At 38.8% G+C, this 60948-nt stretch overlaps 3 protein-coding genes and 1 long non-coding RNA gene across 5 annotated transcripts; 1 reads left to right on the forward strand and 3 right to left on the reverse strand.

Annotated features, from left to right (window-relative positions):
* The first annotated feature begins 4963 nt into the window (after positions 1-4963).
* On the forward strand, positions 4964-5269 carry LOC119494266. The gene is made up of 2 exons (XR_005208162.1): positions 4964-5019; positions 5122-5269. It is a non-coding gene; the product is annotated as an uncharacterized LOC119494266 (long non-coding RNA).
* Positions 5270-5390: 121 nt separating this feature from the next.
* LOC119494252 (zinc metalloproteinase nas-31-like) lies at positions 5391-10897 on the reverse strand. Its single transcript, XM_037779996.1, has 10 exons — positions 10639-10897; positions 10342-10432; positions 10054-10239; positions 9364-9516; positions 9217-9260; positions 8422-9093; positions 8145-8241; positions 7521-7706; positions 7216-7368; positions 5391-7063 (listed from the first exon to the last, which is right to left on the reverse strand). Exons 1-10 carry the CDS (start codon positions 10673-10675, stop codon positions 7018-7020), a joined length of 1665 nt encoding a protein of 554 aa, XP_037635924.1. The 5' UTR covers positions 10676-10897; the 3' UTR covers positions 5391-7017.
* A 10549-nt stretch (positions 10898-21446) lies between these two features.
* LOC119494260 (astacin-like metalloendopeptidase) lies at positions 21447-30553 on the reverse strand. Its single transcript, XM_037780007.1, has 10 exons — positions 30429-30553; positions 29699-29768; positions 29365-29532; positions 27266-27418; positions 26587-26630; positions 25808-26491; positions 24729-24825; positions 24165-24350; positions 22880-23029; positions 21447-22727 (listed from the first exon to the last, which is right to left on the reverse strand). The coding sequence occupies exons 1-10, from the start codon at positions 30463-30465 to the stop codon at positions 22661-22663; spliced, it is 1656 nt and encodes a 551-aa protein (XP_037635935.1). The 5' UTR covers positions 30466-30553; the 3' UTR covers positions 21447-22660.
* A 10122-nt stretch (positions 30554-40675) lies between these two features.
* LOC119494240 lies at positions 40676-53774 on the reverse strand. 2 transcript variants are annotated; one of them, XM_037779978.1, is made up of 10 exons: positions 53709-53774; positions 45185-45275; positions 44835-45020; positions 44146-44298; positions 43875-43918; positions 43071-43742; positions 42794-42890; positions 42170-42355; positions 41871-42023; positions 40676-41718 (listed from the first exon to the last, which is right to left on the reverse strand). In XM_037779978.1, exons 1-10 carry the CDS (start codon positions 53743-53745, stop codon positions 41673-41675), a joined length of 1665 nt encoding a protein of 554 aa, XP_037635906.1. In that variant the 5' UTR covers positions 53746-53774; the 3' UTR covers positions 40676-41672. The 2 variants fall into 2 exon arrangements, with proteins under 2 accessions (XP_037635906.1, XP_037635913.1); XM_037779985.1 differs by lacking the exons at positions 40676-41718; positions 41871-42023; positions 42170-42355; ... (4 more) ...; positions 44835-45020; positions 45185-45275 and adding exons at positions 48952-49988; positions 50141-50293; positions 50446-50631; ... (4 more) ...; positions 53120-53305; positions 53470-53560 and having other exon boundaries at positions 53709-53771.
* Between the last annotated feature and the right edge of the window lie 7174 nt (positions 53775-60948).

Consider the following 60948-nt stretch of genomic DNA (forward strand, 5'->3'; position numbering starts at 1 on the left):
CTAGGGTGTACCGATTAGGCAGAAAGATTCAATACAATTACACATATTGTTACACCCCTTATACACCTAGACTTGTGGGTACCCATAGAACAGGTCAAGGGACCCCTGTGAAAATTGCCATGCCTGTTTTCCCTCACCAAAACAAAACTTTGGAGCATTATTTTGCGTTCTTCTCGACAAAATAACATGGCATGGTAAGTTTCATATGATAACAGTATCTTCATTCTAGCTTTAAATATGTGCGCAAGCACAACCTCTGAAAGATTTTTGAGAGGTTAACACATGTTGCACAGATTAAATAATAAAATAGGGAATATTTATGTTGAAATATGCACTAAATTAGACATTGTCCTGGATTATTAGTCACTAATTGAAACATGAAAAGCAGAGGCAGACAGTAGACAGACAAAGATTACACATAGAGTACATAAAGGCAAGGACACAGTAAAAGACAGGTATCTAAGCATATTCACTTGTCTTCCAAAGAAAATAAATAGGGACAACATTGTCCTCCCGCTACCACTAATGTGATCAGTCTTCGCCATGATGCTCCGCTTCAGGTGTACACTGCTGAAAATGTCTACCATCAGTTACCTCTCAGTGCTATTTGGGGTGACAAACACTGTTATGTGCAAGTTTAAAGGATCAGAATCAGAGGATTCTTTAAGTCACTACACTGCTCAAACCATGGAGCCCTTCTTTTACTCAGTGTAAGCCCTCTCATCCACGGACTCTGTATTTTTTTATCTCTCTTTTTTTTTCAACCCCCTCTCCCCCTCCTCCCCCGTTCCTGAAAGCCCACTGCATCTCCCCTACTCACCCTCCTCATCCCTCTCTTTCTTCAAATCCCGCTATATCCCAGGTAGGTAAGTAGAGCTCTGCTGTGGGCTTAATGAGCTGAGGAAGGGGCCCTGCTGGAGAATACCAGCGTGATCACTGCTACCTCTGTTCCCATTTAGGGCCAGGTTTCGCTTCAAGGGACACACAGAGAGAGGGGGGAAGGGTGGAAAAGGGAGATAGAGATAAAGATAATATGGTAAAAGAAAAAGGAGAGGGAGTGACTTTAACAATGGCAAAGTAATACCATCCACCTGCTGCCTTGCTCATCTGTTTCTCTCTTCTCTCTTTCCCTTCATCACCCACAACTTCATCATAATTCATCCCCATCTCTCTCCCAGCAACCCCACCGCAATCACTGCATCTCTGTTTTCTTATGTGGCTCTTCAGGATCGGACAAGCTTCATTACCCCGTCTTTGATGTATTTCTTTCTTTTTCCTATCCCCCCCATCCCACACACACACCAACTGCATTTCCCCCTGCAAGTTTCAGCTCTCAGGTTTGTGGCATCTAGAGATCTTCTTGTGAGAGTTGTATTGTTTTTGATGTTATTTTGTGTCATTTGTTGTATTATGATTCATATTTCTTTGCTGTGGCATGCCATCATTTGCTATTGCAATATTTCAGATTCATTAATTTGGTCAAGTTCAATCATACTTCTATCTTATCGTACCTTTGTCATGCACGTGTGGCTGACAGGCTGCCATTACGCCAATGCCAATACGCATGTAGACGGCTGCCAGATCAACTTAATGGCTCGTCAGGTGACTTAGTGATTGGTTGCCTGGTTGTTTGGCTCAACACGATGATTGGCTAGTTGGACATCCATCTGACTGGATTGACGTCTGGCTACTTGACAAGAAAAAATATCACTCTTACCCTCAGTGTATTTTAGGTAGTATGAATGCTCCCTCTTCTTAAAGCATTACATAAGTATATTTATGTGCATCTGTTGTCCCTATTCAGTGGTGGTATGCACAAACATATATATTATTGCTGTCAAAGTTAACATGATAATAACGCATTAACGCAAATTTGTTTTAACGGCACTAATTTCTTTAACGCATTAACGCAACTTGTGATCGGGGGTTGTAGTGGGCTCAGTTTTTAGGCTAGAAGATGAATATACTGGTATCATATGAACCAAGAAAACCTAAGGAATCCATTGGTACCAACCATGTCATACTAGCTTGTCTTGCGGGAGGCCAAATAACTCTCCAAACTTGCGCTAACTTTTGGCGAGGAAAAATGGGCCTCAAGATATGTGAATTAAAATGGGTTCTATGGGTACCCATAAGTCTCCCATTTACAGACATGACCACTTTATGATAATCACATGCAGTTTTGGTCAGTCAGCACACTGACAGCTGTTGTTGGGCCTGAGTTTGACATGTTCTGATTTGAGCATGTTAGGGGTGTTACGATTCTCCAAATCCACGATTCGATTTGACTTTTGATTTTAAGGTCACGATTTGATTCGATTGATTTTATACCCTGTCAACTGTCATTTACACTTTCAACAAAAAGAAGATCCACTAGATGGCAGTAGTGTACTTTACAACAACAGCTAGAGTTTCTCAGAGTTTACGAGGCACACCCGAATGCACCATGACTTTCCTGTCTGCGACTACATGCTTTACACCACGGCGAACCCTGCTTTACCATACAAGGCGGTGTAGACACATAATCGATTTTAAGTGGAAATAGCGCGACCACGGCGGAAATTGGCAAACAGTTCGATGAGCGCTGTTTTCTTTGGTTGCTGCAGTCTCTAAATCTTCTGCAGCCTACAAACTGTAGTTTTACGCCAACGACAGGTTTGTTGTTTAGATAACTCACATGGGAGGCAAAATATCGCCGAACCGGTGACTTCAGGGAATCATGGAGATTTCCCAATTCTGTTGTTTCTCCGTCATCTCCGACTTCGGCAGTGGCCATGGTGTCTCAAAGCACTGTGTCACCTTTAGTTGCAGGCTACCAGTAAGATAAGCTGTGTCATCTTTGAAGTGTTGTTGTTTTTTCCTTCAGACGCACGCAAGTAGGCAAGGATGGAGAAAAAAAAACAAAACATCCTGCTTTTGATTTTGATGGTTGAAATCGGACGCTAATTTTGATCAATTTCCGATTTAGAATTAAAATCATCATTTGCATATTTAACATAAAATTTCAGAAAACTAAATAATAAAAAAATAATTGCCTAAATGTAAGTAATCAACTGAGGAATATGGTTATATATATAATACTAACTTTTTTTTACCCTATCCACCTCTGGTGTTAGCAAAAAAGGCCAGTCGCCAGGAAAAAATGTTGGCATTGAACACTTCTGCAAACCAAGAATACGTTGAATGTCAACTTTTTTGCATTTTGTCAAAGCAAGTGACGTAGTTCAAAGAGCGAAAAGAGACACACCGGGTGGGCAGGGAGAGGGATAGGTTTCTTTGTGTCCCGTGTTCACAACATTCAGTAATTTTCACTGTACAAACGTAGTAGTTTTAAGGCCAACCATGTAATTCTTTATTAAACTTAACTATAGTGGTTTTGTTGCGTTGATAAGGTTGTTATGTTGGTATGTTGTTCCATTGTTATTTGAACACAAACCTTTTTTTTTTTTTTCTAACCTTAACCAAGTAGTTTGTTGCCTAAACCTAACCAATCGCTTCACGTTAACCACGTGCCAATGCGTTTCTGCAAGCATGATACGAGGCTGATATGAAACGTATTTATGAAACATATTTTTGGTTATGAAACGTCGCCAAACGTCTAATTTCCCAAATTTTTCTGCCGACTGGATTGTGCAAAATGTATGGAATTTTACAATGCTAGCCGTTTTCTTAAAATTAGGTTTTTCTCAGACTCTGAGCCAGAAATCTCCACTTCAGTAGCACTTACATAGATGAGACTTTCCAGTTTCATTCCTATCTATATTATGAAGATTTTTACATAGGGGTTTGTTTATATATCATTCATAGCCTGATTTATGGAACATATATTCCTAAAAACATGGCAAAAATAGATTTCCTTATGGCTGTAGGCAGTATTTTGTGATTTATGATACAATGTGATATCCAAAATTCCCTCTGTAAAAACCTTTGACTATAATATGTCAATAAAATGAAACATTAATTTTGAACCTGGCTTTATCCAATTTCTGTTCTGGAAATGTATGCAAATTACCATATATATCAGAAGATAATACCTCATTTGCATATTTAAGCATACATTTTCAGAAAACTTGTAAAGCTATCTATTAGTTATTGTGTCCTCCCGTTAAATGTTTAAAAATGATAGCCATGCCATCTTAGTTTAGCATGTTGCTATTTCCCAGTGCTAATTCTCGAAATGCAACTGAGGTTGATGGGAATGTTATTAGTTCTGCAGACATTTGGTCATAAACCAAAGTACAGGGCAAATTGAAATTTGACCTGGTGGCACAAGAGAAAAGCTAGGGGATCACCAAGTAATTAGGTTACATCATGTGCGAACCATTAATATGTGTTCAATATGTTGTGCCACTCCAGCCAGTAGATGTCGAGATATTTCACTGGATGACTAAAAATTTGACCTGCAGGTGGCGCTAGATGATAAGTAATCATCAAATATCACTTACAGTAGTTATTTCATTGGAACAACCAGGTGAGCTACAGCGGTGCCCCGAAAATACATTTACGTTTAAGTAAACATTTTAGGTACTTGTAAATATTTAGAGTATTTCCATTTTATGCTACTTTATACTTATATTCCAAATATAAAAAAATAATACATTATGAGGCATTATTATATATATATATATATATACTGTATATAATTCTGAAATGGGCCATTCTGCATAATGAATACTTTTATTTTTTGCACTTTAACTATATTTTGATGCTAATACTAGAAATTTTACTTGTAAGGAAGTTTTTCTACACTTTAGTATAACTATTTTTATTTTAGTAAAAGATCTGAGTGTCACGGCTCTGGCCTTGACTCCAGTAGTTTTCCGGTGTTCTGCTTCCCCTGGGTCTCCCCCTCCCCTGCCTGTCTGTGTGGGTGTGGCAGGGGCGCGGCTTCCTCATCAGGCACCTGGTCTCACTCTCCACTCTGCACTCTGCACCTGTCAACAATCACCTAATCAACCCACAGTACAAGAACACCAGCTTTCCTGCCAGTCCTCGCCAGATTGTTCTGCCTACCAGTTGGTATTCTCTTGGCCGCTCTGTACTATAATTACCAGAGTAATTATTGTGTTTCCTAGTGCTTCTCATATTTAACATTGTATTCTCCTGTCTTCTGGATTCCAGTGCCAGCCTCCCATCGAGCCATCCTCACGCCGCCGCAGCTCATTCCTCCAGCTACTCCACCCTGCTCAACAGCCTGCCTGTCCCCTGCCTTCTCCAGCGCCCTCACCACCTTTATTATAATAAATCCACCTGACTTTCAACCACCATCCAGCTATGTCTGCTTCTGGGTCCTAAACCAAAGCCCTCACACTGAGTACTTCTTCCACAACTGGTCACTTGTGTCCCAAATGATTATTATCAGATCAAAAGTCAAAAAGTAGAGTAAATGCCTCATACTCCCATGTATTCCCATACAGTAGATCACACACGTTATTATTATTGACAAAATCATTCAAATTACATGTTGTATTGCTCAGTTATGCACACACCAGTGTTTCACTTTGACATGAGCATTTACAATGTGTTACAATAAAAGTTGATTAATATTTTACACATTTAACATTTACATCTTTACCTGTGTAAGAGGACACGACATGTTGTGCATCTTGATTTGTTGTTGCAAGTCCCAACACTAAACGATAGAGGTCAGCACTGAGGCAGCAAACACTCACAGACCCGAATGGCAACATATAAGGGAACCTTCAAAATGTTAAACTAATGGGATATCAGCAGGGACACGTGGAGGTCTTCCATGATATTTATACTATTCAACACTGTTTATACCATAACAACAGCAAAGATAAAGTGCTTAAAATGTAATGTGTGAATTTTATGTGTTGAAGGTTGGTCCACCCTGGTGTTAAATTCACTTTCTCATTGTGTTGTCAGAGCTTTTGTAAAAGTTGGTTGCATCATTGAAAACACCTGCTGGCATTAAAGTTTAGCTAGGAAATTAGTTGTTGTCTCTTGGAAAGACTCACCATCAGTGTTTTGCAAAAATGTGACTATCAATGTGTCTCCTTTTATAGTTCATATATGAATACATCGATGTGAGGACTGTTTATTGACCCAGAAGATTAAGCCCAGAAACTCAGATATTATAATTCATTTTGGTTTTATTTCAAAGGAAGTACAGTGAAACACAAATACAGTCTTTTGTCCAAGTCGAGATATCTATGTACATAAAATACAATACAGTAATCAGTATTTAAATCCACAACTGAATGTTAATCATTTACACATATTTACATAAATACTATGGAGACATCAAAGTATTCAAGTCATGTCTGGTTGACATATAACATCTTACATCACAAAAGCATGTTTCACCTGAAAGAGAATGACCTAGTGATATAGATCAGCAATTAATTACAAAACAACATTAGTCAAATATTAATGTTACAAACCTAATACAATGTTAAACATACACAGCCCACCAACCTTAGATACTGTGTGAGAACATTGAGCATTGCATCAACAAACTGTAACCATATTGAGGGTTTTGTTTTCTTTCACAAGTGCATCAGGAGTGCATCTCTGAGACAAGTTTCTCTGTTCAGGTCATTATAATAGGAGAAGGCCAGGGGCACTTTCTTAATAATCTTACATCAGCACTTCTAATCTTTATGAATGGAGACCAGTACTTCCCCACGAGTGATGGTTATAAAGTTGCTACTATATTAAAGTACAAAGGGTCTGTTAAATGTACGACTCTAACACAGATGGACATTGGTAGCAATCTTTAAACTGATTTTTTTCCCCACATATTGTCCAATTAAAACATTATAATGCATCTGGTACACAAAACAGATGCATCATGCTAAACTAAGAATCTTTCAATGACCTTTCTGGTCACGGGTCTTAGCTGGTGCTGCCAGCAGCAGCACACAAATATACCATTAGAAGGGGCTCAATCAGGGATGTCTTCAGACAGGCTAAAAACAATAGCAATAGATTTGGTAAATTATTGCGGCACAGCAAAAAATCTTGTCGGGGAACTTCTCATTCATGGTATCTTCACTGAGTGTTTCCCTGGCAGTATGTCAAAGTCCATCGACGGTCGCTGTCAACGAGAAACAATAACATTATGAGCGCATTTACAAACTGGTAATTCCATTGTTATTAAGACTAATTGGTAAAAAGGTTGGCGTCTAAGAATCACTGTAAGTGGGATGTGGATGTATGCCTGTGATAAACTGTTACAAATTAACTTACCGTTTTACATAATCAAAGGAGCTTTTCACTCCTGTCAGGTAATGGTTGCTGGGGGCTGTCCAGCTGAAGTATTCCTCAAAGTAGTTGATCCTTGTTGCTTTTTGGCAGTTGGACGTGGTAAAACCAGAATCACTACAGCAGTAAAACTTCCACCTAAATTAGAAGAACAATGTGTTAATTTACATTGGCTTTCAAATATGTTAATATAGAATAAAACTGAATTGTTTTACTCAACCTGCACTTAAAGTTGCATTGGTCAGTTGGTTGATTTTTTTTAGTAATAAAGGCAAAAACAAATGACTTACTTCCTATCCTGGAAGAGGCTGCTGCGATCACTGTAGGCCCCTGCAATCACTTCATTGTCTCCACATTTGAAGTCCATTTCTCCCCAATATTCGTTCACATCAGCTGACCACTTGCATGTTCTGGTTACTTTGAAAGCATGGCACGAAAACGCCAAAAGTCGATCTTTTACGTCATGATTGAAGAGACTATTGTGGAAACAAATCAGCATGTTAGAAAACATTCTGTTGTATATTTAACAAAATAAGAATAAATATATGGATAAATATGTGTTAAATTAATCTATTTACATAAAAGAGACAAAGACAATTACTTGTCACAGGAAATGTTTTCATGATATCACTGAAAATATAAGAATTTAAAAGGTATTGTTAGCTCTTGCTCAACAAACCCTAAACTACAGAAGGCCCATGGCTACTTTAACTCTTTACTCTTTAACCCAAGTCTTGTGTTATCCCATATTTCAGTGTTCAATCTTGAAAGAGCCTAGGCTACATATCATGTGCTCACATAATGTAAATTTGACATTTGCTCCAACCCTGACGGGAGTAAATGTTTAGGAGACATTATTATTAAGACATAATGTGAAAACCTTAACAAAGATTACTTAATTCTGTATTGCCCACCTTGTGATGCCAGAAACAGCTTGTCCAGAAGGACACGTGCGACTAAATGCGTTGTTCAACTCATTGTCCCATTCGCCATATTTAGGGCGGTAAGCCTCTGTAAGAAAAAAGGTTAGTTTACTTGGTGAGTTGCAGGCAAAGATGTAAACAGAAAAGGTCTTAAAGACTGGAAAAGTTGCATTTAGCCAGCATGGTTAAGACTTAAGAAATAAAAAAAAATATTACTTTGTAAACTGCATATTCTCTATTGCTGTATCTGCTTTAGTTGTATACTTACTGCAGTCGTAAAGCTTGTTGATCTTCAGAATATCATTTTCTGTCATGCCTTCCCTCTGGCCTATTTGTGCTGAGGGGTCGATGGGAATGATGGTATCTCCTCCATTCTTTGAGAAGTCCTTTGGTGTATAATGCATTACAGAGGAGTAGTCATATGGAACCTCGAGGTTGTTTGTGTCATGTGTTTCGAAGTTTCTAATGTGTTCTGGCTTGATGTTTGCAAAGTTGATCAGGATGTGAGCATCCCTGTCCCTTCTACTTTGCTCATGCCAGAAGCCAAGTGCATGAATGAGCTCGTGCTGAATGATGCCATTGTATACGCATCCCGTACCCAGAGATAATTCTTGAGAACTTCCAACTCGACCAACCCAGGACCAACATCCGCTTTTTTTCACAATCATGATGTAGTCGGTCTGGGCTTGACGAGCTACAAACCGGATGCAGGTGCTCAAGTGGAAGGTATTTATTGCATTTTCAATCATCATCTTTTCGGAGGTGGAAAAGGAATCACTTATGGCATATGGCACCTGAACAGTCTCACTTAACTTTGGCCATCTGCAGTTATTGCATTTTCTTGCATTCCTTGCGTTTGCGACAAAAACGTCTCCTTCAGTAAAAAGGTCTGTTATACGTTCGTTAGTAGTAAGGATTTGTGAATTGATTGTCTGGGTATCTAAAAAGAGAATAAAGAAGATTTTGTCAAATTCAATGTATCTGAGAAAAAATGTTAATCTTTTTAATATTCATATATATATATATATATATATATGCAATAAAGTACAATAAAGCTAATTACCTTTTGTTGTTCCTTTGCAGTAATTGAAACTCCAGCGATGATCTCTGTCAATAAAAAAACTGTCATTATTTGATGTTATAATAAAGCTGAGTTTTCTTTACTGACTTCATCAATAATAGGCCTACTTTCTGGTGTCAGTATATTTACCCATTGATATTTTTTTGGTGGGTCCGGACCCCTGTTAGGAAGTGGCCTGAAGGGAGTTCCCAGTTGAAGTCTTCATTAAAGTAGTTGACCATTGGGGTTTCCCGACATTCAAATGTGATAAAGTGTGGAGCAGAGCAGCAGAGTAATTTCCAACTGAAACAATACACAATCAAGCAAACAATTATACATTTTGAATTATGCCGTAAAACCATTCAGAGTTTAGCATTTAATCAAGTAGTGAAACTTCACTATGATATGATTGAGAGCAGGGACAATTTTCATCAATAACAGCATCAGTCCTCCTTGAAATACTGTCATGAAGGTGTGTGCGAATGGATTTCAGACCTCCCCTTATGAGTGGAAACGTGTTATTTTTTTTTGTCTCATTCAAAAGGCAATGCCCTAAAAGTAGTGTATTTTTTTTTATGGTTCACAAATAAAAGTTATGCACACACATTTATCAGTTTAATATTTACCTATAAACCTTTGTATTTAACAAGCTTGTAATAGATTGATTAATTAATTACATTCATAAGCGGAAAACATGGATATGTGTTTTAAAATAAACTCATCATCTCAGTTTTAATGACATATAACTGTGCTTGTATATTATTTAAATTCAAATTCCTATATGAATTCATCATACAATAGTGTTACCATTTTAATACTAAACTTCAACAAGCTACCAACCTTCTGTCTCCATGTGCACTGTTGTAATTGCTGTGGACACCAGCAACTACATGATTGGTCGGGCAATTGTAGCTGAGTTCTTTGTCATATAGGTCCCGGGGACCGGACCAGGAGCAGCCTGAGGTAGCACCGAAAGCCTTGCACTCAATCTTCCATTGGCGATCTTGGTCAATGGAACTGTAGGAGCTTTGACATGAATCAAAATGATTTAATGGAAGGATCAGAGGTACCAGTGAAATATACAGTGTAAAGGTTGTATATGTGATTTCATCTTTATGTGCAACTTACCTATTAATCTGAGACACAACCTGTTTATCTGGACAAGCATGACGCAAAATGCCTCTGAAACTGTTGTCATAGTTCTGCGCTCTTTGTCCAGCTGCAAATAACATGTGGTTAAATGGATTAATAATCAACATCAACATAATACAAACACAGAAGTGCTACTGTTGACAGTATTTTCAGGTGATTCAGTCTTACCTTTACAAAGGTATACACAGAGATATAAAAATAAAATCCCTTCTCTAAGCACTTCATACACATCTCCTTTAGAGTCAATTACAAATAAGAGGTTGATGTTCTTACCTGTCAGAAGGACGAAAACCACGATGAAGGTCCACATTGTGTATGATGTGTAAGTGTCTAACCTGTGAGGAGACTGCCTTCACTGACTGCAAGGGCAGCAATTTATACGCTTGAAACTATGAGACTACGTCATTTGTGGGTGTGTTAACACGTTCGCATGAGGTCATGTATTCATCACAGCTATGTGTGTCACTTACTTAAAAATAGAAGAGAAATTCCTCTCTCTTCTTCTCACGCCATAATTACGTAAGTTATCTACTGACCTTCATAATAATTCCAACATCATCCTCATAACTGTCAGATAATTTTCTAGAACCACTGTGTAGTATAATTATGAAGAAAAAGATAAGGGGAAACATGTCACCGCAATTTATTTGTTAAATAATGCTACAAAGGTACTCATTTTGCTATGTCTGCATTGAGGACACATAAAGTTACAGGGAAATAGGTCCTGCTTGGGTAAACATAGTATCATGTACCCTTACCATCAGTGCATTAACATGGTAAAATTTAGAATGAAATAAATCAAATAAAAAGCACAACTTTAAAGACTTGATGATCTTATAGTCATGATACACCAATGATAATTGTTTAACAGCTACTGCAGAGCATCTGATTGTCCTGACATGCACCTGTAACATGACCTCGATTTACTCCAAAGGCTCAGATCCCAGCATCTTAAAGGAATAAGCCTGCAACAAATACTATGTTTTTAAGGTATATATTATTAATTTCTAACAACAATCTTGTACCAAATCACATGCAGCGAGACAACTTTTTAGTTACAAATCACAGTAAATATTTGAGTGTACCTGTATATTTCCGTTGGACGTTATCCAGACTTCACAGCAGACATTGCTTTGCTGGAATTTTCACAAGTGAGTCAGTTAATGATGATAATTTGGTTCTAACTTCTAAGCGATGTCTACACCACAACAATTATGTGTCATTCTATGTGTGATTGACATTTACTGGCAGCTGTATGGATGATTAATCTGTTCTGGCAACGACAAAGTCACGTGTAGGTTTTCGGTGCTCTAGTATCTTCTAATTACTCTTGCAGCTTGAAACCTTTAATATGAGTGTTTAAAAAAGGATTTGACCCAAATCAAATATTTTAAAAAGTGGGTGCTATGTATGTCAAGTTAAGTATGTCAAGTTAAGTGTGTCACCTTGTTTTGTTAACAATGAATAGCTCACCAATCCATTCTGCTGAAACAGCAGCAGCACCACAGTCATTCACAAGTATCCAACCCTTGATATTCTACATTTTAGATGTGTTTGTCAAAAATTGAAGTCTATTTATGTTGATCATTGATGAAAGCTTGAATAATCCACTGTGATTCAAAGTATAACATATGAAAAAGTCTAAGGATGGGGAAACTTTATGGACTGTTTATCACTCCAGGTGAGCCAAAACAATCCAGTAGCTGTGGACAAAAAAGTGGGACTCTTCTATTTATTAATCGTGTCCAGTTTTAAACACTGCTTTCCACAATTCATAGTCATAAATTATAGTCATGTGAAAAAGCATGCAAAACTAAAGAGCCAGAATGATGATACACGTGAATGCAAGTAATAGCTTTACAATGACGAGAAAGTCATTGCATGTGTTGTTGACTATGATTCATGGTTAGTGACAAGTCATTCATTGAGGAATCTGTTGCAGTATTTAGGTGAGTCACTTATTTGTATTTACTAGAGATATCTTTCTGACATCTGGGCTTAGACTGGTTTTGTATGATAATTAGGTCACAGTAATAATCAGCATGTCTATCATGGACAAACAAGAGGAACTCAGCCAAGGGAAACTCATGCAACATGAGTTATTAAATAACAGCGGACCAGAGTCTGTTAAACTACTGAACTGCTTGCAAAGAAAGAAAAATGGATGTGAGTCAATGAGGTCACAACCTTTTAGCAAAGAGTACAGAAGCAAAGAGGCAAAACTTCAGTGCTTTTTTGACAATAGCCACTAGATGGCGCTGCGGCACCTCTTTCGCCATTTTGGAATGAGTCCATTGCCATGGATGTATAAAGAGACGTCTGTAAATCAGAGGATTATTGTTTTTGAGATAAATCAACTTCCCAGTACAAGCACAGTCAATAACACTCATTTAAATCATTATGTCCTAAAAGTTGTAAAATAAACTAATAGCCAAATCCAGAGTTATTTTCCTCAGACCCATAGGACTGCACCACCCTGCATGCTCATACGACATATCCGGTTCTGCCAGCTTCCTGCTAGCTGTATGCAGCTGTAATAATGGATGTACTGGCTGTAATTCATCACTTTTATTACACCCATGGGCTGTATGCTGTATGCCTGTACCGTTTAATTTGCGTCAGTATAGACTAGGAATTGAAAGTCTGGATTTGGGTGACCCAAGATACTGTAGGTGGAGAGATCAAGCAGGACTTCAATTGGTCAAAGGCATGCTTGAGTCCAGATGAAAGGTCTTCCTTTTTTTAGGTCATTCAGGGGTTGAGCAGTTTTCAAGAAGTCTGGCACAAATTTATGATACCATCCAGCAAGTCCTAAAAGCCTCTGAACTTCCTTGATACTCGTCGGTATGGGATAGGATCGAATTGCCTCAACTTTGTCAAGATCAGCACTGACTCCTTTACCATAGACAATATGTCCAATAAATCAGATTTTTTGCATGCAGAATCTAGACTTCTTGAGGTTGATTGTCAGATTGGCTTGTGGAGTTTATCCATTACAATCTGCAGATACTCAAAATGCTGAATCACAAATCACGAATAAACATAATGTCATCCAGATAGACTAGACAGATTTCTCCCCGCAGGCCGTCCAAGACTTTCTCCATTTGCCTTTGGAAGGTGGCTGGAGCATTCTTGAGACCAAAGGGCATGACATTGAAATGATACTTAAATAGTGGATGCTGGCAAGTACCAATGGATCCGGACAGTAAAGCAAAAACTTCCTTCGTCACTCACTCTGGACTGTGTGAGTGACGAAAGCAGTTTTTGCTTTACTGGCCGGATCCATGGGTACTTGCCAGTATCCACTATATACGTCAATTGTGGAGAACAGGGCAGCTGCAGAAAGGGATTCCAGGATTTCGTTGATGTTTGGTAGAGGATATGCGTTTGTTTCTGTGACAGCATTAACTTTCTGAAAATCTACACAAAATCTGTGGCCTCAATCCTTCTTTGGTGGTAGAACTACAGGAGATGCCCAACCAGAATGGGAGGGTTCAATAACTCTCGCAGTAAGCATGTCTTTTATATGTTCTTCCACAATGGCTTGCTTAACAAGGGATATCCGGTAAGGCCTTTGTTTGATTGGCACACAGTTTGTGATGTAAAAGGTGTGCTGCAGAAGATCAGTTTTTCCAGGCTGATTAGTACAGACCTGTGGGTTAGACTCCGGGAGTTGTCATTGTTGTCTCTTTTCTCCATCTTGTAAGTGAGCGTCAGACACAGCAATGTCAATGTAATCTTTGACTTCCATTCTTACAGGCTCCAAAGAGAGAATAGGAGGTGGAACTGAGCTCACCAGTGAAAGATTCCAAACTAGATGGTTCTTTGTCTTTTGTTTTTGTTTTTTTCTCTCATGATCTCCATTCTGTGGGAGGTGGGCACTACCTGGCTGGAATGGATAAGTAACAGAAGGGTTGGACTTAAAACTATATGTTATATCGGCTACATTGATTACCATTCCAACCCCAGAAATTAAATTGAGGCCAAAAAAACATACCATAGGCTACACCTTTCGGCCCAAGTACAGCTATACAGAGAGTGGACACTTTTCCTTGAAGATCCACAGAAAGGTTTCCCCATCCAATGGGAGTGGCTGCCTCTCCATTAGCCAGATACAAAGGACCTTCTTCCCATAGCTGGAGGTCAGCCTTTGACCCCTTTGACTCCACCCAGAGATACTCATGAATGAGAGTGTAACTGCCTCTTGTGTCCACTATGGCTTTTCCATACCGTGTACCTATGGAAAGTAGTTGTTGGAGACCAGAGGAGGTACCAAGTGGATAGCATTCAGTCTCCAAATTTGACTCACTTAATGTTTCCTGAGCTTGTTGTGATGGCGATTGGGCAGATTTCTTGCTTTCACAACTGACACGGAGCCATTACCAGGCTTCCTTTTTGGTTTAGAGACCCATGGTGGTGCCTGGGAGCCTGCTGCCTATAAGGACTAGGGGTAGTGCCAGGTTAACTGTAGTGTGGGCAGGAACCAGCGGGTTGGTTACCTTTACATATCCAGAACAAAACAGACAGTTGGGGTCTATCAACAGGTTGATGTTGTTTCACACAGGATATCGTGAAGGTTAACCTGCTGCGATCACCTTTCGCCACAGCCGGGGATGTAGCTGTAGATGATTTATCCACTGGACAAGCGCTCGAACTTTAAGAAGATGAGGTAGATTTGTGTTCCCCCATAAGATATGCCAGTTTTTCTTGGAGACAAGAAGTTATTTAATCAAGGCTTTGTAAATGTTCTCTACTTTCTACCTCCGTTTTCCTAAGGTTTTTAGCCAATTTCATGTGTCAGGGGACACAGTGAAAAGAAAGTTCAGCAAAAAAGAGCTTTTTATTTTATGGGATTAGATTTGTTTCATAATAATTAAACAAAATCATCCTAGAATCCAACAAAAACATATATTGAAAGTAAATACAAGTAATGTGAAATTAAAAAATACCTAAAAAAAAAGCAAAATTGACATTAAAACTTTACAAAACTTTCGATTATAAAATTCTACACTTTCCTTTCACTGATCAGGGGTCTCATTTATAAAACAGTGCGTAGGATCCATACTAAAAATGTACGAGCGCACAAAAGCCGAAAATGGCGTGCGCCAAAAAAAAATCAGACTTATAAAACTGTGCGTATGCACACCTGCACGCAATGTTCCCTTTATAAATCACAGTCCACCTGGAAATGTGCGCACGTGGATCCGCCTCATTCCGCCCACTACACGCCCACATTCGACCATAAATGGTCTATGCAAAGCACCTTATGAATGTTTCTGCATGTGAATGAGCCTGTTGATCAGTGGATCTTTACGGTGAATCACGGCGACTCCCGAGAGGAAGACAGAGAAAAGGAGTTTTTCTGACACAGAGATGGAGGTGCTTGTTGGTGAGGAGGTCTCTGAACACTCGTTCCCTCCTGATTCTCTCATTCACGTCACATAATCCTCACGGTGACGGTATATCCACCAGCACCATGCAGCATGTTCCGAGTGTCACCGCTGTGTTTATATGTTTACAGCAATCAGACTGATCCATTCACTTAAAATGATCAAGACAATCAGCAATATCCCCCTGGATATCATTAGAAAAAGGAAGTTTGACAGGTGTACACTATTTATTTATTTAAGTTTTATGGTGAACTTGTCCTGCATTATGATTAGGACTGATAATGATAATGACGATATGGAGAGTAACAATTGTGTGAGAGCTGTCACTGGCTTCATTTACACACTTTGTTAATTTACACAATCCATACTGGTGAAGATGTGCCGGGTGGAGGTGACTGGTGAAGCAGAGTGTGTGTGTGGCGCACTGCGGTGGCACTGGAGACAGTCTGATAGTTGCATCGGATAGATGTTTTCATTTTGTCTATTTATACTGTATCTGTCCCTATCTAATAAACCATAAATAAATTAATAAGTAATATCATCACTGCAGCGATTTTACACAACAACTTTATGAAAACTAATATGGTACTTGGTGATATCTGCATACTATTAGAAGATCTTATTAAAACTATTGGCGCTCTGTTCTGCCATTCTTTAATGCTATTTGATATAATCTTGGATTTCTACAACCGATGATGTTGATTTCAACAGCTGCTCCACAGCTGATTGCGACTGTCGGTAGTCTGGTCCTCTCCTCTGCGCTCTGGAGGACGTGATGGAGACAGCGCTGATGAGATACTGAGCGGAATTTGCTTTGAGATTTGAGTTGATCTTTTACATTTGTAAGGTGCTTATGGAATAGTTATGGCTGAATAGTACAAATAACACTGCTGTTTTAAATGTTTATGATAAAGTGGATATAAGTATGAAGTGAAGTTAAATGTGTGAGAGGCATCATTATACGTATAATGACATTTAATGTCTACAGTCTGGCTTCAATTCATCTGCGTCTCCATTTTCCCCTGCCTCGGTTCCTCCATAATGTACGTACGCACGGGTCAAAGTTTCCGTACCGATGCGCACATTCTCCCGTCAAGTTTGTTTTTATAGATCACAACTGTTGCGTGGGAAGTGGCGTACACACATTCAGGCCCCGTTTTGTGTGTACGCAACGGTTATAAATGAGACCCCAGGACCTCTCTCGTTTTCAGTTTCATAACTGAATTTTTCAGTTCAGTAGTCTGGATGAGCAACAAGTGGTAAAACTCAGCAGTAAAACTGAAAAAAATGGACAGCAAAAGATCAATAATAATTTGGTGAAGACAAATTGAGAATTATGTAATACTATACAGATTAGTATAGTTTTATTGTAAATTTTGCCTTTAGGCTCATTTGTTTTTGGTTTAAAATGATTTTCATTCACTTCCAATTAAACATATTTTTGTCAGGTTTAGGTTTTGTTTGGACTCCAAAGCAGAGACGGACACAGGTAAGTAAAAAATGAAAACAGTTTATTTTCCAACCAAAAAGAGATGCAGGCAGTGGAGGCAGGGAGCTGGCTGACTTGTGGAGAAATCACCGGTGAGGAGAGAATGGACACGAGGTCTGAGCACATGGGAAAAACTCACTCACTGAAGACACGGAAGCTAGCGAAACAGCGAGGCACACAGAATAACCTGAGCAAAGGAAAAAACACAGGTAAGTACGGGAAACATGGGCAATACTAAAAAAATAGCAAGCTACAAAAACACTGGGAGAGAATGCACGCATAGCACTACTGGACGAGACGGAATTATCTGGCAGTAGTGAGAGTGGCAGAGTGAAGACCAGGCTTTTATGGAGAGGTTGATGAGCTGATTGAAACCTGGTGTACCTCATTGCTGCCCTGGGAGGAGCCAGCCACACCCCTGCCACACACATGCCCTGCCATGAGAAAAAGACAGAGGGGAGAGCAAACACAAAATAACCTACCAACAAAACCAAAAACTAACAGATTCATCACATTTTTATTTTTGTTAAACAAATCTAATCCCATAACATTGGTTTCGTTGTTAGACACCTACAGCTGATTTATGAGAGTGGCGAGTTCACTTGTCTTTTACTCAACATTGTCCTCTCAAATAGTTGATTCAGCCTGCTTAACCTCCACCTTCATATATACAGTATATATACATATATATCATTTATCTTGATAAATAAAATAAAATAATAAAACAGTTGCTTGGTCTTGATCTTACATCATTGTTGTGGACATTTTAAATAAAGAGACGTCGTACCCATGAAAGGGTAGTAAAGTATAAATATTTTAATTGCAATGGAGATACACAGACCTTACTATCAAGAAGACAGGCAGGGCATCTCATGGACTCTTTTACACAGTACAATAAATAGTACTTCAGAGAACATAGCACTGGAATAATATTGGCTCTTAGCCAAAAGCAAAAACACCTAATCCTAAACGTCCAAATGAACAAATGATTATTGTATGTACTGTCCATAAAGGTCATAACCTCAGCTCATGTTATTAATCTTTGTGAACACATTCATATTCATGAACATCGTAAAAACAGATGGGCTAAGTGACAGTCCCATCACAGTAATCAAGAGTGAAATCATGATAAACTAATGTTGCATGCACACTTACTTTCACATCAGCACTTCTGATCTTCTGATGAATGCAGGCCGGTACTTCCCCATGATAAAGTGCAAGAAGTCTCTAAAATGTATGACTCCAACTTGCAGGTGGCAGATGGGCATTGGTAGCAATCTTTAAATTGATTTTTCCCCCTATTGTCCAATTAAAACATTATAATGTGATTCTGATTCTGATGCATCTGGCACACAAAACAAATGCATCATGTTAATCTAAGAATCTGTCAATGAGTCTTCGTTGCTGCACCCAGCGCCAGCACACAAATATAACTTTAAAGGGCCTCAATCAGAGATTGGCTAAACAACTCACTCTTGCAAGATAAAATATTTTCAGAGAAGATAAATAATACACTTAAAGAATATACAAAGATAAATAATACTTGGGGCACTAATCCAATTATTATATGGGAGGGAGCTAAAGCTGTTTTATGGGTACACAGAATAGCATACTCTGCATTTAAGAAAAGACAAACAACAAAAAAGACACTTCAACAATTAAAAAAAACAACATAAAAATACAAATGAACAAGAAAATCTAATTAAAAATAAATACAAATAGTTGTATTGGATCCACAGAGAGGAAGTGGAGAATCCAATGAAATATACAAAAAAGAAATATGCAGGGCACATTTGTTCAAACTTTTAGCAATTAGACTTAAGAAATAAAGCAGTACCGCTCATTATACTAAATTAAAAACATGAGGCAGCCCAATAATACTAACCACTAACCAGATATCACCGAGCTCAAAGATAGATTTAAAATGAAATGGGACTTAAAGAAAAAATAAATATTTTGGAATCTATCTTACTGGAGACATAAAAACCCTGTATATAGACAATTGCCAAGTTTTGGAAAATAAATTGAGACAAGACCTCAACAGATGGAAAACAGTACCAGAATCAATACTGATTAAAGTAGAAAGCGTGCAAATGATGATTATTCCACAATTATTTTTCTTATTTCAAACCTTACCTATTAACATTCTACATAGTAATTTTTAAATGTGTAATACAACGCTTTCAAATTATATCTGGATTTATAAAAGGAAAGGGAAAAAAAATGTATGCTAACCCAACCTACAGAAAAGGGAGGTATTAGTTTCCCAGATGTAATGATCTATTTCTATGCTACTCAAGAAGATATACTAATGAAATGGACAAACAATGAAGTAAAACCTAATTTTAGTTTCAATTTAAATTTATTTATATTGTGTCAAATCATAACATATGTTATCTAGAGATACTTTTCATACAGAGCAGGTCTAGACCACACTCTATAATTTACAGAGATCCAACATGAGATCCCCCATGAGCATGCACTCGGTGCAACAGTGGCAAGAAAAAACTCCCCTTTCACGGGTAGAAACCTTGGGCAGAACCAGGCTCTGGGTTTGCGGCCATCTGCCTCAACTGGCTGGGTTGAGAAAGAGAGAGAGAGAGAGAGAGAGGGGGGGGAAATGCACACCAACGACAACAATGACACAGCAGCTATAATAATAATAATATAAATAAGCTCAATAAGATGAATAATAGTAGTTGTGATGGAATTTTCCATCAATTCCTCTCTTATTGGTAGAAAGGTCAGAGTGTTTGTCAGAGTGTCCCTCTGTTGACATTCTTGGGTTGGAGTCCTGTCTAGAGGAGCCACCGTTATCTGTACAGCTGTGCCTGTAGTGGAGACCGTAGAGCCAGTCGCTAGGGCAACCAGGGTCAGAGATGCCAGAGGAACGGAGTAAGTCATAACATGATAAGGGGTAAGACACTGAGCACCGGGGAGGAAGGACAGAGTTGTGAGGCCTTCATGCAGAGAGCATCTATTGTGGAGACCTGACAATTCTCCTTGATCAATCTTCAATAAACCTTCTTTTGTAAGACATCATCAGCTCCGGACCTCTTCCTTCCAAAGATAACTTGTGTATTAATTATTCCATCACAGTAGTGGTGGATCTAATAGAATGATAGTAATAATAGAAATAGTAAAAATAATAATAGACATAATAATAATAATAGTAGTGGGGCTGCACGGTGGTGCAGTGGTCAGCACTGTCTGCGACTGTAGAGGGTTGCAGGTTCGAATCCAGCTTTGGGAGTTTGCATGTTCTACCCGTGTTGGCGTGGGTTTTCTCCGGGTTCTTCGGCTTCCTCCCACAGTCCAAAGACATGCAGGTTAGGTTAATTGTTGACTCTAAATTGCCCGTAGGTGTGAAGGTGAGTGTGAATGGTTGTCTTTCTCTATGTATCAGCCCTGTGATAGTCTGGCGACCTGTCCAGGGTGTACCCTGCCTTCGCCCAACGTCAGCTGGGATCGGTTCCAGCGCCCCTGAATGGAATAAGTGGTTACAGATAATGGATGGATGGATAGTAGTAGTGGTGGATCTAATAGAATAATAGTAAGAACAGAAATAACAGTAGATTACTACTACTAATAATGATAATAATAGTGGTGGATCTAATAGAATGGCAATAGTAATAGCAGAAATAATAATACAAATATGTCTACAATAATAATAGCAGCAATGGATATCTATAGAATGATGATAATAGTAGCAGTAATAATAATAGAAATATGTCTGATAATAATGACAGTATTAAGGGGTGTCCAGTAGAGCCACAGCAGCAGGCGCAACTATGATCCAGGTGTAACCCCAATCCATGGATACCTGCGAGACAAGACTACGGGGAAGAAACCAAGTCAGCTGAATAAAGCCTCAGTTGGAACACTAACTTACATTAGTTTAAAGGAAATGCAAAATATACAACGGAAATAATAGCAGTTTGGAAAATACATTCATAAATTGTAGATGTATCCGTAAAATATATAAATTTGATAAAGAATGCATATATTTGAGAGAGATAGTGAGTGATCCAGATTTGTTTCCTAATAGAATGGATAAATTACCAGGAGATGATTACAAATTATATGATAGATTCATTCGAAACATTAGCAACTAAATTTAGTATAGGTAACAATAATTGCTTTAGATATTTACCAATAAGGAGCTATCTCATGAAACAGCAGAGCAAAGAACAGTCAGAGAATGCATTGGTTGCTGAAATTTATAAACAGAAATAGAAACAGTGAAAATAGTAAGATCTTAAAACTGTATAAGATCCTACAGGAAACAAAGCTAAATGTGGAAAACACCAAAGAATAAACTGAACTGGCAATAATAATTCTGGAAGAAGATTGGAAAGACAACATAATCAACATATTTGAAAGAATTTGCCAGAAAAATTAACATGAGGCTCTTCCTAACACAAAATATCTACCAAATGGTGGAGGAAATATGCGGAACACACACATTTTAAGTCTGTTCAGGGTTGAAGTTGTTGAAAACACTCTGGGGGGGCAGTTCAGGATGACGTCACAAACATACATACGTTACAACCGTCCAAAATGATACTAGGTACCACACCATTAGGAATAGAAATGGAAGGAGATAAATACCTGTATGCAATAAGACGCATATCCGCATTTAACACTAGAACCGCCAACATTCCATTACCCCCTTAGAACCGCTGGGACCTCAGATGAAGACTCCTCATCCAGTGAAAATGACGGGTCATTGATCTCTCTCGCATCTGATTCTCCCTCACTCGTGTCTGCCGTTATCTCTCGCCCATCCGATTCTCCCTCACTCATGTCTGCTGTTATCTCTCCCCCATCAGATTCTCCCTCACTCATGTCCGCCGTTATCTCTCCCCCATCAGATTCTCCCTCACTCATGTCCTAGAGCATTGACAGAGCTTTTTGGACATTCATCCATCTTCTGCTCCGATTCATGTTTCCAAATCCAAAATCCAAATCTGACTATCTTGCTAGCTAGCAAGCTCTAGCTCGGTAAAAACGGCCCCTCAGCTGTTCTATGTATAAATGATATTATTTTTTTTTGTCTTTATCCCACACACCCCATAATTCACTATATGATTAATAACCCCATTTTACTAAAAGTCATGCACTGAGAGATATAGGGGTTTCATTTTAACAAATTGACATGCATTTGAAAACGCTAGGGAGGTTAAAATGACCCTTTGGTGGTTCTAGTGTCAAACAAATCACACCAACTTGGCTGGATGTTTAACCACAATCTATCAGCACTTGAAAACTAACATTCAAAGGGATAAAAGAAATGGAAAGAATCACCTATAAGTTAAGAAACAGAGAAGAGGAATTTAAAAGAAACTGGAGTACGTTGGTCACGGAAAAGATGTAGTGGAACAGCGAAACTAAGAGTACTACAGGGACCTTCTTTTTAATGGTATCTGCATTCTTGCATCTGAGTGTTTCCCTCGCAGTATGTCAAAGTCCATTGGCGGTCGCTGTCAACGAGAAACAATAACATTTTGAGAGCATTTACAAACTGGTAATTCCATTGTTATTATGAATAATTGTTAAAAGGTTTGGCATCTAAGAGTCACTGTAAGTGGGATGTGGATGTATCCCTGTGATAAATTGTTACAAAGTAACTTACCATGTTTTATCATCAAAGGAGCTTTTCACTCCCGTTAGAAAGTAGTCGTCGGAGGCTGTCCAGCTCAAAGATTCCTTAAAGTCGGTGATCTCTGTTGTTTTGCAGTTGGACGTGGTAAAACCAGGATAACTACAGCAGTAAAACTTCCATCTGAAATAGAAAAACAATGTGTTACAGTTTTTCTCAATTGTTTACACACAAATACTGGTACTTGACACACAATGACCACAACATGTAACTCATGCACCAACCCCCTGAACCAATTCTGCTAAACTACAAGCACAATTCCTGCTTTGCACTCAAATTGCAGTTCTAAAACACACTTTTTTCAAAACACTACACACAATTCTCTGCATTTGGCACAATTTTCATGAAGAAAATCTCGTTTTCACAAGGAACACACTGTCATTCAAAATTCTAAAGTCAATTGCCCTACTATGCACACTGACTCATCACATGGGCAAACACCTGTCACACAGTGTTACAATTAGCAATCAGTTGATGCTTTTCATGGCTGGATTTGACATGCTAAGCGATATTTCCCCCGCTGCTTGGCCAGGGAAAACATTGCTTGTGATGTGGATGAGGTGCTGTGGCCAGACCGAAACAGAAGAGAGGATGCAGCATAGTTTTTTTTTTTTTCCACTGTATGTGCAACTTTGTGTTGGTTGGGATGTACACTGTGTACATTGGTTTTGTGAGGAAAATAAAATATATTTGTTACCGTGTATATGTGTGTTCTGAGTATAAAAACAATATTCTAAATTATTTTATAACACACTTATGTATGTACTGTCTGTAGTAAGTGTAACACTGAACAAAAAAAAGGCCTAAGTCATTATGATGAATGGAGAAGAAGTGTTTTCCATTCATCATAGTGTTTTACATTGAGCACATCAGTGTTCAACTGGTTCTTATAAATGTCTATTCATATGATGGTTTGCGTGTGTCATTTGAAAACAAAATACCATTTTGAGAAGAAATAACATTGTTTTGAATGTAAAGTTTCATTTTGCAGGAGAATTGAGGGGTTTTGCCCATTGTGTGTGTGTTTTTTGATTTGTGTGTAGAGTTCTGAGAGTATGAGGCATGCTTTCAGAAAATGTGTGTAAACAATCGAGAAAAACTGTAATTTACAGTAGCTATCAACTATGTTAATATTAGAATGCAGCTGCATTGTTTTACTCGACCTGCAATTGAAAGTTAATTATAACTCCTTTTTTTTTTGGTGAAAATTAAGGATTGGTCAATTTTTATTTAGTGAAAAGAAAAAAAAATGACTTACTTCCTGTCATGGTAAATGCTGCTGTGAGTACTGCTGGTCCCTGAAATCACTTCATTGTCTCCACATTTGAAGTTGAATTCTGCCTCAAATGCGTTCACATGAGCTGACCACTTGCATGTTCTGGTTAACTCGAAAGCCTTGCACGAAAAAGCCCAAAGTCGATCTTTTTGGTTACTATTGTAGAGACTATTGTGGAAACAGAAAGAGGAATAAAGATATGGGTAAATATGGGTTTGTATTATTCTGTTTCCATAGAAGAGACAAAGACAATTACCTGTATTTTCATGATATCACTGAAAAGGTAAGAATTGAAAGGCACTTGTTTGCCCAAGAAATCCTAAACTACAGATAGCCTATGGCTACTTTAACTGTGTTTAACAGGGGTACTTGTTAACCCAGGTCTTGTATTAACCCATATTTCGGTATTCAATCTTGAAAGAGCCTAGGATACGCATCATGTGTTCATATAACATAAATTTGACATTTGCTCCAACCCTGATGGGTGTAAATATTTATAAGGCATTATGTAAAAACATTAACAAAGATTAATTCTATACTGCCCACCTTGTGATGCCAGAAACAGCTTGGCCAGAAGGACACGTGCGACTAAATGGGTTGTTCAACTTATTGTCCCATTTGCCGTATTTATGGAGGTAATCCTCTGTGAGAAAAAGGATAGTTTAATTGGTGAGTTATAGACAAAGATGTAAACAGAAAAGGTCTTAAAGACTGGAAAAGTTACATTAAGCCAGCATGGTTAAAGGGACTGTTTGCAAGAATCAGAAATTGCTTGTTAACAGCGACACCTGTGACCGTTAAATCAACGTAAGTCAGCGCCCTGTTGCTCGCGCTCACACTTGTGCTCGCTTTACATAGACATAAACGAGCATCGCTCAAAACAGTGAGGCGACACACGTCAGCTAAAACCACAATATCACTCTATATTTCACCTGGTTGTCAGTAATGTTAGCTGACCAGACAGAGGTCTCTCCATGAATCAGTGCTGATCCTAGTGTTGGCTTTTCCTGCCTCAGCCTCCTGACTGCGCCCGGAGGGAACAGGGGAGACACCGGAGTTTTGGTCGGAGACGATAATGTTTCTCGCTGCGGAGCCCCATCACTTCACAAGACACAGGAAACCTCTGTTGGTATGGAGGAGCTGCATCATTTATTACTGCACAAAGTCCACTGTACATTCACTAGATATTCTCAGAGATAAACTAACTCTTCTGCAGGGTGTAGTGTGCGTGCATGCACGTGAGAGTAGAGTGAAAGAGCAAGTGAGAACGAGCGCGGTGTGTGAGTGAAGGCAAACAGGCAGGCAGAGGAGCAGAGTACAGCAGAGACTCCGGCCCTGGAGACCGAAGCCACGGTCTCCCCCGCGTCCTCCGACCGCGGCCAACACTGTTTTGCAAGACGGGCTTCACTAGATATAACTTTGCGGTTTTGCTGCTTCCGTGTAGTTTGTGTTGGAGTCTGAGTCTGAACAGCGTAGCCACACGCGAGCGCGCATGGGACACCGACCCCCAATGATTTATACGTGTGAGAAGTTACGAACAGTCCCTTTAAGACTCATGGAATAAAACTACTACTTTGTAAACTGAATATTCCCTATTGCTGTAACTGCTTTAGTTGTATACTTACTGCAGTCGTAAAGCTTGTTGATCTTCAGAATGTCAATTTTTGACATGCCTTTCCTCTGGCCTATGTGTGCTGAAGGATCGAGGGGTTCGATGGTATCTTCTCCATTCTTTGAGAACGTTTTCCGTGCATAATGCATTACAGAGGAGTAGTCATATGGAAGATTGAGGTTGTTTGTCTCAACTTTTCTGAAGTTTTTTATTTGCTCTGGCACGATGTTTTCAATGTTGACCTCGATGTAATCATCCCTGTCACTTCTGTTTTGCTCATGCCAGAAGCCAAGTGCGTGAATGAGCTCGTGCTGAATGTGGCCTACTTTAACGCAACCTTCACCCAGAGATAATTCTTGATCGCCTCCAGCTCGCCCAATCTGGGACTCACATGTTGCTTTTGTTTTCACAATGCTGATGTAGTCTGTGTCGTCTGGCTGCACTTTATGAGGAACAAACCGGATGCAGGTGGTCATGTCAAACTCCCTGATTGCACAGTGAATAGTCGTCTTTTCGTGGGAGGTAAAGGCATCACTTATGGTATATGGCACTTGAACCTTCTCATGTATCTTTGACCATCTGCAGCCTTCACAGATTTTTGCATTCCTTTTGTTTCGGACAGAACGATCTCCTTTCATAAAAAAGTCTTTTACTGGTTGCTTCATAGTAAGGATGTGTGTGTTGCCTGTCTGGGTATCTAAAAATAGATTGAAAAAGATTTAGTCAAATTAAATGTATCTGATAAACTATGTTTATCTTTATCATATATATACAAATAAATAAACAATTTACCTTTTGTTGTTCCTTTGCAGTAATTGAAACTCCAGCGATGATCTCTATCAATAAAAAAAACAGTCATTATGTGATGTATTTAGAACGTTGAGGTATTCATTACTAATTTCATCAATAATAGCTCTACTCAACTGGCAGCAGTGGTACACAATATATATGTTATAAAGATCCTTGGTTTAGATGCAGACTGTTTAACTTTGCCGCTTTGTCACGCCCACAGTCACCACTGGTTACACCTAGCGTCACTTTAGGATCAGGCAACAGAACCACCATAGTTAGGTTTAGGAAAGAACTACATGAATGTGCTTAAAACTTCTACGTTTGTACAGTGAAAATGACACTGAACATTATGAACACAGGACACAAACAAACAACTGATTGTAAAGTGACACACAGGACACAAACAGAAGTCTCCTGGATGAAAGCCTTGTGTTTGTTGGAACAATCCATCTCCCCTCCCGCCCGCCCAGTATGTGTCTTTTCACTCTTTAAACTATGTCACCACACTCCCGGTACTTTCTTGAAGCGCTTACTGTTGGGTTTACATTGTAGTTAATGGAACAGCTTCATACCGGCACTAAGTGGTTCCTCGTGCGGCGGTATCGAACGCCAATGCCCGTCATTATTTGATGCCCTGGGAATGAGAACGGGCTAGACTTTCTGTTGTCAGTATATTTACCCATTGGTATTCTTTTGGTAAGTCTGGACCCCTGTTAGGAAGTGGCCTGCAGGGAGTTCCCAGTTGAAGTCTTCAGTAAGGTAGTTGACCATTGGGGTTTCCCGACATTCAAATGTGATAAAGTTTGGAGCAGAGCAGCAGAGTAATTTCCAACTGAAACAAGATCAGATCAAGTTAACAATTATACATTTTCAAATATGCCTTAAAACCATTTAGAATTTAGCATTTAAGATATGTTAGGGGTAATTTGCATTAATAACAGCATCAGTCCTCCTTAAAATGCTGTCAGGAAAGTGTGTGCGGATGGATTTCGGACCTCCGCTTAAGTGTGGAAGCTTGTCATATTTTAGTCTTAATCAAGAAGCAATGCCCTTAACCCTCCTGTTAGGCTCATTTTATGTTTATTTACCTTGTGTTCCTGGTCCAAAATGACCGTCCCATTATAGCTGATTATAAATCCATAATAATACATGTATTATCACCCAATGTTGTGTTAGATCTTTTTTTTATCAACTTAAGTTGTTTGGAACATTACACGTTTTGAACATCTATTTGTTTCAAGGTCCTGGGTTTTTGCTAAAGTTTGTTTCCTGATTTAGTTTGAAAGTCCTCTCCTCTTGTGTGTTGTCTGTTTTGACTTCCTGCCTTTTTGATTGTCTGCCCTGCCCTGACCAGTTTTACCAGTCCCTAATTCGTTCTGTACTCAGCTCACCTCCTGCTCACCTGTTCTCACTTTTCCAGTTAGCCAGGTACTTTTTACCACGTCACCTTTTTTCTTTGTTGTTTCGTCTTTGTTCATTCTTTGTATCTAGTGTACCTGCCTTGCTCCTAGTGTTTCTGGTTATTCAGCATTCCATTGTTTTGGATTCATTTCTGTTCTCAACCTGATCTTGGACTCTGAGCTGTAAGTCTTTTTTGTTAATAAATCATCAAACTGTCCCTGCCGCCACATCTTCAATTTGTTCTGAGCTTAAGGCCAAACCTGCTTTCCGCAAACGTGACAATTTGCTATTATGGCCTGTAGGCCTCATTGACCTGAGCTCATACAACTAGCTTTAGACTAAAAACAGCATAATGTATGGATTATTTTGACTATAACAAATACTAAGATGAAACCTGTTGTACTATTTATCACTGACTACTTTATGTTAAAGTTTAAAAAGGATGATAGGCATTTTTTTGTATATATATTTGCATTTTTTTAATATATATTTATAAAGCCCTTAATGGCAACTTGCCGTCATACATCATGCCCTTATTAATATGGTCCTTTAGTCATTACTCAACTGAAGTCCCATGTACAAACACAAAATTTGGGGAAACTGCTTTTGGTGTTTGTGCTGGAAAAACTTGGAACATTTTACAAAACACATATAAAGTGAACACATTTTTAACCATAGGTGATTTTAAATCCATGATTACAAACTACTCCGCTCTTGAATGTAACTGTTTTTTAACATTGTTCTATTGTCGTCTGACTGATTGCTTCTTGTGATTCGTTAATTATGTCCTGTGTATATTTATATTTATAAATTTCAGACTGTTTGTGTGTATGTGCTCAAACATAAAAGCATGTGGGGGTCTGGGAGAGGATGAATGGGCGTGTGCCTGATTGTAGTCTCACCCTATTTATAATGGCCTGGGAACAGCACAGGTGTACAACACTTAAATAAAACACCCAAAACTTAATGATAATTACCAACATTTATTTTGTGTGTTCAGATGCCCTGTGTGGACAAAGTCATGGAATCTTATGACAATCAGATTACATGAACTACATTTTTCAGGGAGAAAACTTGTAAATAAATCAACTTCGACTGGAACACAACAGGAGGGTTAAGCTTGTGTACGATTTTTTTATGCTTCAAAATGTAAAGTTATGAGTTTAATATTTACCTGTAAATATTGGTATTTGACAAGCTTTTAATTGATTAATTGATACATTTACAAGTGAAAGCATCAAGTATGGATATGTGTTTGAAAATAAACTCATCATCTCAGTTGTAATGACATATAACTGTGCTTGCATATTATTTAAATTAAAATTCCCACAATAATTCATCATACATCTGAATGCATAATTTCAACAAGCTACCAACCTTCTGTCTCCATGTTTGCTGTTGTAACTGCTGGAGACGCCAGCAACTACATGATTGGCCAGGCAGTTGTTGCTGAGTTCTTTGTCCTGGGTACCCGACCAGGAGCAGCCTGAGGTAGCATTGAAAGCCTTGCACTCAATCTTCACTTGGCGATATTTGTCAATGGGACTGTTGACATGAATCAAAATGATTTAATAGAAGGATCAGAGGTACCAGTGAAATATACAGTGTAAAGGTATGATAGTAAATAATATATAGTTAAATGTGCAGGATGATTACTCTCCTGAATCATACAGAAGTTGTATATATGATTTCAACTTTATGTACAACTTACCTATTAATCTGAGACACAACATGTTTATCTGGACAGGCATGATGCAAAATGTCCTGTGCTCTGTGTCCACCTGTAAAAAACATGTGGTTAAGTGGATTAATAATCACCATCATCAACATAATCAGGCTGGCTATGAAAAGTAAAGCACTGTAATTTGTGTATGTCCCAAGAAATTAATTTGTCTGTAATTTTACATAATCGCGAACCAGGAAATACAAACGGCAAATGCCACGTAGGGAGAAGGTCAGGGTGGATAAAAAAATATCGGCCTTTTACCCAGGAGACCGCCGTTTGTGTCCCGTGTGAAACAAGAAGTCAATTTTGATTGATTTGTCATGTAAGATACGTATTTACGCCACTTCTTGAGTTATGTTAAGCCAAACCACAATATTTCCTCAGCCTAACTAAGCAGCTTTCTTGCCTTAATCTAAGGAAGTTGTTTCTAATGAAGAAGGAAGTTTATTTTGAAAAGCCTGTATGCATGTAACGAGTGGAAATGATCCAAAAAGGAGGAATACTTTTTTTCTAAGATATCATATTTACGAACTGTTGTACGAGAATACGCTGACATAATACAATCACAGAAGTAGTGCTGCTGGCATGATTTTGAGGTGATTCAGTCTTATCTTTACAAAGGTATACACAGATATGTACAAAGAATATCCTTCTCGAAGCACATCATACACATCTCCTTTAGTGTCAATTTAATATAAGAGGTTGATGTTCTTACCTGTCAGAAGGATGAAAACCACGATGAAGGTCCACATTGAATATGATGTGTTAGTGTCTAACCTGTGTGGAGACTGCCTTCAATGACTGCAAGTACTGTAATTTGTACGCTTGTGACAAGGAAACAATAACACTGTGTCTTCTTCTGTGGGTGTGTCAGTACACTCTGGCATGAGAACATGTAGTGCTTCCTTGTACAAAACAGCAGAGTACCTTGGTCACTTGTACAAACAAAAGACAATAGAAGAGAAATTGCCCTCTCTTCTTCTAGTGCCATAATTACTTATATCTACTAGCCTAAATAATAATTTCAACATCTCCGTGACATCTTCGTGATATTCACGGACAGGATATCGAGGCGTAGTCGGGGGGAGGAGGGTCTGCAGTTCGGTGTGCTGAGGATCTCATCGCTGCTTTTTGCAGATGATGTGGTCCTGTTGGCATCATCGGTCTGCGACCTCCAGCACTCACTGGATCGGTTCGCAGCCGAGTGTGACGCAGTCGGGATGAGAATCAGCACCTCTAAATCTGAGGCCATGGTTCTCAGCAGGAAACTGATGGAATGCCTTCTCTGGGTAGAGAATGAGTCCTTACCCCAAGTGAAAGAGTTTAAGTATCTCGAGGTCTTGTTCGCGAGTGAGGGGACGATGGAACGTGAGATTGGTCGGAGAATCGGAGCAGCAGGGGCGGTATTGCATTCGCTTTACCACACCGTTGTGACGAAAAGAGAGCTGAGCCGGAAGGCAAAGCTCTTGATCTACCGTTCAATCTTCGTTCCTACTCTCACCTATGGTCATGAGGGTTGGGTCATGACCGAAAGAACGAGGTCGCGGGTGCAAGCGGCCGAAATGGGTTTCCTCAGGAGGGTGGCTGGCGTCTCCCTTAGAGATAGGGTAAGAAGCTCAGTCATCTGTGAGGGACTCGGAGTAGAGTCCTTGCTCCTTTGCGTCGAAAGGAGCCAGTTGAGGTGGTTCGGGCATCTAGCACGGATGCCTCCTGGGCGCCTCCCTTGGGAGGTGTTCCAGGCACGACCAGCTGGGAGGAGACCACGGGGAAGACCCAGGACTAGGTGGAGAGATTATATCTCTACTCTGGCCTGGGAACGCCTCGGGATCCCCCAGTCAGAGCTGGTTAATGTGGCCCGGGAAAGGGAAGTTTGGGGTCCCCTGCTGGAGCTGTTGCCCCCGCGACCCAATCCCGGATAAGCGGTTGAAGATGGATGGATGGATGGAACACCCCCCCCCTTAACTCCCATGATCATTTACCAGAATGAATCAATGTCAGCACAATGTATTTGGTAAATAATGCTACAAAGGTACTCATTTTGCTATGTGTGCATTAAGGACAAATAAAGTTACAGAGAAAGAGGTCCTGCTTGGGTAAGTACAGTATCACGTACCTTTGCCATCAATGCATACACATGTTAAAATATAGAATGAAATAAATCAAATAAAAAAACTCAACTTTAAAGACTTGATGATCTTATATTCATGATACACCAATGAGAATTGTTTAATAGCTGCTGCAAAGCATCCAATTGTCCTGACATGCACCTGCAACATGACCTTGGTTTACTCCAAAGGCTCAGATCCCAGCATCTTAAAGGAATACTCCACTGAAATGATGAGGAGAAGCCATATCTCCACCATTGATCCATGAGCTCAATTTGTTACAATCATTGCTTCACCAGTAAATCACTGAATACGCTACTCCTGGTGGAGGATTTGATGTGATGATGTGTATTCAACTCTATCGAAAATCCTTCATAACACAGAGGTGGAATAAAATTAGGAGGCTGCTGGTGATGAAGTCGTGAATGTACAGCTGGATGCAACTTTCACAGGTGAGCCAGTTCATGAAATATTTGGGCGTAGCATCTGAGTGATGGCCACACCTCAACAAATAATAGTCATTATGGATGTGATTCACATTTATGGGCAGGTGTTTAAATGTGTAATCTGATCTGCAATGACGTGGAGTCATGTCATTCATGTTACTTTTCAGTGCTTTAATATCTCTTGTGGCTTATGAGCTTGAATGATTTGAACCAAATAAAATCAAATAAAAAGTGGACGTTGTATTTTAAAAGTATGTCACATGTTTTTTGTTAACAAAACAGTTTACAGTAAATAGTTAACCAATACAGTTTGCTCAAACAACAGCAGCAGCCTTGATTCACAAGGGTCAATGTATCTTTTGGTCATTCGACTTTCCTTTCAAAAAATGGTATTAAAACCAAAAATAATTTCATGGTCAAAAAGGGATGAGTGAAATGGTTTGATTTTTATTTTCTATTTCGTACAACAAAAAAATTAAATCAATAGAAAACAAATGAAAAAAGTTCAGTTTATATATTATATTCTGAGACTGGATGTGGTCAGAAGGCACAAGTGCCAAATGTAGGATTACCAGTGGGCCAGTGTTGCTTTAGATGCAGGCTAAAATGTCTTTGGAACCCTACTCTGATACGATTTTAGACATGGCAAAACAAGGCCTGTCATCCACAGAAATATCTGCGTACATATCATACAAAAGACTGCGGTCAAGTCAGCTGACACTCTCATCTCCGTGGTCAAATCAGCTGACGCTACAATTTGAATGCACCTATACACTGACATTCATGGTAAACCCATTCAATCGGCCCAGATTGGAAGCTAGTGACGGACGTGGTGAAGTTAGCAGAAGCATACACCTGTGACTCCATATGGTTTTCAAAATAATTTGTTAAGGAGTATACAAAAAAAATGCATATATGGAATATAGATATAGATTCATTAGATTATATTCAAGTAAAAACATGTTACCCGTGTGCCCTTATCAATTAAATGAAAAATACCACTAAATTGTGAGGGGAATGTCTATTTTTTTATTTTGATAATTGAGTTCAGGACATCTATAACTACAGCCATACTGAAAATCAAACATTTTACTGTATCAATTTAGAGATTTTCCCATGTACAAGTCCCATATTTGTACCCTCACATAGCTAATTTCTGGATATTTGAGGTACTATAAAAAGACTTTGCTCAATAATTCAATGACTGATATATTTGTGTTCAGGACATCTCTGACTAAAGCCATACTGAAAATAAAATCTCCCCAAGTAAATATCCCACATTTGTACCTTCAAATAGCTAATTTCTGCATAACTGAGATGCTCTAATATGACAGTTTCAATAATTCCAGACAATGACTGAAATACTGTATTTGTGTTCAGGACATCTGGAAGAAATGGGTTTTATCCCACATCAAAGTTTCTTATAAGTAGTTCAAGCCACTTATACTGCTGGATTTAGTACTTGTTAGACTACATGCACAAATACTATGAACTACTTTTACTGTGTAGGTTTTTAGTAAATCCAATGTCAAATTCCCTTCCAGACACCAAGAATAAACCTTTTCGTTTAACTTTGATGTGGGATAAATCACATTTCTTCCATAAGTAGTTCATGAGCCTAATATTTTTGGAGAAAGCATAATTAGATATGGTATGGCATCCTGGTATGGCACCCTCACAGTCCAGTTAAAATCGAGAATCAATAACATGGTGAAAGCAGCAATAAAAGTGATAGGGCAGAAAGGCAATCCGTCCCTTCACACTATCTATGAAAGTACTGTTATCAGACGTGCACATAGAATTCTGAAGGACCCGTCACACATTCTGTACTCTGAATATGAAATAGTACCTTCAGGGAGACAATACAGAGCCAGCAAATGTAAAAGCAAACGCTTCTAGCTTTCTGTCCTCCCAACGTCTATAACACTACTCAACAAGAAAACAGGTGAATCCTTGTTTTTGTAGTTCACTGGAAGGAGGCACAGTGATATTTTGTCTTATGTATTGTCTTATGGCTTTAATGATTCTCTCTTTTTTATAATGCCTATGTATTCATATTATTGCTGTTAATCAATTCAAATATTTAATCTAAATTAAAGCTGCAGTAGGCAGAATGTTTTTGGCATCATTGGGTAAAAATGTCATAATAACCTTTCCGCATATTGTAATTCAAGTTTTCTGAGAGAAAACTAGACTTCTTCACCTCATCATGGCTCTGTTTTGAGGCTTTAAAAAATCTAGCTTGGGATGGGAGACTTGGCCAATCACAGGTCATTTCAGAGAGAGCTATACTATTGAGCGTTCCTATTGGCTGTTCATTCAAAGGAAGCAGCTGTAAATCACTCACGAACTCCGATCACGGTCAAACTAGGCAGCGCTGATCAAATATGAATCAATATTCTGTTACTGTAATGCCTATTTCCTGCCTCAAATGTTTTCAGAAACATCTTGTAGTGTTCTGCTTAGCTGTAAAATGAGAAAATTTGCTCTGGCTGGTGGGCGGTGCTTGGTATTTCCTTAACTTCTCAACATGGCTGCCTGGTCACAAACTTTCTCATTTTACAGCTATTTTAATATGCTATTCAATTAACAACACAAAACAATGACAAATAATGTCCAGAAACCCTCACAGGTACTGCATTTAGCATAAAAAATATGCTCAAATCATAACATAGCAAACTCAAGCCTGACAGGCAACAACAGCTGTCTAAACTGCATGTGATTATCATAAAATTGGCATGTTTGTAAAGGGGAGCCTCGTGGGTACCCATTGAACCCATTTTCATTGATGTCAGAGGTCAAGGGGAACTCCTTTGAAAATGGCCATGCCAGTTTTTTTCTTGCCAAAATTTAGTGTAGGTTTTGAGCATTAATAAGCCCTCTTTGTGACAAGCTAGTATGACATGGTTGGTACCAATGGATTCCATAGGTTCCTTCTAGTTTCATATGATGCCAATATCTTCACTCTAGCTTTAAAACTGAGCTGCTACAACCTAAAAATCACAAGTTCCGTTAATGCGTTAAAGAAATTAGTGGCGTTAAAACAAATTAGCGCTAACACATTATTATCGTGTGAACTTTGACAGCCCTCATTTATATCTATTTTTTTCAGGGAATATGCAATATTTGACATTTTTCTACTACATCTTTGGTAAACTACTGTAATGTCTTGTTGGCTATGTATTGCTATGTTATTGTATTTTCCCTTTTAATTGGTAAGGGACATGGATTACATGTTTTATACTTATTTTGATTTCCATATATGCATTTTTTTGTATACTCTTTGTTAACACCTCATTTAGAAAACCAAACATAGTCTGGTATACTTCCACTAACTTCACCACGTTCGTCACTAGCTCTCAATCTGTGCCATTTGAATGTGTTTGTGCAAAGGTTCACTACAATGTTAGCATTGGCTAGCGATTTGACTATGGACATTTTATCCTGCATCTAAAGCAACACTGGCACACTAGCAATCCTACATTTGGCCAGCGCGCTTGCGTTCTGACTACATCCAGTCTCAGAATATGAACAAAATTTGCCTTTTTTTGTTTCTGTTTGCCGGTGATTCCATTTTTGTTATACAAAATAGAAATCAAACCACTTTGCTCATCCCTTTTTGACCATGAAAAAGAAAAATGCCTTGTATTTTAATTTTAACTTTTGTATTTTAAAATGAAAATCAAATAACCACTAATTTTTTTGTTTTTAATATCCATTTCTGAAAGGAAAATCAAATGAGCAAGAGATAAATTGACCATAAATATCCAGCCTTCGATGTTCTATATTTTAGATGACTTTGTCGAAATGTTTTTACTTTGAGACTCTTTCTGTTGATTAATGACAAAAGATTGAACAATCGATTGTGATTCAAAGTATAAAATAGGAAAAAGTCTAGGAGTTAGGAAACTTTATTGATCATTCACAGTTGTAAACATAAACATTCCAAATGTGTCCCAGTTTATTTCCTGTTGCAGTGTATGTGAATGATATCAGCTGACAGGAAGTAAACATGGACCCACGTCTTCATGTGGATATAGAGACTAGCCTGATGCTGCTTCTGCTGGTTTCTCAGTCTGTGAGGAGAGTCTGGTGGGTCCAGGAACACCTCGTCAAACAGGAGCTTCAGGGCCAAGCATCAGGTCACTCAGATGACCTGTAAAACATGGCAGATTCACTGTTAGATTATACTGTCATGTAATAATATCAAGGTTTAGGACAGTAAGTGTGACAGAAAAAAATATATATACAGTATGTTACACTGTAACTGCAAAGGAGCTGCTACAGTGTGTCACTAATATTACTGTGCATCTGTGAATCCTAACGGTCGTAGTAACTTCACGCATACCGTCCTGCTGGCCGCGACAGTGAGAGAATCAGCACTGACTCTGTGGGCGGGGTCACCTAGCTAGAGGTTGTTCTCCGGTTCAACCCAGAAATCCTTATATGGCATACTAAAATTGTTGACGTCAACAAGGGAGACAAATCTGATTGGTTCTATTTTAGACCAATTTTCTGATAGATGGAGCTGGAGAAAAAGAGAGAGGATGGTCTTTTCTGACACTTTTGGGGTCTTTAGACACACAGCAGGGATGCATGTTGACAGTATGTTTAAAATACATTAAAAAGTGCATCTTGCGTAATATGGGACCTTTAAGGGCTCCGGTGTCCGCTAAACAGGGGTAGGTGCTGCTGGGTCCGGCACAGGGGAAAGTGATTTGTTAATCGTGGTGATTTTGTCGGCGAAAAATGTAAGGAATGAGTTGAATTGATCTTGTGTAGAGGTAGAGAAGTCATCAGCATGGGGCTTGAGAAGATTGTTTACTGTAGAGAAGAGGGGTTATGCTGGAGTTATTGATGATTTGGCAGGGTGGAGTTGAGGTTATTGGCGAGATCATCAGGTGAGGTGTGGGTCGATTCCAGGGGGAGAACACTAGAGAGCATATCTGAGAGTTGAAGGAAATTGATAGATCTAGTGATTCAGAGGGTAATTTCTCTGATGGGTTGGGGATGGAATAGTGAACTGTATGAGGTTATAATCAGACAGAGGAAATGGGGACATGTGGATGTTGAGTACCGGTAGACTGATAAAGCAGACCAGGTCAAGGATACGTGTATGTCTTTGACATGTGGGGAAGGTGACGTTCTGAGTGAGGCTCAAGCATGTGATGAATTCATATGCAAACTTACAGATGGGTAGGTCAATGATACAGCTACAGATAGCTTTATTTATCCCCTAAGGGCAATTTAGTTTCTGCAGTCCACCGAGACATATACACTTTCATACTGCACAGTCATCAATAAAAGAGGGGACACAGTAGATGGCATATGGGGAGGTGCAAGATCAAAAAAAGTACGAGAATAAAAATATTTGAAATAAAAACAATAAATACAAGAATAAAAACAAGACGAGATAAAAGAATAAATAGAGGGATGCGGCTAGTGTGAGGAGTTCGGACAGTTCAGACAGGAAATTTGAGTTAGGTTTGGGTGGCCGGTAAAGGAGGATGATAGTCACTGAGCAACAGTCGTTAAATGCTAGCAATTCAAATGATGAGAACGTGGGGAGAGTGAGTTTTATCATCCTGAAATTCTGTTTGAATAGGACGGCAAAACTGCCTTTGCGATGAGAGGGATTAGATTTGCAGATATAGCCAGAACCAGGGGAGGTTGCTTGATTAAGGGATAAAAAATTATTGGGTTGTTGCCATGTTTCTGATAGCAGGAGAAAGTCAAATGCGTGTTCCAGGACTAGTTCATGTAGAATGGGGGCTTTCTTTGTTAATGATCGGGTGTTGAGGAGCATCATATCGTCATATTATACTTGTTATATTTTGTGAGTAAAATCTGAATCTGCAATGTAACCAGTAACATTTCTCTGTCAGGTAAATGTAGTACTACAATGTTTTCCTCTGAAGTAGCAGTGCACAGTAAGTAGTACAGCTACAGTTGAGTTGCATATTTGTTTAAGTGCTCTGGGGGCATTTTGTAAGTTTTTTCGGGTACAATGAGTTAGAATAGTACCATAATTCAATACTTTTCATATCTTAACATCATAACAAATCTACAGGTAAAGGTCTGCCCCTGGTGTTTTTTTTCCGTGAACCAGAGTGTATTTCACCGGTGTTTCTGACTGTGAGTAGCTGCGACTTGGGCATATGATGCAACTTTGTCATAGCAGGGGTATTGCTCAGAACCAAAGGAAGCGCAGGGTCGAGTGTGGAAGTTGCAAGCAGCAACATCACAGGCCAACCATTCAGCTTTTGAGCGGGCACTGCACTAGTGTAAATAAAAAAATAAAAAAAAACAAGATAACATCATCTGCAAACAGAGCTATTGTATGATTTTTATGTCATGATTCAGGAAAGCAGGTTTGGACCTAAATGCAGAATAAACTGAAGAGGTGGCAGCAGGGACAGTTTGATGATTTATTAACAAAGACGTATAGCTCTGAGTCCTAAATCAGACTGGTTACAGAAATTATTCCAAAACAACGGAATGCGGAAACACTAGGAGAACAAAAACAAACAAAGGAACTGAGGTGGTATAAATAGTGACTGACTAACTGGGGAAGTGAGAACAGGTGATGTGTGTGCAGAACTAATTAGGGACAGGTGAAACTGATGAGGGTGGGGCAGACGATGTCAAAGGCAGGAAAACACAGATGCAGGAAGTAAAATGAGATATGACACGAGGGGGGAACCTACAAAATAAAACAGGAAACAAAATACAATCAAAACATAAGATCATGACACTTTACTTACAGTTTTGATTCCATTCATTTGTTTGTGTTGTTATTGCAATTGTCAGAGGCTCAATCACCAATGGATATAATAATTGAGACAAAGTGAGCCTCGGGGACACCACCTGGTGATCATAAATGGTCCAGAAACTAGATCGTTATTCAGAACTTCAGCTTTAAAACTAGTATGTAATAATCTAATGCAATTACAAAATTATTTTCCAACACCAAAAAGACAAATTATATCAGAACTAGATCAGAACTATCTGGCATAACACCACTACAGGAAAGTGAGAATGTGAAACATTTGAGCTGTATATTCAGGGGACAGACACACCTTTAAGTCACTCGTGTCCCAAATGCTTATTATCAGATCAAGTTATGAACACATCGGTGTTTTACTTTGGCATCTTAATTAGCATTTAGGTCATCCCTAACTGTGCAAGAGGACACATCATGTTGTGCATCTTGATTTGTTGTTGCAAGTCCCAACACTGAAAGATAGAGGTCAGCACTGAGGCAGCAAACACACACAGACCCAAATGGCAACATTTAAGGGATCCTTCAAAATGTTAAACTAATGGGATATCAGCAGGAAACCATACACAGGTCTTCCATCACATTTATATTATTCAACACTGTTTACACAATGTGTGTATTTTCAGTGTGGGAGGTTTGGTTCACCCAAGTGTTGAATTTATTCATGAATATGTTTTCATGATGTTTGTGTTGTCAGACATTTTGTTGAAGTTGGCATTAAAGTTTAGCTAGGCTATTAGTTGTTGATTCTTGGAAAGACTCACCATCAGTGTTTTGCAAAAATGTTAATATCAATGTGCTCACTTTCACAGTTAAAGGGACTGTTTGTAACTTCTTACACATATAAATCATTGCGGGTCAGTGTCCCATGCGCGCTCACGTGTGGCTACATTGTTCAGACAAGAATCCAACACAAACTACATGGAAGCACCAAAACCGCAAAGTTATATCTAGTGAAGCCCGTCTTGCAAAATTCTCTGCTCCTCTGCCTGCCTTCACTCACACACCGTGCTCGTTCTCGCTCGCTCTCTCGCTCCATCTCACGTGCATGTGCGACACTACACACTGCAGAAGAGTTAGTTTAGCTCTGAGAATATCTAGTGAATGTACAGTGGACATTTGTGCAGAAATAAATGCTGAAGCTCCTCCAGATCAACAGAGGTTTCCCGTGTCTTGTGAAGTGTCTTGTGGGCTCTGCAGCGAGAAACATTATCGTCTTTGACCAAAACTCCGGTTTCTCCCCCGTTCCCTCTGACCGGAGTCGGGAGTCTGAGGCAGGAAAAGCCAACACTAGGATCAGCATTGATTCATGGAGAGACCATGGTCAGCTAACATTACTGCCAAGCAGGTGAAATATAGACAGATATCGGGGTTTTAGCTGACGTGTGTCGCCTCACTGTTTTGAGCGATGCTCGTTCATGTCTATGTAGAGCGATTACAAGCGCAAGCAGCAGGACGCTGACTTTCATTGACTTAACGGCCACAGGCGTTGCTGTTAATAAGCAATTTCTGATTCTTACAAACAGTCCCTTTAATATATGCATATAGGAGTGTGAGGACTGTTTACTGACCCAGAACATTGAGCCGAGAAACTGAGATATTATAATTCATGTTGACTTTATTTGCATTTAGTACAGTGAAACACACTTCAGCAAGTCTTTTGTCAAAGTCCTGATATCCATGTACATACATTGCAATACAGTAATAATCACTATTTAAATTCACAAATATTTTTTTTTTGTACATTTGTACATTTACACATATTTACATAAATACTTTGGAAACATCAAAGTATTCAAGTCATGTCTAGTTGACATATAACATCTTTCATCACAAAAGCATGTTTCACCTGACAGAGAATGATCTATTGATCTAATCTAGATCAGCAATTAATTACAAAACAACATTAGTCAAATATTAATGTTACAAACCTAATAAAACACCAGGGGACTGACATTACAAGGAGACATAAAACAGAACTATCGACATATTTACACTGCCAGCTATGTTAAACATACACAGCCCACCAACCTTAGATACTGTGTGAGAACAGGGGACAACTAAGAAATCATTGAGCTTTGCATCAACAAACTGTAACCATATTGAGGGTTTTGTTTTCTTTCACAAGTGCATCAGGAGTGCATCTCTGAGACCAGTTTCTCTGTTCAGGTCATTATATTAGGAGAAGGCCAGGGGCACTTTCTTAATAATCTTACATCAGCACTTCTGATCTTTTATGAATGTGGACCAGTACTTCCACACAAGTGATGGTTACAAAGTTGCTACTATAATAAAGTACAAAGGGTCTGTTAAATGTACGACTCCAAGACAGATGGACATTGATAGCAATGTTTAAACTGATTTTTTTTCGCCACATATTGTCCAATTAAAACATTTTAATGCATCTGGTGCACAAAACAGATGCATCATGCTAAACTAAGAATCTTTCAATGACCTTTCTGGTCACGAGTCTTAGTTGGTGCTACCAGCAGCAGCACACACATATACCATTACAAGGGCTCAATCAGAGATGCCTTCAGAGAGGCTAAATGCAACAGCAATCAATTTGGTAAATTATTGCAGCACAGCAAAATATCTTGTCAGGGATCTTGTCATTCATGGTATCTTCACTGAGTGCTCCCCTCGCAGTATGTCAAAGTCCATCGACGGTCCCTGTCAACGAGAAACAATACAATTTTGAGAGCATTTACAAACTGGTAATTCCATTGTTATTAAGAATAATTGGTAAAAAGGTTGGCGTCTAAGAATCACTGTAAGGGGGATGTGGATGTATGCCTGTGATGAACTGTTACAAATTAACTTACAGTTTTACATAATCAAAGGAGCTTTTCACTCCTGTCAGGTAATAGTTGCTGGGGGCTGTCCAGCTGAAGTATTCCTCAAAGTAGTTGATCTCTGTTGTTTTTAGGCAGTTGGACGTGGTAAAACCAGAATCACTACAGCAGTAAAACTTCCACCTAAATTAGAAGAACAATGTGTTAATTTACATTTCAAATATGTTAATATAGAATACAACTGAATTGTTTTAATCAACCTGCACTTAAAGTTGCATTGGTCAGTTGGTTGATTTTTTTAGTAATAAAGGCAAAAACAAATGACTTACCTCCTGTCCTGGAAGAGGCTGCTGCGATCACTGTAGGCCCCTGCAATCACTTCATTGTCTCCACATTTGAAGTCCATTCCTCCCCAATATTCGTTCACAGGAGCTGACCACTTGCATGTTCTGGTTACTTTGAAAGCCTTGCACGAAAACGACCAAAGTCGATCTTTTACGTCATGATTGAAGAGACTATTGTGGAAACAAATCAGCATGTTAGAAAAGATTCTGTTGTATATTTAACAAAATAAGAATAAAGATATCCTTAAATCTGATTATATTTTTTTCTGTTTTCATAGAAGAGACAAAGACAATTACTTGTCGCAGGAAATATTTTCATGATATCAATGAAAATATAATAATTTAAAGGTATTGCTAGCCCTTGCTCAACAAACCCTAAACTACAGAAGGCCCATGGCTACTTTAACTCTTTACTCTTTAACCCAGGTCTTGTGTTATCCCATATTTCAGTGTTCAATCTTGAAAAAGCCTAGGCTACATATCATGTGCTCACATAATGTAAATTTTACATTTGCTCCAACCCTGATGGGAGTAAATGTTTAGGAGACATTATTATTAAGACGTAATGTGAAAACCTTAACAAAGATTACTTTATTATGTACTGCCCACCTTGTGATGCCAGAAACAGCTTGTCCAGAAGGACAAGTGCGACTAAATGCGTTGTTCAACTCACTGTCCCATTCGCCGTATTCATGGAGGTAATCCTCTGTGAGAAAAAAGGTTAGTTTACTTGGTGAGTTACAGGCAAAGATGTAAACCAGAAAAGGTCTTAAAGACTGGAAAATTTGCATTTAGCCAGCATGGTTAATACTCATGAAATAAAACAAATATTACTTTGTAAACTGCATATTCTCTATTGATTTAACTGCTTTATTTGTATACTTACTGCAGCTGTAAAGCTTGTTGATCTTCAAAATGTCATTTTCTGACATGTCATCCCTCTGGACTATTTGCGCTGAGGAGTCGATGGGAATGATGGTATCTCCTCCATTCTTTGAGAAGTCCTTTGGTGCATAATGCATTATAGAGGAGTAGTCATATGGAACATCGAGGTTGTTTGTGTCAAATTTGTTGAAGTTTCTAAGGTGTTCTTGCTGGATGTTTCCATAGTTGATCAGGATGTGAACATCCCTGTCACTTCTACTTTGCTCATGCCAGAAGCCAAGTGCGTGAATGAGCTCGTGCTGAATGATGCCATTGTCAATGCATCCCCAACCCAGAGATAATTCTTGAGAGCTTCCAGTTCGACCAACCCAGGACCAACATCCGCTTTTTTTCACAATCATGATGTAGTCGGTCTGGGCTTGACGAGCTACAAACCGGACGCAGGTGCTCATGTGAAAGGCATTTATTGCATTTTCAATCGTCATCTTTTCGGAGGTGGAAAAAGAATCACTTATGGCATATGGCACCTGAACAGTCTCACTTAACTTTGGCCATCTGCAGTTATCGCATTTTCTTGCATTCCTTGCGTTTGCGACAAAAACATCTCCTTCAGTAAAAAGGTCTGTTATACGTTGGTTAGCAGTAAGGATTTGTGAATTGATTGTCTGGGTATCTAAAAAGAGAAGAAAGAAGATTTTGTCAAATAAAATGCATCTGTAAATGAAATAAAATGTAACAATGTTAATCTTTGTCAGTATAAAGTATATTGCAGTCACAGGCAATGAAGTACAACAAAACTAATTACCTTTTGTTGTTCCTTTGCAGTAATTGAAACTCCAGCGATGATCTCTGTCAATAAAGAAATGTAGTTATGTGATGTAATTAGAAAGGTTAGGTTTTCTTTACTGATTTCATCAATAATAGCCCTATTCGACTGGCAGCAGTGATACACAATGTAAATATTATGAAGATCTCTGGTTTAGGTGCAGACTGTTTAATGTATACAAATTTGGTAAATTAACAACTGTTGGAAATAGAGGTTTGACCATGTGACTTTCTGGTGTCAGTATATTTACCCATTGATATTCTTTTGGTGTGTCTGGACCCCTGTTAGGAAGTGGCCTGCAGGGAGTTCCCAGTTGAAGTCTTCATTAAAGTAGTTGACCATTGGGGTTTCCCGACATTCAAATGTGATAAAGTGTGGAGCAGAGCAGCAGAGTAATTTCCAACTGAAACAAGATCAGATCAAGCAAACCATTATAGATTTTCAATTTTGCCTTAAAACCATTGAGCATTTAACAATTTAATAGTGAAATTTGACTATGATGTGACTATAAAGAGCAGGGACAATTCCTCCTAATAACAGCATCAGTCTTCCTTAAGATGCTGCCATGAAGGTGTTTGTGAATGGATTTCGGACCTAAACTTAAGAGTGTAAACTTGCCATTTTTCAGTCTCAATCAAAAGGCACTACCCTCATGCTGGTGTAGGATTTTTTTTATGGTTCCAAAGTTATGGGCACACATTTATCAGTTTAATATTTAACTATAAATATTTGAATTTAACAAGCTTTTAATTGATTGATGGATTAATTTACAAGTTCAAAACAAAAAGTATGTATAATTTGAATATAAACTCATCATCTCATTTGTAATAAAGTACAACTGTGCTTGTATATTATTTAAATTCAAATTCCTACATGAATTTGAATTAGTTTACCGAATAGTGTCAACATTTTAATACATAATGTCAACACGCTACCAACCTTCTGTCTCCATGTGCGCTGTTGTAATTGCTGTAGACGCCAGCTACCACCTGATTTGTCGGGCAATTGTAGCTGAGTTCTTTGTCATATAGGTCCTGGGAACCGGACCAGGAGCAGCCTGAGGTAGCGCCGAAATCTTTGCACTCAATCTTCCATTGGCGATCTTGGTCAATGGAACTGTAGGAGCTTTGACATTAATCAAAATGATTTAATGGAAGGACACAAGGTACCAGTGAAATATACAGTGTAAAGGTATGATAGTAAATAATGCATGGCTAAATGTGCAGGATGATTACTCTCCTGAATCATACAAAGTTGTATATATGGTTTAATTTGTATATGCAACTTACCTATTAATCTGAGACACAACCTGTTTATCTGGACAAGCATGACGCAAAATGCCTCTCAAACTGTTTTCATAGTTCTGCGCACTGTGTCCAGCTGCAAATAACATGTGGTTAAGTGGATTAATAATCAACATCATCAACATCAACATAGTACAGTCTATATAAAAATAAAATCCCTTCTCTAAGCACTTCATACACATCTCCTTTAGAGTCAATTACCAATAAGAGGTTGATGTTCTTACCAGTCAGAAGGACGAAAGCCACGATGAAGGTCCACATTTTGTATGATGTGTTAGTGTCTAACCAGTGAGGAGACTGCCTTCACTGACTGCAAGTGCTGCAATTTATACGCTTGAAACTATGACACTATGTCATTTGTGGGTGTGTTGACACGTGAGAGAACGTGTATTCGCTTCTTCATACCAAACATCAGAGCTATGTGTGTCACTTCCTTGTAAACAAAATAGAAGATAAATTCCTCTCTCTTCCTCTCATGCCATAGATACTTAAGTTATATACTGACCTACATAATAATGCCAACATCTTCCTCATAACTGTCAGATAATTTACCGGAATCACTGTTATATAATTAAGGGAGAAAAAAAAATCCCAGCACCAGATCACGTGAACTGTGGGGAAACATGTCAGCATAATTTATTTGTAAAATAATGCTACGAAGGTACTCATTTTGCTATGTCTACACTGAGGACAGATAAAGTTACAGGGAAAGAGGCCCATCTTAGGTAAATACTGCATTATGTACCTTTACCATCAGTACATTAACATGGTAAGATATAAAATTAAATAAATCAAATAAAAAACACAATCGTAGATCGTATACTCGTACCAGGTTGCTCAGTACCAATGAGAATTGTTTAACAGCTGCTGCAGTGCATCCGATTGTCCTGACATGCACCTGCATCATGAACTTCGCTACTCCTTATGCTACTCCTGATTGAGGATTTGATGTGATACTGTGTGTATTCAGCTTTATCCAAATTCAACATAACACAGAGGTGGACTAAAGCACTTGGGAGGTTGCTGGTGATGAAGTCATGAATGTACAGCTGGATGATGTCTCGATACCTAAACACTCTCGTCCGGTATAAAAGCCCTGCAACAGATACTATGTTTTTGAAGCATATCGATAAAAAATGCCAATGTGATCTCAGAGAAATATGTGAATTGACCACAACCTTTTAAAGTACATTAGGTGATGGTGGCCACCACAGAAACAATTTAATATCAGGTTTAGGCAACAAAAGTGTTGTGGCCTGGCTCTGAGGCCACAACAACAGAGGAAGCAAACACGCAGGACTGGTTCGGAATGTGTTAACCTGAACTACACAACAAAACCAAGCTGGCCTAGCACCCGGTGGTGCCAGGGGAATGATGTCCATCGACCATGAGGATGGGGCGGGTCTTATAGTCAGGGAGACAGTGGCCAGCTGTCTCCAATCGCCTGATCAGCACCTCCTCCTCAGCTCCAACCCACCATGGACCACTGCAACACACACAGGCACAGCACAACACCTTAGCCCTGGACGAGGCCCTGGGGCCGCCACAAAAGTAATGTTAGGTTTATGCAACAAAACTACTTTGTTAGGTTTAGGCAACAAAACTACTTGGTTAGTTTTAGGAAAGAAAAGATTATGTTCTGTTTTGTGTTCTGACTCCGCCCTCTAAGACTATCGCTTTTGGGTTTATCCCATGCTTGCAGGCCTAGCACTGAAAGACTTTAATCTATGCCCACCTTTGTGCGGGCCTCACCTTTGGGGGGGGGCCAGACAGTCTGCTCCCATTTTTCTACAGCATCTGATGAGAATGGTTCTACTCGCTGAGAACAGTAAGAAAAACGATATCTTCTGGCAGAGGTGTCCGTCTTTGTCCGGCCTGTCAGATGGGCCACATCATGCCTGAGGATCTCAAAGGCAGGAAAACACAGAGGTAGGAAGTAAAACGAGATATGACACGAGGAGGGAACCTACAAAATAAAACAGGAAACAAAATACAATCAAAACAAAAGACCAAGACACTTAACTTACAGTTTTGATTCCATTCATTTGTTTGTGTTCTTATTGCAATTGTCAGAGGCTCAATCGCCAATGGATATAAGAATTGAGACAAAGTCAGCCTCGGGTGCACCACCTGGTGATCATAAATGGTCCAGAAACTAGATCGTTATTCAGAACTTCAGCTTTAAAACTAGTATGTAATAATCTAATGCAATTACAAAATTATTTTCCAACAACAAAAAGATAAATTATATCAGAACTAGATCAGAACTATCTGGCATAACACAACTACAGGGAAGTGAGAACATCAACCATTTGAGCTGTATATTCAGGGGACAGACAAACACAGTTGCATGAATGCAGACACACCTCTAAGTCACTCGTGTCCCAAATGCTTATTATCAGATCAAGTTATGAACACACCGGTGTTTCACTTTGGCATCTTAATTAGCATTTAGGTCATCCCTAACTGTGCAAGAGGACACATCAAGTTGTGCATCTTGATTTGTTGTTGCAAGTCCCAACACTGAAAGATAGAGGTCAGCGCTGAGGCAGCAAACACACACAGACCCAAATGGCAACATATAAGGGATCCTTCAAAATGTTAAACTAATGGGATATCAGCAGGAAAACATACACAGGTCTTCCATCACATTTATATTATTCAACACTGTTTACACAATGTGTGTATTTTCAGTGTGGGAGGTTTGGTTCACCCAAGTGTTGAATTTATTCATGAATATGTTTTCATGATGTTTGTGTTGTCAGATATTTTGTTGAAGTTGGCATTAAAGTTTAGCTAGGCTATTAGTTGTTGTACTCTTGGAAAGACTCACCATCATTGTTTTGCAAAAATATGAATATCAATGTGCCCACTTTTACAGTTAAAGGGACTGTTTGTAACTTCTTACACCAATGAATCATTGCGGGTCGGTGTCCCATGCGCGCTCGTGTGTGGCTACGCTGTTCAGACAAGACTCCAAAACAAACTACACGGAAGCAGCAAAATCGCAAAGTTATATCTAGTGAAGCCCGTCTTGCAAACAGTGTTGGCTGCGGTCGGAGGACGCGAGGGAGACCGTAGCTTTGGTCTCCAGGGCCGGAGTCTCTGCTGTACTCTGCTCCTCTGCCTGCCTGCCTTCACTCACACACCGCGCTAGTTCTTGCTCGCTCTCTCGCTCCACCTCACGTGCATATGCGACACTAAACACTTCAGAAGACCTCGTAGCACTGAGAATATCTACTGAATGTACAGTGGATGTTTGTGCAGAAATAAATGCTGCAGCTCCTCCAGACCAATAGAGGTTTCCCGTGTCTTGTGAAGTGATGGGGCTCCGCATCGAGAAACGTTATCGTCTCCAACCAAAACTCTGGCGTCTCCCCTGTTCCCTCTGACGGCGGTCGGGAGTCTAAGGCAGGAAAAGTCACCACCAGGATCAGCAGTGATTCACATAGAGACCTTCATCTTCATCTGGTCAGCTAACATTACTGTCAAGCAGGTGTAATATAGACAGATATTGGGGTTTTAACTGACGTGTGTCGCCTCACTGTTTTGAGCGATGCTTGTTCATGTCTATGTAGAGCGAGCACAAGCGAAAGCAGCAGGACGCTGACTTTCATTGACTTAACGGCCACAGGTGTTGCTGTTAACAAGCAATTTCTGATTCTTACAAACAGTCCCTTTAATATATGAATATAGGAGTGGGAGGACTGTTTATTGACCCAGAAGATTAAGCCGAGAAACTCAGATATTATAATTAATGTTGACTTTATTTGCAATTTAGTACAGTAAAACACAGTTCAGCAAGTCTTTTGTGCAAGTCCTGATATCCATGTACATACATTGCAATACAGTAATAATCACTATTTACATTCACAAATTGTTTTTTTTGTTCATTTGTACATTTACACATATTTACATAAATACTTTGGAGACATCAAAGTAATCAAGTCATGTCTAGTTGACATATAACATCTTTCATCACAAAAGCATATTTCACCTGACAGAGAATGACCTAGTGATCTAGATCAGCAATTAATTACAAAACAACATTAGTCAAATATTAATGTTACAACCTAATAAAACACCAGGGGACTGACATTGCATTAGACATAAAACAGAACTACCGACATATTTACACAGCCCACCAACCTTAGATACTTTGTGAGAACAGGGGACAACTAAGAAATCATTGAGCTTTGCATCAACAAACTGTAACCATATTGAGGGTTTTGTTTTCTTTCACAAGTGCATCAGGAGTGCATCTCTGAGACAAGTTTCTCTGTTCAGGTCATTATATTAGGAGAAGGCCAGGGGCACTTTCTTAATAATCTTACCTTAGCACTTCTGATCTTTATGATTGGAGACCAGTACTTCCCCACAAGTGATGGTTACAAAGTTGCTACTATAATAAAGTACAAAGGGTCTGTTAAATGTACGACTCCAAGACAGATGGACATTGATAGCAATCTTTAAACTGATTTTTTCCCCCACATATTGTCCAATTAAAACATTATAATGCATCTGGTACACAAAACAGATGCATCATGCTAAACTAAGAATCTTTCAATGACCTTTCTGGTCACGGATCTTAGCTGGTGCTGCCTGCTGCAGCACACAAATATACCATTAGAAGGGCTCAATCAGAGATGCCTTCAGACAGGCCAGATGCAACAGCAATCGATTTGGTGAATTATTGTGGCGCAGCAAAAAATCTTGTCAGGGATCTTCTCATTCATGGTATCTTCACTGAGTGTTCCCCTGGCAGTATGTCAAAGTCCATCGACGGTCCCTGTCAACGAGAAACAATAACATTATGAGAGCATTTACAAACTGGTAATTCCATTGTTATTAAGACTAATTGGTAAAAAGGTTGGCGTCTAAGAATCACTGTAAGTGGGATGTGGATGTATGCCTGTGATAAACTGTTACAAAATAACTTACAATGTTACAAAATCAATGGAGCTTTTCACTCCTGTCAGGTAATAGTTGCTGGGGGCTGTCCAGCTGAAGTATTCCTCAAAGTAGTTGATCTCTGTTGTTTTTAGGCAGTTGGACGTGGTAAAACCAGAATCACTACAGCAGTAAAACTTCCACCTAAATTAGAAGAACAATGTGTTAATTTACATTGGCTTTCAAATATGTTAATATAAAATAAAACTGAATTGTTTTAATCAACCTGCACTTAAAGTTGCATTAGTCAGTTGGTTGATTTTTTTTAGTAATAAAGGAAAGAACAAATGACTTACTTCCTATCCTGGAAGAAGCTGCTGCGTTTACTGTTGGCCCCTGCAATCACTTCATTGTTTCCACATTTGAAGTCCATTCCTCCCCAATAATCGTTCACCTCAGCTGACAACTTGCATGTTCTGGTTAGTCTGAAAGCGTTGCACGAAAACGACCAAAGTCGATCTTTTACGCCACTATTGAAGAGACTATTGTGGAAACAAATCAGCATGTTAGAAAACATTCTGTTGTATATTTAACAAAATAAGAATAAAGATATCCTTAAATATGTTTATGTTGTTCTGTTTTCATAGAAGAGACAAAGACAATTACTTGTCGCAGGAAATATTTTCATGATATCACTGAAAATATAATAATTTACAGGTATTGCTAGCCCTTGCTCAACAAACCCTAAACCACAGAAGGCCCATGGCTACTTTAACTCTTTACTCTTTAACCCAGGTCTTGTGTTATCCCATATTTCAGTGTTCAATCTTGAAAAAGCCTAGGCTACATATCATGTGCTCACATAACGTAAATTTGATATTTGCTTCAACCCTGATGGGAGTAAATGTTTAGGAGACATTGTTATTAAGACATAATGTGAAAACCTTAACAAAGATATCTTAATTATATACTGCCCACCTTTTGATGCCAGTAACAGCTTGTCCAAAAGGACACGTGCGACTTAATGTGTTGTTCAACTCATTGTCCCAATCACCATATTTATGTTGGTACTCGTCTGTAAGAAAAAAGGTTAGTTTACTTTGTGAGTTACAGGCAAAAGTGTAAACCAGAAAAGGTCTTAAAGACTGGAAAAGTTGCATTTAGCCAGCATGGTTAAGACAAATGAAATAAAACAAAAAATAATCTTCTTAACTGTATATTCCCTATTGCTGTTACTGCTTTATTTGTATACTTACAGCATCTGTAAAGCTTGTTGATCTTCAGAATGTCATTCTCTGTCATGCCTTCCCTCTGGCCTATTTGTGCTGAGGGGTCCGTGGAAATGATGGTATCTCCTCCATTCTTTGAGAAGTCCTTTGATGTATAATGCATTACAGAGGAGTAGTCATATGGAACATCGAGGTTGTTTGTGTCCAATTTATCGAAGTTTCTAATGTGTTCTTGCTGGATGTTGTCAAACTTGATCTTGACGTAAACATCCCTGTCACTTCTACTTTGCTCATGCCAGAAGCCAAGTGCGTGAATGAGCTCGTGCTGAATGATGCCACTGTGAATGCATCCCCAACCCAGAGATAATTCTTGAGAACTTCCAGCTCGACCAACCTGGGAAAAGCATCCATTTTTTTTCACAATCATGATGTAGTCGGTCTGGTCTTGACGAGCTACAAACCGGACGCAGGTGCTCATGTGGAAGGTATTTATTGCATTTTCAATCGTTATCTTTTCGGAGGTGGAAAAGGAATCACTTATGGCATATGGCACCTGAACAGTCTCACTTAACCTTGGCCATCTGCAGTCATCGCATTTTCTTGCATTCCTTCCGTTTGCGACAAAAACATCTCCTTCAGTAAAAAAGTCTCTTATACGTTGGTTAGCAGTAAGGATTTGTGAATTTACTGTCTGGGTATCTAAAAAGAGAAGAAAGAAGATTTTGTCAAATAAAATGTATCTGTAAATTAAATAAAATGTAACAATGCTAATCTTTGTCATATATATATAAAGTATATAGTTTATGGCAGTCACAGACAATGAAGTACAACAAAACTAATTACCTTTTGTTGTTCCTTTGCAGTAATTGAAACTCCAGCGATGATCTCTGTCAATAAAGAAATATAGTTAGGTGATGTAATTAGAAAGGTGAGGTTTTCTTTACTGATTTCATCAATAATAGCCATAGTCAACTGGCAGCAGTGGTACACAATGTAAATATTATGGAGATCCTTGGTTTAGGTGCAGACTGTTTAATGTATACAAATTTGGTAAATGTACAACTGTTGGAAATAGAGGTTTGACCATGTGACTTTCTGGTGTCAGTATATTTACCCATTGATATTCTTTTGGTGGGTCTGGACCCCTGTTAGGAAGTGGCCTGCAGGGAGTTCCCAGTTGAAGTCTTCTTTAAAATAGTTGACCATTGGGGTTTCCCGACATTCAAATGTGATAAAGTGTGGAGCAGAGCAGCAGAGTAATTTCCAACTGAAACAAGATCAGATCAAGCAAACCATTATAGATTTTCAATTTTGCCTTAAAACCATTAAGAATTTAATATTTTAATAGTGAAACTTGACTATGATGTGACTATAAAGAGCAGGGACAATTCCTCCTAATAACAGCATCAGTCTTCCTTAAGATGCTGTCATGAAGGTGTGTGTGAATGGATTTCGGACCTCCACTTAAGAGTGGAAACTTGCCATTTTTCAGTCTCAATCAAAAGGCAATGCCCTCAAGCTGGTGTAAGATTTTTTTTATGGATCCAAAGTTATGGGCACACATCTATCAGTTCAATATTTAACCATGAATATTTGAATTTAACAAGCTTTTAATTGATTGATGGATTAATTTACAAGTTGAAAAAAAAAGTACGTATAATTTGAATATAAACTCATCATCTCATTTGTAATAAAGTATAACTGTGCTTGTATATTATTAAATTCAAATTCCTACATGCATTTGAATTAGTTTACCAAATAGTGTCAACATTTTAATACATAACTTCAACAAGCTACCAACCTTCTGTCTCCATGTGCGCTGTTGTAATTGCTGTAGACGCCAGCTACCACCTGATTTGTCGGGCAATTGTAGCTGAGTTCTTTGTCATATAGGTTCTGGGGACCGGACCAGGAGCAGCCTGAGGTAGCGTTGAAAGCCTTGCACTCAATCTTCCATTGGCGATCTTGGTCAATGGAACTGTAGGAGCTTTGACATGAATCAAAATGATTTAATGGAAGGATCAGAGGTACCAGTGAAATATACAGTGTAAAGGTATGATAGTAAATAATGCATTGCTAAATGTGCAGGATGATTACTCTCCTAAATCATACAAAATTGTATATATAGTTTTATTTTAATGTGCAACTTACCTATTAATCTGAGACACAACCTGTTTATCTGGACAAGCATGATGCAAAATGCCTCTCAAACTGTTGTCATACTGCTGCGCTCTGTGTCCAGCTGCAAATAACATGTGGTTAAATGGATTAATAATCAACATCATCAAAATCAACATAGTACAGTCTATATTAAAATAAAATCCCTTCTCTATGCACTTCATACACACCTCCTTTAGAGTCAATTACAAATAAGAGGTTGATGTTCTTACCAGTCAGAAGGACGAAAACCACGATGAAGGTCCACATTGTGTATGATGTGTTAGTGTCTAACCTGTGAGGAGACTGCCTTCACTGACTGCAAGTGCTGCAATTTATACGCTTGAAACTATGACACGTCATTTGTGGGTGTGTTGGCACATGTTTGCATGAGAACGTGTATTTGCTTCTTCATACCAAACATCAGAGCTATGTGTGTCACTTCCTTGTAAACAAAATAGAAGAGAAATTCCTCTCTCTACCTCTCATGCCACAATTATTTAATATATCTACTGACCAAATAATAATGCCAACATCTTCCTCATACCTGTCAGATCATTTACTAGAATCACTGTTATATAATTAAGGAAAAAAAAATTCCCAGCACCAGATCACGTCAACTGTGGGGAAACATGTCAGCATAATTTATTTGTAAAATAATGCTACGAAGGTACTCATTTTGCTATGTCTACACTGAGGAAAGATGAAGTCACAGGGAAAGAGGCCCAGCTTAGGTAAAAACTGCATTATGTACCTTTACCATCCGTACATTAACATGGTAAGATATAGAATAAAATAAATAAAATAAAAAACACTACATTAAAGACTTGATGATCGTATACTCATACCAGGTTGCTCAGTACCAATGAGAATTGTTTAACAGCTGCTGCAGTGCATCCAATTGTCCTGACATGCACCTGCAACATGAACTTGGCTACTCTTTATGCTACTCCTGATTGAGGATTTGATGTGATACTGTGTATTCAGCTTTATCCAAAATCCAACATAACACAGAGCTGGACTAAAGCACTTGGGAGGTTGCTGGTGATGAGGTCATGAATGTACAGCTGGATGCAATAATGTCTGAAAACCTAAACACTTTCGTCCAGTATGAAAGGCCTGCAACAAATACTATGTTTTTGAAGCATATCGATAAAAAATGCCAATGTGATCTCAGAGAAATATGTGAAATGACCACAACCTTTTAAAGCACATTACCTGATGGTGGCCACCACAGAAATAATTTAACATCAGGTTTAGGCAACAGAAGTAATGTTAGGTGCAACAAAACTACTTGGTTAGTTTTAGGAAAGAAAAGAATATGTTCTGTTTTGTATAGACTCCCCCTTCAAGACTATCGGTGTTTGGTTTATCCCATGCTTGCATGCCTAGCACTGAAATAACTTTAATCTATGCCTACCTTTGTGTGGGCCTCACCTTGGGGGTGACCGGACAGTCTGCTCCCATTGTTCTACAGCATCTGATGAGAATGGTTCTACTCGCTGAGAACAGTAAGAAAACCGATATCTTCTGGCAGAGGTGTCCGTCTTTGTCTGGCCTGTCAGATGGGCTACATCATGCCTGACAACCCATAAACGCCCGCTGTGAGTCATGCCGCATTTAGTTATTAGACTCACTATTAGACTTAGTTATCGTCCACCGTTGGAGCAAACTGCCAGAAGATCTTGTATTTGCACCAAATGTAACTAGTTTTAAAAACAGGCAAAATACTTTTTACGTTCAAGACAGCATTTCAATTGAAATTGCTCTCTTTGTTAGATATGCACTAAAAGTTGCTATTTTTTTGCCTTTCATCCACATCTAGGCATTGCCTTTGCCTAATTTGTTTCAACAATGACAAAGCCACTTGTTATTTTACAGTGCTCTGTTATCTTCTAATTACTCTTGCGGCTTGAAACCTTAAATATGACAGTTTAAAAAAGGATTTGAACCGAATAAAATCAATTAAAAAGTGGACATTTTAATAGTATATCACATGTTTGTTAACAATCCAGTCTGCTGGAACAGCTACTGCAGCACAGTGATTCACAAGTATCCAACCCTCCATGTTATATATTTGCACCTAATTTCGATACGTTTGTAGAAAAGTTTTCACTGTGACACTGAAGAGTCTATTTCTGTTGATCGATGACAAAAGCTTAAATAATCCACTGTGATTCAAAGTATAGTAGACTTTTCTAAATTGCTACCTTGGTGCTCAATGCCGTGCTGAATTACATTCAGCAGTTTTATTATCAATATTCCACCTGCATGTGTGTCAGATTGATCGTGTACAGTTTCAAACACTGCTCACCATAATTCAAAGTCGTAAATGACAGTCAGTCGTGTGAAAAAGCATGCAAAACTAAAGAGCCAGAATTATGATATGCATGAATGAAAGTCATAGTTTTAAGATAACAAGGATGTCATTGCCTGTGTTATTGAATATGATTCATGGTTAGTGGCATTTCATTCAGTGAGGAATCTGTTGTGTTAAGTAAGTAAGTCACTTTATAGTTTTTATTGAAGATATCTTTCTGAAGTCTGGATTTGTATAATAATTAGGTCACAGTAATAATCAGCATGCCTATTATGGATAAACAAGAGGAACATAGCCAAGGGAAACTCAGCCGACATGAGTTGTTAAATAACAGCAGACCAATGTCTGTTAAACTAGGGCCCTACCATTGTTATATAAGACTAGTGTGCTAAAATGTATGATTGCACTAATCAGGATGAGCTAATGACTATTTACGGCGATCAAAACTCATCTCTGCATCCATTCGTCCAGGTCAGAGGCCTGTAGCTGTGCTCACAGAATTACTGCTACCATCTATAACGCTTGTTCTGTTTTCCTTTATTTTCTTCACAAACGTTGGTTTTGCATCAGGATTTGCTGGGGAGTACATTATTATGTAAATTACATTGCACTGCTCTGCTGAAGACAACAGTGAAAACCTATAGTGATTTCAACAGATAATAGGCTGTAACTCTCTGTATCACACCTTTTATTCACACTGTTCTCGCAAATCCTGATATTTCACCTGAATTTGGGTAGGTTACAAGATTGTCCTCCCAACTGTCATTGGAATATTTCTGTCTTTAGTAAGGGCTTGATAAAGAGGTTAACTAGTGATACCTTTGCTCTGGGAAGAGTGAGAATTTGATTGTCGTGTAGTTGTTGTGTTGTCAACAAGTGCTTCTAATGATAGATCAATCAAACAGAAGGAGTGACACATATTTTGCCGGGTAAGGCTCAGCTCAGGAATGAGTTTGACCCCGTTCACATGGTTATGCCTTTGCGTGTGTCTGTGCATGCACAAAAAAAGGAAAATGGCACGTGCAAACACATGCAAACACCTGCTGGCCTACATTCATGCAGGACCATGCATGTCTATGTGCCGTGTGTGCAGGCTCTCCAGGCTGCTGTGGCTCACACACTTTCCTATTGCGCATGTTTCTTTGTGAGAGCAGAGGAAGAATTGGTGAGAAGGAGGATTTGGGGCTATTGGAATACCTAATACAATGAAAAGCCACTTTGCCTTTTGTTTGCCTTGCATGACAGGGGACAAAGCTAGCCATAAGTGGGGCTTAACATTCCATTTGGCTGAAGGGGAGGAAGGCAGCTGGCACGGCGGAAAGGCCATACTGAGGATCTGTGGACGCACCAAAAGGGGTATATTGGGTTTCTGAGGCCACTAGGAATGCATGGGAACTAGTCTGGGGAGAAGAGTAGGGGTGCATTGTGGTGGGGGCAGGTTGCTGAGCTGTTGAGGAAAGGAAAGAGGATAGCCAGTTTTTCTTATCCCCTTTGGTGCTTCAGGGTACAGCAAATAATGTCAAAGATAAGTGACCTTTAAAGTTACTACACAGAACTTTGAACTGCTGGAGGTCCAGACGGTGTTGCTGGGCCAGCTGGACAGAAGGGAGGCACAGGAGAACCACAACCGGGACTGAATATACACTCTCTTACACCTGTAGATAGCAGTTATCATGGCTACTAGCATTGTTTTTAGCTTAGTTTTTTAGCTTAGTTATTAGCTTATTACGTATACAATTGTAAACGAAAACGCTTTTAAACAACTTACCAAACATAATTATTTCATAATATATGATCGTTAACATGCCTACCATCAAATGAATCATCTTACGACATTGCCTTTATGATGCTTCAATGTGGATGCCAGCGGATTGAATTCAGACCGTGCACACGTCTGCCATGTTTTCTACAGAACTAGGTGGAACTAAACAGGAAGTGACTACACAAGAAGTGAAATTATGGCATGACAAGAACTGACAAAAAATGTGAATTTACACATTAATATCTTTACCTGTAAAGTAATTATTCAAATCTTCTTTTTACCTTTAATTGTTTAAAGAAGAAATGGGAGAAAATTAAATAAATGCCTTGAAAGGCAACACACTACCCCTTTTCAACTCTGTCTCAGAGAAGTGACATTTATATATAACTAATGTGCAACAGCAAATACGTTTGAGAAAATGTTATGTTTCCCAGATTACAATATTAATCAACACAATAAGAAAATAAAAAAAATAAATAAATAAATAAAAAAACTCTTGCCATATCCCATTCACTTTGACTGATCCACTTGGAACCAGAGCTTCTTTAAATATTTGTTTGTTGTGTCATGTGGTTTGATGTTGGGCAAAGACATGTTGTGTATGTGTGTGGGTGTGTGGGTGTGTGTGAGACAAGATAAGGTAAATACAAAACCAGCTCAGCCAGCTGTTGCTCCCATCACAGTAACAGAACCAGATTAATGAACCTTAACCCTTTGTGTTGAAGATTAAAAAGGCAAATCATGTAGTTGAGGTTATTCTTTTTTCACAAGTATTATTAATTTCAGTTCTTCTTCTCTTACATGTTGGAGTTTGAATGTCGCTTCATGGTGTCCAAGAGGGAGCTTGTGTCATTATATACCAGCGAACAGTGGACTCCTATTGTTCCATCCAGTACAAGCGTGGACCTTTTATTTTTTCTGTAATGTGCATCAACCAACCTTTTTAAAAATCAAAAAGAATGAGCATATAAGTATTTTAAGAAATTGATTGACATCCAGGGCTTTTGAAAACTGGTCAGGTGAGAACAATTTTAAAGGTTAAGTCAAAGTCTGATGTCAAATCAGTTTTACCAATTAATCACAACCGAAAAGAAAGGATATTGCTGCTGATCATTTTATCTCTAATTTTATCCTGGTTGTTTATTTTATTTTTCTCCCTACCTTCTGACTCACTCACAGCATGTGTGTGAGTGAGTCGTTAAAATCCCTGCTTCAGCCAGCAGGATTAGTGCTGAACATTGGCTTAACACAACTGCAGGTCCCCTCTTGGCTAAAAGAAAAAAAGAAAAGAAAAAAAAAGTCACCAGAGGGTTTTAGACATGATTTTAATATGATTAAAGCATGACCAACAGGGAACCTCCAAAATGTCCCCTTTGGGCTTCAAGGTCCTCTCTGTGAATATGTAACGACGCCGAGGTCCACTGTTGGATAGGAAGGCGGGAACACACACACACACACACACACAAACATACACAAATAGATGCACAGAATATATATATACATATATATATATACATATATATATGTATATATATATATACATATATATATATATATATATATTATTGAAGATATGATTAACATTTATCAATATTAAAATCTAAATATTTGGACAACTTGTAATTTGATACTGTAAAGCCCCTTTGAATTGAATTTGCCATAATTGAGAGAGAGAGAGAGAGAGAGAGAGAGAGAGAGATGAAACAAAAAAAGCTCGAGAGAAAAAGAGACTGCTTCCCATTTACTTACTGAGGTCCTGGAAGGAGGGGAAGAAAACAAATTAGGGGAGAGAAAAGCAGAGGATAAAGAGGGACCCCATGTTGATTAGCTTGAACCAGCATGAATACCAATGAATGAAGAATGGATTAGTATTGCACACGTAAATCTTTCAGAAAACCCTCTGGAACCTTCTCTCCTCTTATCTGAATTGCAGGAGGATTACTCTACAAGCCAACACTCTGTACTCCATTCTCTCTATGCCCAGACCTCTATGGCTGGTTGACATCATCATGTGGACACAGACGAAGACTGTCAAGTGTACAGCACAGTCAGAAAGGCTGAAGGAAAAGTAGACACAGAAAAACAGAAGGTGTCTTTTGTTGATTAACTTCAGCCAACATGGCATTTTCACTTTGTCCTTGCAGCAGCATTGTACTGCAGAGCTGCTCTACCTCCTTTGAGGAGTCACTCAAGAAGTGCACATTGTGGAGTGGAACCAGGAGGGGTTACCCCATATTGATCAGCTCAGTCCAACATGAATACAAATGGATGATATAGCTTACGGCATGTGGATCTCTCTGGAATGTTCTTTCCTCTCAACTGCAACATTAATAGTCTACATACCAACATGGCTATTCTGGATCAGGTACAATGTACCTGGTATAGCAAGTAGGTACCCTTCTTATGCACTATGGCTTGGGAAACATGTTTGGCAGAGGATTATAGATCCTGCTACACTTTTCAACTGAAACGGATGTTTTTGTGTCAGATGTGGTGGAAAGGACAGGCAATTTATTTTTTGAGATCACCACCACTGACGCAAGAACATTTTCATATTCTTATCTTAAATCTCAATTACTTTTTTTTTTTTAAGGTTTGCTCACGAGTCAGTTTCGCCAAACTCTTAACTACACAAACTTGTTAGAAATCCCTTGTTTCAACAGGACGAGTGCCACCTGTTCATGAGCAGGTGCGTGTTCGCGAGACATTATCATTAGCATAATCATCACTCCCTAAATTGCTATAAAGGCTATGTTCAGCTCCGTTTGTGGACAAGTTTCATTCACAAAAAATGTCACCAAAGAATAAAATGAAGAACTGCACACTGTAGAGCTTCAGGTCCTGCTGTCAGAAATCAGCACACAAAAACAAAACACATGTAGCAGTAGTCACATTAGAGGACACAAAACAATAAGAGAATACCAATACAGCTGCCAAAAATGTGTCATCAGAGAAGGGTCGTGCTGTAACAGAAATAAAGAGGGGGAAAAAATCTGAACCATCTGCATGAGTATATTGGATTAAGTGTGAATATTTGTTATTTGTGTGAACCAACCCTTTAATTGAGCAATCAAATGCTTCTGACAAACACGAATATGAAGACAGACAGACAGTGTCACGGCAGTTTGTGAACTAGTCATGAAATTTAATTGATTTGATTAGTGTACATAGACACGAATTTCCATTTTTTCATGACGACTTTCAATAACGTATTGTTCGTGTGTTTTCCTATGAATGTCCAGCAATATGTGACACACATGCCAATTTCCGCTCCAGTCTTTTAAAAATAAAACTACTAGGGCTGTCAATAGATTAAAATATTTAATCGCAATTAATCACATGATTGTCCATGATAAAAAATGTGCGATTAATTGCAAATTAATCACACATT

The sequence above is a fragment of the Sebastes umbrosus genome, chromosome 1 (genome assembly GCF_015220745.1).
Source record: "Sebastes umbrosus isolate fSebUmb1 chromosome 1, fSebUmb1.pri, whole genome shotgun sequence".
Lineage (NCBI taxonomy): Eukaryota > Metazoa > Chordata > Actinopteri > Perciformes > Sebastidae > Sebastes > Sebastes umbrosus.

Coding starts and splice junctions, on each gene's coding strand:
- LOC119494240 (XM_037779978.1), bottom strand. CDS start 53,745: ATGTGGACCTTCATCGTGGTTTTCGTCCTTCTGACTG. Junction 44,299..44,834: donor AGCGCACATGGAGACAGAAG/GTTGGTAGCGTG, acceptor ATCTTGTTTCAG/TTGGAAATTACTCTGCTGCT. Junction 42,891..43,070: donor CAACAAGCTTTACAGCTGCA/GTAAGTATACAA, acceptor TTTTTCTCACAG/AGGATTACCTCCATGAATAC.
- LOC119494260 (XM_037780007.1), bottom strand. CDS start 30,465: ATGTGGACCTTCATCGTGGTTTTCATCCTTCTGACAG. Junction 27,419..29,364: donor AGCAAACATGGAGACAGAAG/GTTGGTAGCTTG, acceptor ATCTTGTTTCAG/TTGGAAATTACTCTGCTGCT. Junction 26,631..27,265: donor TACCAAAAGAATACCAATGG/GTAAATATACTG, acceptor TTTTATTGATAG/AGATCATCGCTGGAGTTTCA.
- LOC119494252 (XM_037779996.1), bottom strand. CDS start 10,675: ATGTGGACCTTCATCGTGGTTTTCGTCCTTCTGACAG. Junction 7,707..8,144: donor GCTGTTTCTGGCATCACAAG/GTGGGCAATACA, acceptor TTTCCACAATAG/TCTCTTCAATCATGACGTAA. Junction 7,369..7,520: donor AGCCTCTTCCAGGATAGGAA/GTAAGTCATTTG, acceptor CTTCTAATTTAG/GTGGAAGTTTTACTGCTGTA.